This window comes from Phaethon aethereus, assembly GCF_964289735.1.
Source record: "Phaethon aethereus genome assembly, chromosome: 2".
NCBI lineage: Eukaryota > Metazoa > Chordata > Aves > Phaethontiformes > Phaethontidae > Phaethon > Phaethon aethereus.
In genome coordinates, this window is record NC_138582.1 from 135,580,546 (window position 1) to 135,652,634 (window position 72,089).

Sequence of the window (72,089 nt, forward strand, 5' to 3'; positions counted from 1 at the left end):
GGAAAAACTGTCTCTACTACACAAAGCCTACCCAAATTGCCATTTTCTCTTATCTGAGAATCGATCGTTTGACTTAATGACAGGGAAGGGTGGGGGGAATACATCGCTTCACTCTACAGTATTAAATGACTAATTAATATTTTCCAGGTAACATTTTAAGAGGGGAAAAGAAGAACTTAGATGATAGCAACTTGTCAAAGCTTGAGGAAAACCTCCTGTCACACAAAATGGCCACAGCTGTTTAGTCAACACTGTGAGGTCCCACGAGCTGCTCCACACAAAGCCTAACACAAAAAGGTTTGCCATAATTTTGACTCATCTTCCCTCTCTTCCCACTCACATCCCACTAGCTTTTCTAAGTGTTTTTCATTTGGTTCTTCCATTCAACAGTTCCTTCAGGTTTTTCCTCATTTCTCCTATATTCATTCCCTATCCCCTTCAGATCCTCCCTTGTCCTTCTCTCCCTTTGTCTCCCACCTTCTCCCAGTTCACTCCCTGTTTTTTCCTCTCCAAGTCCATTCCCAGGCACTTGTAAATGTGACTGCTCAGCAGTCAAGCAGAAAGGGAAAACCCAGGCATCAAGGGAACCTGACTGCCTAGGCCCAACCTGAAGTAGACTGACACCAGAGCAATTAGAATGCAATTTTATGTAATAAGATGATTTATTCATTAGTACAAGGCAGGGATAAAAGCTTACAGCTGATGAGAGAAGCAGGTTTGTTACAGCTGTCAGTTCCACCAGCAAAATGTATTAGTCATTTAATTCCTTTTTTTTTTAAACACCAAACACATCCTATAATTACATGTATGTGCCCTTCCTTATAGAAGGAGGCTTTGCACAGAGTTCTTTATTTTCATAATGAAACAGCGACAATTAAAGTGTCATGAGATGATTGGTCTGTCAGTGAGCTTGATTGACCCATGTATTACCAAAGACCGTATTTAAAAAAAAAAATAGTAAGATATTGGACTCAAAATACCTATCTACTTCTCCATAGCAGGAAGGTTAATAAGCATCAGGTACTTCAGGCACACTCTTAGCTAAGAGATCTATATAAAAATTCAGATAGTTTCTTTTCAGGGAGAGCTGTATTAACAGGAGACAGCTCTCATTTCTTTCCTGCTTTCAAAGCAAAGTCTGAGTACCAACATCTAGAGCACTTCTAAAGTTGGCCTTCCAACCAATACTGGTAAGTCCCAGGAAAAGATCACCATGAATAACATCTACACCATTGATGGCCATGTGGAAGAGAATGAGAACCTCAAGGCTTTGGTTCATCATCTCACACACTAGCCACAAAGCCTGAGACTCTAGAAAGTAATGAGCACTCCACTTTATTTCTCAGTGATCATGACAGGAGAGCACACTTCCCCCTTTGCAGTAGCTCCTAGGTAGAATACACGTTAGACAGGAGCAATCAAAGCCTGTCCCATTCCTATCTGCTGCAGAACAACAGGAACACTTAGACCTCTGCAAAACCATACCTGAACACAGACTCAGCACGTAGTGGGACTGAACTGGCAGATATTAAACCCCAAAGACCCAACTTGCAATAGAAAGGAAGGCAACTGGCGATTTGTGGAATTGATGAAGGCTGGTAGAAAGACGTCATACACTGAACAGAGTGAGGCTTCAGACCCAAAAGAAGTGAAGTGCGACAACAGGAAGGTCCCCTGGGAAACAAGGGAAAACAAGGAAGGCTATGTTCTGTCCATGGATTTCTCCATGCAAGGCGGTGAAGTTGGTTAACACCAGCTTGGATGGGTTTTGGACTGCTTTATTGCCTGACATAGGTAAACTGACAAGAACATAATCTCATCTTCAAAAGAGGAGTACAAAGTCTAACTTAATCTGCAGAGCAGGTGCTGTGTTTGCAAGAAGAGCAGTGATAGGTGAGTTATATTTAAAAAAAAAAATCTGTAAAGAACTTAAACACCTTGATTTTGTTTAAAACAAATCAGATTATTAAGCTGTCATTAAACATGCTTTCTTCATGCTCCTTTTGAGAAAGAAATGTGTCAGAAAAATAAACCCTTTTAAAAAAATATACTAACATCTTCCCGGTGTTACAAGTCCCATTAATAGCAGCCCTTCCTGCAAGGACACCCCATTCCTCACTGGATACTGACCTTGTGACCATAGTCAAGCAGGAGGTACACACAATGGTGGAAGGCATGTCTGCCTCTATATAAACTGCAGCAGCACTACATAGAAAGAAATAGTGAGGACTAGTCATACAGCACACAACAGAAGGGAAGGCAGCCGTGTAACATGGGAATAGACCAATGCTTTGCACAGACCACAGTGAGCAACGTGACCAACAGCCCATACGGGCTACAGGGAAGAGCCTTCTCAGAAAAATTCCCACTCATTTCAGTTTGGATCTACCTTTCATCATGGCTGACTCTACAGTCATCACTTAGGGTGGCATATCCAATGCATTCTCACAGTGCATTGTACTATTGAAAAATAGAAAAGTAATCATTCACGTAGCTCACCACAGGCTTTGCCCTGAAACAAGTTACACTCCTTAGAGACTCGCCCAGGCACATCCTAAAACCTCTTGCCAATGGATGGTTGACATCTCCCTTGAGGCAGCTGTGTCAAGTGTCTTTCACTCTTCTGTGCAGACTGTACACCAGTCTGCCAGTTACAATGAAAACAGTGGCTCCTTCTCAGTGAGTAGGTGATGAGATCTTAACTTGAAAATAACAGCACGCCTGCCCTCAGTTTCAACAGTACAGCTACTTGCTTACATTCTCTAACCAGCTTGAATCTCTTATTTTTCCTCCCAGATTGCTTGTTTTTAGCTTGCAATGACATAACTTTCTAAACAATTCCCAGATCCATTTTCTAGTTCCTGCATTTTTCTCTAAAAACCTCTATTTGACACCAAGTGTCACAGTGCCCAGGCCAGGACAGAATACTACCATCCAGAAGTGATACACAAGACCCATACACAAACATGCCCACATCCCTCAAATACTAAATGACAGTTTTGTACCTTAATCTCGCTTTCAGGTCCTCCTTAGTACATGCTCCTCACCTCCTAGAGAGGAAAGCATGAGGGACATGTGCAGGCCGGAAGAGTGGAAAGGCTGGGGCTCTTCACCTGAGAACACCAACTGAGGGCTGTAAAAAACCTGCTACAGAAAATGTAAGTGGGAAGGATCTGCTCCACTGTCACAGTGCACAGCAAAGGGAATACTTGATGGATCCAAGGCTAGAACCTCAGAAGTTGTAAAAAGCAGACACCTGTTTCCATCCAATCTCAGCTTTTACCAAAGATAACTGAAGCCAGATACAGAACTACAACTCCCAGTGAGCTGAAAAAAGGAATTAAGTGCCTGCTGTTACCATAACTCCTGAATAAGTTTCATTAGGTTGCCATGGGACTCCCATTCCATAAGCAGTTATGACTTCAGGGGTTATGCCACCCAAGACTTGAGCGCCTCAGCTGGAAGCCAATGTGGTTCCATTGCTTTAGTACAGAAGTAAGACATGCCTTCAAAGCAGTCCCTTTGTCAAAAGCATTTTGCTTCTCAAAATATTTCAGAAATGATCATCTGCTCTATGAGGTGCAAAGCATCTGGCTTCTAAGTCAGCAGGTTCTGTGGCAATAAACTGACAAAACAAGTCATCTCCAGGGTCAGCAGTGCTGGTACCTTTCTGCACACATTAGCTCTGCATGCTTGACGGTGTCATAACTAAAGACAATTAGTGAGTTTACAGCAGCCTTCAGCATGTTAGCTTGAAGATACAGATGCATAAGTCATAAACAGGCTCTTTCAGGAAAACATCAGTACAAACATTTCTGCTCTCTATATAAACAGCACTGTTTAAAGATTTAAGGTGCTGATACACACCTTAAGTAATAAAATACTGCACTGAGGGTGTACTGTAATAAATAGAAAAGATATTCTGCAAACCTTTATGCCAAAACATTCAAAAAACCAAAGAAAAAGCCAACAAAAGCAGGACCATGTCATGCTGGTTCCATAAACAAATTAATAGAATTAAGTGATATACACCTTTGGAGAGACTTGGTTTATTAGAAATCTTTGTTCCAAGTTAATGATGTTCCCTGAGAAGTTTATCTCCGCTTCTCTCACAGATGGTAGGAACCACCATGAAAGCAAATACTGTTCTTGAAGCAAACGGGTGACAGGCTGAATTACACTGAGAATGGACAGCCTCCTCCAGCCAGCAGGCAAGGGCGCTGTGCAGTTACTGATTCAACCACACAGAGGTACTTGTGCAGCAGGTACGTGACTACCCGGACTGAGGCAGCATCCAGAGGGCCCTCTTGGGCTCTGGACGTTGTTATGCTATGGAAGCAGCTCACACATGAAAACCTTCTGCTCCAATTTTTCTAAACCAGGTGAAACAAATAAGGTAACGAACAGCACCACTGAGTCTTCTGGAGCACTGGCTCCTCAGTGCAAAAGGGACGTGGACATACTGGAGTGAGGGCATGTCCAAAGAAGGGCAACAAAGCTTGTGAGGGGTCTGGAAAACAAGTCTTATGAGAAGCAGCTGAGGGAACTGGGGTTGTTCAGTGTGGAGAAGAGGAGGCTGAGGGGAGACCTTATTGCTCTCTACAACTACCTGAAAGGGTGCGGTGGTGACAAGGGTATTGGTCTCTTCTCCCAAGTAACTAGCAATAGGATGAGAGGAAATGGCCTCAGCTTGCACCAGGGGAGGCTTAGATTAGACATTAGGAAAAATTTCTTTATGGAGAGAGTGGTTAAGCGTTGGAACAGGCTGCCCAGGGAGGTGGTGGAGTCACCATCACTGGAAGCATTCAAAAAACATGTGGACATGGCCCTTCGGGACATGGTTTAGGGGGCATGGTGGTGTTGGGTTGATGGTTGGGCTTGATGATCTTAAAGGTCTCTTCCAACTTTAATGATTCTGTGATTCTGTGAAGAGTCATGAAGACGGCTACACAGAGTTGAGCACTGGCCACACAAGGAGAGACTGAGAGGTCAGCCTACATACCAGAAGGCTGAGGCGTGATCTTATCAAAGTGTGTACATATCTGATGAGAGAGGGTAAAGAAGACTGAACCAAACTCTCCTCAGTGGTATCCAGGACAAAAAACAAAGGACACAAACTTAAATATAGGAAATTCCATTTCAATGTAATAAAAAGCTTTTTTTGACCTCCACTAAAGCAAAGTTAATAATGCATGTAGCGCATTTGTGAATATTTCAAGAAATCGTGAGATATTCAACACCCAATTGGACACGGTCCTGAGCAACTTCCTGCAGTTGATCCTGCTTTGGGCAGAAGGTAGGACTAGACAAGCTCCAGAAGCCCCTTCCAACATCATCCACTCTGTGATTCTGCAATATGCTGGTTCTAAGTGTCTGTTGTTAGCCAATATTCAAACAAGCAAGCGGTACCTAAGTCAGGGAGAGTAAGCACACAGAGAGATAAGCAGCCTAAATCAATTTATCACAAGCTTTTCTTTTTAACTTCTTTTTTTCTTTTCATAGCATGTGTATATCATATATCTGTCTACCTACATACTTGTGCCAGTTGTGAGGCCTGGCATGCCCCAAGTTGTTCACATCATCTTGGGGAATATTAAATTGTCAGCTTTCAGGCTAGATCCATTTGAGTGGGACTGGAACATCTCTCGTATAAGGAAAGGCTGAGGGACCCGGGGCTGTTTAGTCTGGAGAAGAGAAGGCTGAGAGGGGACTTTATCAATGTCTGCAAATATATGAAGGGTGGCTGTCAGGAGGATGGAGCCAGTCTCTTTTCAGTAGTGCCCAGTGATAGGACAAGGGGCAATGGGCATAAACTGGAGCACAGGAAGTTCGACCTCAACATGAGGAAAAACTTCTTTACTGTGAGGGTGACAGAGCACTGGAACAGGCTGTCCAGAGAGGTTGTAGAGTCTCCTTCTCTGGAGAGAATCCGACTGGACGCGTTCCTGTGCAACCTGCCCTAGGGCCCTGGGTGATCCTGCTTTGGCAGGGGTGTTGGACCAGATGATCTTCAGAGGTCCCCTCCAACCCCTACCATTCTGTGATTCTGAGTGCTTTTCTGTATCTTTGTCAGCAGCAGAGTTGGGAGACAAAGACATTGGATGCAAACAGGCTTTGCCCTAGCATTTACTGACTCCTGGAGAAGAGTAACCAAGTTGAGTCACAGTGCAAAAAAAGAAGTAAATGAAAACGCATGTGCACGCACATGTGCTTTTTAATCACCACCCCCAAGAGTTTGCACTTATTTCACCACAGCAACACTTTGAGAAAGTATGAGGATGCAAACCTCTCCTCCTACATGAAAATCAACAGCTACAAATACAGTTTCCAACAGGTATTTTATACACTTGTTATAGAAAGAAAAATCTAAAGGCATCAGCATCTGGATAAAATGAACATCTGACAAATGTTGCAGGTGAATCACAGATCCTGGTGGCAACCTAAAGGCCTGATGCTGTAATGAGAATATTCTGCATCCATTAAGTGACCTGTTAAAGAAAAACAGGTCAAAGTAAAGTAAGGTTTGAGTAGACACCTGAACATGAACAGAGAAAGCCTTCTGTGCTGCTAGCTAGCACATGAAGTGATGCAGCCCTGTAAAGTTACAGTCAAAAGAAAAATACCCAAAAGACATGCAGTGGGGTCAAGGGATTCAATGCAGAGGAAGACAAGATTATGCAGGACAAGATGCACAAATTGCAGACTGAAAAATCACATTGAGCTCAATCATTACATTAATGAAAGTGGAACAACTCCTTTTTCCTGCTCCTGCATGGGGCAGAATGTTCTTTGGCATGGAAGGAACTGCAGCTGATGTAAACTGATCCATTACCTTCATCTGAAGAAGACACTGAAATTTAACCAAAACATGTTCATGTCCATGGTCTGTTAAGTTCTACTTTCACAAAGAGCAAACTCTCAGAAATCTGCCCCAAATTAAACAGTAGCTTCATGTTTCCTTTTGATTTTACAAGTATTTCTTCAAATGCTTGGCTTATCGCAAAAGAACTTTTTTTACATTGTGTAATAATGCAGACCTCCTCCATGGATGATGAAGGTTGTCCTATGTCAATATGTACCATGTGGTAATGGTTAGATCAGTAGTAATTTTAGAGGAGACTTTCAGTCCTAAACATGATGGCCCCTGCCTCTCACTCCAAACAGATCCTTTTTTCCTGTTTTCCACTAACAGTATATAAATTTCCATCACCATTTCAGTTAAACTTTTTAAAAGACTACAAGAAAATTTATAAGAATACCATTTCAGTTTTAGTTCCCACCAAGAAACACTGGATGACTAAAAAAAACCCACCAAATTCACATGACACATTACCCAGATACGTTTATACTAGATCTACATCTTTCCTATATATTCAGGAGAAATTGATTTTAATATTTTCCAGAAAATTACGAAGTCTTTCTTGTGTATATGGAATTTGGGAATTGCTACAGGAGCCTAAAAGAAAACACACATGCTTTCATCCATACTGTTCCACTCTGGGTCAGCAGCACAACATGCATACCATTCCTGTGCAGAAATCAAAACACTCTCAACACCTTTATCCTGAACCAAACCTACAAGTCCTAGGTCAACACGTTGATTTAAAAAGCAGAAGAACCGAGGCTTGCTAGGCATTAGACCTCCACGTCACACAAAGTTGCAAAGCTCCAAGTACACAGCAGGAAAAACAGTGACACTGGTCCAAGTTCACCAAACCACAGCTGTTTCAATCCACCTCCACCCAACAAAGCATTCAGACACAGACTTAAGCACTTTCTTGATGCAAAATCTTTCTGATGAGGTGGGAAAATACTGCACATTCAGAAAGAGAGACCTGGGGTAGATGGGAGGGATTAGTCTATACCTTGAGCTCACTGCCTGTGGTGGACTTAGAGCAGTGACACATACTTAGTGGCACTAAACTCAGAACAATTTCTAGGGTCACATCAGATGACTGAAAACTCTTCCAAGATAAACGCTATCCTGATTGCATGGATGCAGTGAACAGAAAAATGCTCGTTGCCAAGACTGTCTCAACAAGCTGACTGTGAGAAAATCACAGAATAGTTTGGGTAATGGTCATCTAGTCCAACCCTGCTTCAGTGAGCAGGGACCTCACCAACTAGATCAGGTTGCTCAGAGCCCCATCCAACCTGACTTTCAATGTTTCCAGGGATGGGGCATCTACCACCTCTCTGGGCAACACTTTGGTTTCTATTTACTCAATTTAATCAGTGCAAAGAGTGAGGTAGGTTTCTTTACCTCCTCCTGGTTCAGGATTCCCCCTGACCTTTGATTTTCAGGCTTCCTAAGAAAGAGGCTAACAGCAAAAATTAAGTACAAGTTAATGTTCTAAATCATTCTACAAACTGAATCTCTTCTGGAACACTTGGCACATCTCTCCCTTTAAAAAACAAGTCTGCTTGCATCATACTCTGTGTATTATTATTTTTTTAATACTACTCCTACCAGGGACAGCTGAACAAAAGCAGGAGGTATATTTCTCAGAAGTTCACCTCCTTCTGCTGCTTACTCCTCTGCCTGAAGGCAAATGTGACTAGATCATTGTAACTACCTCTGCTGCAGATATGCCAAACAAGCACAGCAGACAGGGAATCAACAGTAGATGACCACCTGTATAGAAAAAGAACCTGTTTTCATCATCAGGTACCATTTGTAAAAAAAGAAGAGGTATAAAAAACAGCAGATAGGATTTTGGTAACCTCTCTCAAGGGGCAAACCTTTCAAAGTCCCACTTTGAAGCAGATTTTCTGGGAGGTGGCGGGGGTGGCGGGTGTCCATATGAATACTGATGTAAATGCAGTCTCCTGCCCAGCTCAATGACAATTTACCAGCAGGCAGTGTGTTATCTGGCAATTCTTCCCCCATGGCAGATTAGACATATAGGCAGTATACTCTAAATAGAATGTTTCCCGACAGGATGAGACATCCGTGGGTGTTTTCAGCCTTGTATCCAAACAAAGCTTGATATCTTACTAATCATATACCCATAACATTCTGGCCACAAAAGACAGTTACTGCTTGCAGCAATGCATTTGACAACGAGCTAAAGACAACAGGCCTCTGTATAAAATAAATCAAAATGCTTTAAAACTGATTTAGAAATGTATTGAACAAGACTTTACCATTGATAAAGCCTTTGCTGAAGTTATCCTTGCAGGCAGAACCTATTACTTTGAGTGCTTCAGGCTTCTGCAAATGTCAAGCTGCCTTTGGTACAGAGCAAGTCATGTCTGCAGCTTCCAACAGAGATAAAAGGCCAGCCACTTTTTAAGCTTCCTAGGGCTGGAACTGCAGACACATCGCAATTGCATGCAGTTAATCTAGGTCTCCTTTCCCAACCATCTGCAAAAGAGAGATTCTGACCCAGGTTTCTACCTTTTAGTTTACCCAGTTCAAGGTACTCCAAGTTCACGCATTTTTTCTTGATGAAACCAACCTACCTAATAGTAATGACTTAAGGCAAAGTGATACATTAAAAAAAAAAATTACGAAAGACAAAGCCAAGTAGAACAGAAAAAGTTATCCAGCCCATCTTCCACCCCATAGTAGTTACACATACCTATGTCACTCCTGTCAGGAAGCTGCCTTATCTTACCTCAGTACTGGAGGTTTCAAGCCTCCCTAAGCCATACATTCCAGTGCTTAACTATGCTAAATTAGAATGTTACTTTCTCTAATGTCTAAGCTTAACTTCCTTTGCTGTAAAAATCAACCTATTAATCCCCAAAGGGCATAAGTAGTAATAACTCCATTTTGTTCATCTCTGTTTAAGGCTTTTACCTCTTGGAAGATTTAAAACCCACCCCTTCTTTACCCAAGTCTTTTTTGTAGCTCATAAATCCTGGTTTGTAGACCTTTGACTTTCTCATACTCCTCCCTGAACTGTCTCTGATGGGTGTTTATTCGTCCTTGATGTGTCATGTCCAAGTCTGGCAAAAGTACCTTCGCCAAGAAAAAGGGTATCCCCATTATTTTACTGAAAAGACAGATAGTAGCATTGAGGTCACTGAAGTTGTTTTAAGTCTCCAAAAATTCTGTCTTCTCCAATTGATTTACGCTGAAGTTGCTTGGCATTTAACTTTCTGACTAAAAAACAATACTTAGGCACTTAATGCTAAGCATTATGCTAACTTCACATTAAAGTTAACAACTTGTTTTTGAGGCTACTAGGATAATCAGTGCATACTCAAAAGATGGTTTTGCAGATTCTTTTGAAGTGAGCCAATCTTGCACAGCAACTTATGCAAATGGAAGTGAGTTACCACACTAAGATTTATCAAAACAGTGAAAAAGCAGAGATACTAAACAGTGGCTGAGAATTCATGGGTTATTCCAGAATTAACATGGCTCTCCTCAGGGCACAGTTGAACCACCTATTCACAGAGCCCCTCAAAAAAGAAACATGAGTGAATGAAATGAAAGCTGGGAAGCAGCAGTCCTAGAGGAATCTAAATACAAACACCAGAATGCATACAGGTATGCATACAGGTACAGGATCATTTCATCTGCCCTGAACACCGGACAGACGCGTGGCAGAAAGGGACCCTACAAGCTTTTTATAAAAACAAGGTTTCAGTGAAAAGTGCCACCTCTTAGTGGCACACTATGATTATATCGTTACTTCATCAAGCTTGTGCCTACAGCCAATACCACAGAACTTTAAGTTTATATGACATTTACCTTAGCATAAGCTTGGAAGTTAACAAGAACTGAGGATACTAATTTTATAATGAACGACCATGGGTACAGAGATGCTGGTCATTTATTTATATGCCCACAACTTGTTTCTCTTCACCACACCAGTTCCCGAAAAAGCAACAAAGATTACTACAGTAAATTCATTCTCCTGAACAATGCAAGTTCTGATTTAGTGACATGTCTCTATATAGCTATCTATATAAAGACTGATCCTTTCTGTAGAGCTTTTCAAACTTCAAAATTAAGTTTGTAGGTGGCAGGTACTGTTGCTGGCATGGTACCTAAAAAGAGGGGACCTTCCAAAACTTGAGCATTTTAAACTGAAAGTGAACCCACAGAGAGTAATGAAGATTACATTTTCTCTAATTAAATTCAAGACATCAACCATCCAAGGGCCTGACAGTACTTCTGTAGTAGCACTGACTTAACATTAAGCAAATGCTGATTGCTTCCGGCTGAAGTCAGCCTAGGATCGCTCCATAAGTGTCTCTGCACTGATGTATGGTTGTAGGTCACCTTCAGCAAATGAACAAATGCATTTCAAAACAACTTGAACAAAGTATACATTTTAGGTTGAGGTTAGGTTGATAATCTGAATGGCTTAATCAGCAAGTGCTCCACTGAAGCACTGGAAGTTGTTTTGCAGATTTAAGAGGTCAAAGAGACAGATTTACTACGTATAAGTAGGAACAACCAAATATGCGTTCTCTCCTACGACTAGGACAAGACAAGACAATTCTGCCACCTTACTGTTGAGCTATTTATCTGATAACACACTAAAAAAAGAAACAAATAGATTTATGAATCATAAAATGATACTAACTGCAGCAGATGATGAAATTCATGACTCAGGCTACTAAGATTACCATGTTCCAAATTATACTACTTACATTTCTTTTATGTATTCCTTTGCAGCTAGTATAATTTGCAGTTACCATCAATTAAATGACAGTCATAAATGCAATTTCTGAAAGATAAAAAATGAATCGTGATGTTGAGCCAAAAAGCAAATAAAAATGTCAAGAGATTAACTTTATAAATGTCCTGAGGCTTAATATTAAGATGGTAACATAACATGCTGGTCTGTCAGTATGCTCTGACCAGAAAAGGTTTTACATGTTCAGTAAACCAAGTTCAGCATTTTGGTGAAATCTAACAGCACTAACAGGTTACTTCCCACCACTGTTCTTGCAAAGGACTAAAGCAGTAACTTCACGTAGAGTTAGGACCAGCAGGAAATAATATTGGCACCCATACTTTGAAATAGCATATGTGTGCTAGGTATAGACACTATCAAGTACTTTTCAGATGTACTGCTTAGAGCAAGTTTCAGTGCACATTTCTTAAGCAGGAGTAGGGAAGTGATTGTGCCCCTGTTCTTGGCACTAATGAGGTCACACCTCGAATCCTGTGTTCAGTTTTGGGCCCCTCACTACAAGAAGGACATTGAGGTGCTCCAGCATGTCCAAAGAAGGGCAACGAAGCTGGTGAGGGGTCTGGAGCACAAGTCTTATGAGAAGCGGCTGAGGGAACTGGGGTTGTTCAGCCTGGAGGAGAGGAGGCTGAGGGGAGACCTCATTGCTCTCTACAACTACCTGAAAGGGGGTTCAGGCGAGGTGGGTGTTGGTCTCTTCTCCCAAGTAACTAATGATAGGATGAGAGGAAATGGTCTCAAGTTGCGCCAGGGCAGGTTAGATTGGGTATTAGGAAAAATTTCTTCACCGAGAGGGTGGTCAAGCATTGGAACAGGCTGCCCAGGGATGTGGTGGAGTCACCATCACTCGAAGTATTCAAAAAACGTGTGCACGTGGCGCTTTAGGACATGGTTTAGGGTGCATGGTGGTGTTGGGTTAACGGTTGAACTTGATGATCTCGAAGGTCCTTTCCAACCTTACTGATTTTGTGGTAACAAGTCACTACAGCATACCCAAACGATGAGTCTCACAGCTTATGCTCATTAGCAGTCACATTACTTGCAAATGGCACCACGAAGTAAGTAACAGTGTCTCCAAGAGAACACCAGCACCAAACCATTCTCACCTTCTACAATAGTGATGTTTCTAGAGACAATGTGAGAGATTAAGTACTGAAATACAAAGGCTGTTCCGTCATAGCGACTGAACTATGAGGCTCTGATAGCAAGAGATAACCCAGGAATTTTAACAACTTTGCAGACATTATCACTGTAACACAACAAAGACAAGCTCTGGTTAACAAAATATTTCAAAAGAGTATTAGGAAAAGGCCATTAATGTAAACATACAGTCATCCAACAACTTTGAGATGTTTCCTTCTTTCACACGATGCCTTGGAAACTGTGGCCATCCTACATAATCAGGTACAAATGGCAGAGCCTGCCCAAACAAGCCTCAATTCTTCTGTGCTCTCCAGTACTTAAAGAAGGATGAGCCGCCTCTGGGTAGGTAATGACTGTGCATGTCCTACCCAGAGAAGAGGCTCACAGACCATTCAAGTCAAAAAAACTTGCTCTATGTTCTGTGTGAAACCATTGCAAAAAAATGGCATACAAGAACTGTCAGCGGCTTGCCTCTCCCCCACTCCCTTGACAGAAGTTATTACTATCAAGAAGTATCTTTCATGGATAATAGGTGGGAGAGTTGAGCAGCCCTGCAGAGGACTTGGGGTTACTCGTGGATGAAAAGCTGGACATGAACCGGCAATGTGTGCCCACAGCCCAGAAGGCCAACCGTATCCTGGGCCACATCAAAAGAAGTGTGGCCCGGCAGGTCAAGGGAAGCGATTCTGGCCCCTCTACTCTGGTGAGACCCCACCTGAAGTACTGCATCCAGCTCTGGAGCCCTCAGCACAGGAAAGACATGGACCTGTTGGAGCGGGTCCAGAGGAGGGCCACAAAAAGGATCAGAGGGATGGAACACCTCTCCTATGAGGACAGGCTGAGAGAGTTGGGGTTTTTCAGCCTGCAGAAGGGAAGGCTCCAGGGAGACCCGACTGCAGCCTTTCAGTACTTAAACGGGGCTTATAAGAAAAATGGGGACAGACTTTTTAGCAGGGCCTGTTGCAACAGGACAAGGGGTAATGCTTTTAAACTAGAAGAGGGCAGATTTAGACTAGGTAGAAGGAAGAAATTTTTCACAATGAGGGTGGTGAAACACTGGCACAGGTTGCCCAGAGAGATGGTAGATGCCCCATCCCTGGAAACATTCAAGGTCAGGTTGGACGGGGCTGTGAGCAACCTGATCTAGTTGAAGATGTCCCTGCTCACTGCAGGGGGGGTTGGAGTAGATGGCCTTTGAAGGTCCCTTCCAACGCAAACCATTCTATAATTCTATGGTAACTTGAAACGTATCCAGACACTACAAAATTCAATATGCAAGTACAAGAATTGAGCATTTCAGCAAAAAAATTTACACAAAGGTGCAGAGAAAACAAGTAGCCACAGTAGCCAGTCCTTGGGCCAGTGGAGAAGTTAAAAACAGACAAACAAAAGGTTCCAACTAGGTTTAAAAACAAAACAAAACAAAACAAACCCAAAAAACAACAACTTCACAGAGGAAAGGTGACTGCTGGAAGAACAAACACACAATAGCTCCACTTCTTGCTGGCAAGGACAGAGGATAAAAATTACAGGCAGACTGATGAGCTTATGACAACTGCACCTCTGGAACATGAACATTGGCAACAATCAGCCTTCAAAAAGAGGTTGGCATTGCTTTTGTGCAATCATCGTTAAAATGGGAGTCCTTAAATTAGGAGAAGGAAGAAAAGTTGCTATGGAACAGATAAGCATTTTCCAACAGCAGATTTCAACTTTAAACCAAGTCCTATGAGGGGAAAAAGAAAAAAAAAATTTTTTCAAATAGAACCACTTCCAATTCCAGAAGTCTCCACCTGCCATCTCCTGATATCAGTATCAGCAGTATATTTTGCTTTGGAGTATCCATGCAGTTTTCATCACAGTAGCTGGAGCAAAGCATCTTCAATCTACTTGCTCCAAAGGAATTCTGCTGCTTTCTCTCCCAAGGGCGACTGGATCGATTCTGTAAGCTGAAAGTGAGATACTTGTACACAAAGAAATCCTCCAAGTTGTGCTGGCTATACGTACGTTGTACATTGCTTATGCTGCACAAGGCTTCCTGTGTGCTTGTTCACTGTTTCAGCTGGTAGGATTTGCACAGTTTGCAATTTACCACAGTTCATGCAAACACAACATAAAAATCTGAAGTGTGCTAGTTACCATTTAAAAATCCTTCTACTGAACCTGAAGACATTCAGAAAACCATCTACTGGGTACATAACTCTTATATTCTCCTTCAAGAATTGCCCCTGTGTCTACCCTACTCCTGTCTTGGCAGGACAAGGTCAGGGAGCAGGCAATAACTTAACCCACCATGGGATACATAAGGCAACACTATTAAGAACTTGCATTTAACAGATTTTCAGGTTCCAGTAACACCACAACAGACTGTTTTTGAGAGCAACAGAGAAACCTTATTACCATAGTCAGGACAAGGGAACAGAAGAAAAGTTCTCAAGAAGTTGGTTAGAAAGAAAAGCTGCAGCAATGCATGGAGGACATTATAAATGTTCCCTCAGCCCTTGAACTAAATACATGCACCCATGTACTGACTGCAAGGCCATAACACGCACTTTAACAGCACAGGCAGCCTAGGCCACATCTGGGAGAACAGAAAATCCAAGACACACTTGGGAAGGTCAAAACCTGCTGTTGAGTCATCTAGAGAAATAACGTCTTGCATCTCAAAGCCCCAAGGTTCACACGCACCATATTCTTCGACTTTCAAGGAGGACGCTCCAGAGCCGTGGAGTCTGCCAGTATCCAGTACACTGATGTCAGGCAGTACAGCTCTTGGCTTTGCTGAAACACCAGGCCATAGAGTTGAAAAAGGAGATGATAAAGAAGCCAGAGGGCTGCTAAACTGACATACTAAACTTGTAACACCATACTCAGAATACCAAAAAACTTCTGGCCCACACTGGGACTGCCAAGATGAGACAGAACAAATCCAGTCTGCTTGACCATGCTACTAATCATTAAGATTACAAGGAAAGTTGAATAGCTGGAAGTTCACAAGTGAAGAAATGTGTGTCAAGGAGCTTTGGGAAGCTTTCCCAGCTCTGTTGTACACAAGTGGAAGGGGGTCCCACCCATAGGCCTCAGGCAGCTAACTAGCTACTAGCAACACACAGGGGTACAAATACAAACCAACATCATGTCTTCACACAGCTGAGCAAATCTTGTTTCTCCCCATCTACTGGTAACATACCACGCATCTGTAACACACGGATGCCAGACAAAAGGGATAATAAAATGTATTAAAAAAAAAAACATTCCAATTCAAATAGTTTTAACTTACAAAGATGCTTCTACGTGGCGTGATCTTGATGTGTTGCAGCTCCTGAATCTAAAGCTGCCATAACCCGAGTCCAACGCCCAAGATGCAGTTGAAAAAGGTGTGTCTCAAACTAAACAGCAGGCACTCCATTACCATGGATTAGTATTCAGCTTTGGCAGGATAGCTGTGCAACATGACCCTGAACCAACCTATTTTCTTAAGGCCTCCGGCAAGCAAGGAATGAAAAGAAAGCCAGAGCTACAAAATTACCATAGGAAAGGCTGAAGTAGAAACAAAGGGAACCAGTGACACTAAGACTGTAATCAACATTTAATTCAAATGGAAAGGTTGCCTCATACTCTGACTCTCATATGTACCAAAAGGTTTCAAAAGTTTTATTGCAGTTTAAAAAAAAAAAATTAAAAAAAAAAATCTCATGTGCTAGGTTCCACATGTAAAAATCATATTACTTACAGCTGGTGAAGAGATTTTGAAGAGACTGCAATCAAGCATACGCAGAGAATTCTGGTTTCAGAAAACTAAGAAGGTTATCAATTTGGGGATTTAAGAAGTTCACTTTAGGTTGCATGGACTCTGGAGCAGGAAAATGGGGCAAAAATTTTTTCTAATATACATGACACAGCATAACACAGACCATCAGGTTAGTCTTCTAACCTCTATTCAGCGTTGAACATTAATTAAAATTAAAACTAGGCTTTTATTAACAGTGAAAGACTGCAATCAGTATTTGGAAAGCATCCCACGAAATTGCTAAACTGTTTATTTTTATTGACAAAAACCAAAGTATTATTCTTCTGTGATTTCTGCAACGAAAATATTTATCACACTAACCAAAAATTCTACATTAAAATATTTTTAACAAAGGTTTTTATATCATTGGTTATACACACATGACAGAAATTAAAACATCATTATCATTTAATGAAAAAAGGATGACGCATATTACATGCTATTCCATATAAAAAAATAATTGGTTTAAGGATGGAAAACCAGGTCTAGTGTCAGAGGTGGATCTGCCAAGGCGGTATCTTCTATCCACTGTGGCCTGTATTATTACACCTGAGAGCTCCCCAACTCCCCTGGTGCTGCTTCTTGCCCATTACACGCTGCATTTTTACATTCTTCATCCAACAACATGCAACTTCAATAATTCCTCTACAAAACACTAGTCTGCCAACAGTGCTGTCCAAGAGCAACACCCAGAGGCTAAATACATTGCTACAGGAACGCTGCACATTTTGACCTGTTTCTTTCTGAGAAGAAAGAAAAACCTTCATAAAGATAAGCCACAATTTCCTGTAAAAATAAAGAGCTGACAAAACTCCTTCAATGGTAACGTTAACAGCAAAGTGTTGCAGGCAAACCAACCCGCTCATGAAAATCACACCTTTATAGCTATTGCAAACAACATTTAAGAACAGATCACCTATACACACAGTTATGTAGAGCAAATAGACAGTTTTTGCAAATGCCTGTGTATAGCATTTTGGTTGGCAGAAGCACTGCAAAGGAGCAACTAGAAGGATGCCTTCTCTCTAGAAAGCCAATCGCATTTTTCAGATGCAGAAAGACAGAAAAGAGGTAGGCTGCTCTCCATTTCCTTTACCAGTTGTCAAAGCAGTCCTCTTTTTTTTTTTTTTTCCTTAATTTTTTAAGGAAGTTGCTGTAGGAACAACTTGTCTAGTAACAAAAAGGTAATACCCTAGAGCATCTTTAAGAGGAACATGTTATCTGGAATCATAGCTAGAAGAGGTATAGAAAACTGGATACAAAAACCAAGTCACTAAAGCTTCATCTTAAAAGCTTCATCTTAAAGATCTCTGGCATCTAACAAGACTATTCTCTGTAAATTTAAAGCCTACATAGTGGGCAACGAAAAAGGCTGGCAAACTAAGAACACAATCACTAACATCACACTTATGCCCTCAAACACTTACTTAGAATAAAATGTACTTAAAAGAAAACGCAGTGAAGATTGCGTAATCACAAAACATGACTGCATCTACCAAATCTTTTATATTTTGAGATTTCAGATCAGGACAATGATTTCAAAATCAAACAAAAACAGAAGTCTTAATCAAACACCTGATGGCAAAGTTCCGTATCTATTGAGTAGGGTCTGCTCCATTCTCCTCAGTTAATTGCCTTTTTTTTTTTCCACCTGTCTTCTCAGAATCATGTTCTTCACATGGCTCACGCTCTTCACCTGGTTGTGGTGAAACTGGAATCGCATCAACTACGAGGAAGCAATCATCCTTCAGCACCTGCTCAGCTGTCAGTCTGTTACAGCAGAACAAATTCAGGAGAAGAGATTTAACTTTACCATCCTACAAACAGAGCGAGAAGGATTTCATCAGTAAGCAAAACAAACTCGACTATAAACAACCACCAAGTATTTGATGAACACATTTTGTAAGTGCTTAGGGCCCAAAGCCCTCACAAAGGTTGTACCATAGCATTCCCAATGGTCAGCAACACGTCACAGTCATAGTGCTCATTAACAGCAAAATAAAAGCAAGTGTTCAGCACCAGGTCTCTCAACCTCATGGCAGCAGATTTCACAGAAGAGCGCGAGTTATTATATTTTAAAATATCAATTCACTGAACTACTGTAAGTTAGAGAAATACTCTTTTTACTGAGAAGAAACAGAAGAGGTGCTATTCACTTTCTACTACTTAATCTTTTAATTTTTGTCATATTTTTTTCTCTCTCTACAAGAGCACAGGGAAAAAAGGAAAACCAAAGTAATGGTCTCTAAATCAACAGCAGCTATTTTGCTATTAACCCATCACTTACACTTAGGCTCTTTGGATTTATCAGAAGGGATTACGTGCCCAAATGCTTAGCACATTAACAGTGCTAGACTCCATACACAACAGATAAAAACAGAACTGCTATACATATGCATAAACATCAGCTGTTGAGGGAGGAAGAGCATGCACTGGATTTGGACAAAAGGACTGCAAGAAAAAATCTCAAATGCTGGTCTAGGGATCTAGATTACCAAAACTCAATGAGAACAGAATCTTTCCGCAACAAGACTTGCTTGTTCAGTCTCCAAGCCAGCAATACCTCTGACCAAGGTCAATAAAACTGCAAAGCACAAGATACCTGTACACCTTTCACCTATCCCCATTTCACCAGACAGGAGAATCACTGTGATGCAAAGGAACATACAGAAATAGTAAAAAACTTAAAGACAGAAACAAGCAGACAACTTCCAACTCTTCCACTAATTATCAGAGTGACCAGATCTGGGAGAATTAGCCACTCCCCAGATAATCTGGAATCTGGGTGAAAAGATGAGGTCTGAAAACTATTGATCTTACTGAAAACTATTGATCAGGTATAAATGATTGCTAAAAGTTTATAAAACATTTATATTGCTCAAAGGAAAATGTCTAGTTAAGAAGATCCAAACATGTGCAATGAAATACAGGAGCAAACCATGACTACACTCTTCCTCTGCAAAATTAAAAGCAAAGAAAGTCTGAGCATTTAAAGTGCTTGAAAAGCTTTGTACTTGTATATTTGCATTTCATGATACTATCAAACGTCCGTCAACAACAAATATCTCCTTCTCACCATGTTCTCGCACTTGACTGCACTTGGAAAATTGATTCTACAAGGAATACCACTGTGAGACATTTCATCATGTTTACTCCATGTCATTGTGTTTGCTCTTTCTTACTTTTTTTTTCCTTAAATACACAAAACTGGATGCGGAAACACACTGAACACTAAAGCTTGGCATGGCTAAATGAGTGGCTACAAGACCTTATCTCTAAACTTTGCTTTTCGTCAACAGATACCTAACATTAATACCCCTGTTTTAAAGCTTAACATTATTTCCTGCGCCAACTTTACATTTGCTGAAAACAACAAAAATTGTACTAGTTGCAAGTGTGCAGTTCCTCTGGGCACAAGACTGAGATGGAAGGGAAATTACCAGCCTGTCAAGAGCCTGCAGATGGGCATGGAGATTAATTCTGAATAAGCTGATTATAGATAAAGCACTTAAAAGCAAAATAGATTTTCCCCAAGAACTGGGACAAGGATTAACAGCCAGAGGTCTAAAAGATTCCCTAAGAAACAGCTGAAAGATATTTATTAGTATTACATTTCTTAATAAAACCCTCATGTGTGTTCCTGTGCACTGCAAGCAGCACAGACTGCTTACCAGCAGACTTTGGTGGTTGGTGCATGTGCATGCAGACACATGGAGGATGAATCCTTAAAAACTGCCAAAAATGATATATTGATTAGGATTGTATCACCTGACAAGGTCAAAATCAAATGCTGCTGCTTTTCATCAGGGAAAAAAGTTAAAGAAACTTGCTTGTATTAAAAGCTGCAAAATTGAGATAAAGGCAGCTGTTTGCACTTCAGAAGATACTTGCTATAGAAGAACACTGAAGTATAATACCCTGCAACCGGCCATTTAAACTTTGATTTGCATTCTTCAGACCTTATTTGTAAAACATTATCACAGAAGAAATTTATGGAAAACACACATGAACCAAACTCTATTTTTAACATCCCAAGAAATCTTTTAGATTTCCTTGAACAATTAAGTTTCCCTTGTGCATGACAAAGTCAGGTTTTTCAGTATCTAAGGATTATTATGCATAAACCTGAATGACACACTGAGCAGACAGTTCTGTACAAGTTTCGTAGAATATATTTAAAAACCTCTAGTTAGCCCTAATGGTGAATCATGAAGTATTGAATCTTCTTTCCTATAGTATTGTGTGTTTCATGAGATTAATTTAACTTTTAATAAGAAACCAAGCAACTATAATGAGCGATAAGAAACACTATTTACAGGATCACTTCTCCGCTCAAATGCTGCATGTTTTAATCTTTTATTTTCCATGGTAGCATCACACTGGAAATTTTGCAGAGGGATTTGGTAGACAGTCCTGTGCTTTATCAGTAATGCTTTCATCACTGGAGAACATTGTTGAAATTAAGTTATTAAAAGACATACTGTAGAGGATAAGAGTCATCTAATAAAACAAGATTATTTACAGTACTGTGCTATGACACAAGCTACCTTGCCCTGGACACTGGAACCACTACAGCTACTGCTAACTGTATCATGACAGTTTCTTAACATAAACACAGTAAACAGGATACACTAAGGTCAGAATAGAACGCAACTCTAGTAATTTAGCCCCATGCATAATAGTTATCTTCACAAAGCAGGCAAATAATTAATACACAAGTACAACCAACAGAGAGGGATTTATTATTTGGGTTTCTTTCTCCCTTGACAAAAACAACCCATATTTATCTCACCAACAGCAAGTCCACTGCTTTGTTTTCTACTTTTCCATTTAAAGTATTTTTCTACTTTTCTGGAAAATATGGGGATTAGCCTCTAACTCTTCCCTATATTCCTTACAAAATTCTATCCATAACCTAAGACTTCACTTAAAAGCTAAACAGTCACCTGCTTGCAGGTTTTTTAATAACAGTATAAGGCTTGATTTAAAGAGTTTCATGGCCTTCTCAAATCTAGATAAAGCAGTAAGCTCTCACTTAAAGTAAGATCAACAGAATAAGCATGATATGAGAAGTAGTCCACACAGATTAAAAAACACAAGGACAATCCACTCAAGGGAAATGGGAAGGACACGGGACAAGAACAAAGCAGTCAGTAACTAGACAAGCAGAAGTACAGCCAAAAGTATGAAGCAGAAACTAGTCTGGGAAGGCTAATGATTTGGAGAAGTGAATTTCTTTAAACTATGTATGGTGGCATGTCTTTTGTTATTCCAACTTTTGTAAGGATGAAAAGGAATCACCTGTAGCAAAGGTAGAAGAGGTTAAAAGCAAGCAAGAAAAAAGGTCTTAACTCCTGGCCAGAAGGCTGAAAGCTTATGGGAAAGAAAGTTACACAAGAAAATATAACCCAACGAAAGGCAAGCATTCAGGTAACTAAGGCGTGCAGAGAGAAAGCCATAAAATTATCTGCTTATGATGAACATCCAAGAGATAGACAAGTTAGAGAACGATCGACTTCAGAGTTGGAGACCGAAGTTGGGAAATATGAAGGCACACAGGTCTACTTCTTATTCTCAAAGAGTCACTGAGACACTGGGCAAGGATAAGCTTCAAAAAAGGGACTGAAAATAGAGTTCACGGTGACAACAGTTGCTGGCATGCAGTAGACTGAGAACAACAGTAAAGAATAGAAAGAATGAAAGCAGCAACACAAATTCATATGACACAGGGTCCACATATCTGTGCATTTGTTTCAGAGGCATATGAAAGTTTGTGTTTCACAAAGAAAAAAAACGAAAGAATAAAGGGCACAATACACTTTTACAACTGCATTTATGTAATCAAAATTGAATCTGGCTGTTTTATTAATGCTCAAGCACTGTGCAATCATTATGTAGGAAGACAGATGAACAAAGTCAACCTCCCTGACTTCAGGAAAGACAGGTTCCTAATTCAAATACGTCCTTTTGAGGTTGAATCTCAATGACTTATCCCCCAAGTCTGCAACTTGGTGTCATTCAATTAATAGTTATCTGTGAAGAAGTTGCTCCTTCTGAGGTTGGAGTTAAATATTTACAAAAACTCTGGGATTTTCTACCTTCTCAAGTACTGCTTTATTTGTGCATGCTACTTAGAATTATCCAAATACTCAATTAAGAATATCTTCTCAGTCCAGCACTTACAATGAAATGTTTGACTTGAAAAAAGAAAGAATCAATTAACCACCTCTACACAAGAACAATCTAATCTTCCTCATCTGACAATTAACATACCATGACAACCACATCCACCTCAGGTGTTCCATCTTCTTTTACGCCAAACTCCTGGTTTTGAACACAAAGCTGTAAATGAAAAGATACAAATGTTGGTTTTTTCCTCTTTAGTTTAACAAAACCAAACATCAGTCAAGGAGATTCCAGGCTTCAAGTGAAAATGGATTGTTATGTGAAAATGACAGGGAAAGGCTTTTTTCCTAATTTCACAGTAGGGTAAAACATGCAAGGGGCTTAAGGTCGCCTTACACAGACACAAGGGGAAAAATTTAGTATCAGAAAAAATGTTTAGAGGTCAAAAGAAAGACTTTTTAAAAAATGACTCAAAGTCCACACCCAAGCTGTACATTTAATTATATAATCCTCTTTAAGAAATGCTGAGGGGTAAGTGCACTCTAACAGACAAATGTGAACCCTGTACCTATAAAAAAAAGTAAAATTTCCCCAGTCTTTATTACTGCCTAGAACCATACCAGAGTACAGCCTTTTTCAAAACCCTGCCTGCAGGTTAAGATGAAAATGACTCTATTCTGAACACAGACAGCAAAAGGATGCATGTGTTTAGTCAGTGCTGGGCTCTTGTGACACATATCAGCAGAGAACTCAGAAAACCACTGTCTCAATTTTAGAAGTGGCACTGCTGTTTAATGAGGGAGAACACAATTTCAGATGCCCAACATGAAACACAACTGTTGAATACAATACTAACATCTGAGCTAGGATTTTGCATCAAATGATCAATACAACAAAGTCCAAGCTGAAGATTAGTTCCATGTGGATTAATCTAAAATTCAGCTGGCAAACTTGGATGAGGTTTCACAGTAGTGGTGATCTTGCTGCATCCCAGATATTCTCTTCAAGCAGACAGCTATTTGTACAACTTTTTTTTTTTTTTCTTTTACTGTGGGGTTTGTTTTGGGTTTTTTTTACTAACTTCTACTTGTAAAAACCTTTTTTCTAGAACAGATGAAGATCTGAATAGTGGTACTGAAAGTGTTCTAACTATAAATTATAAACATCTACGATATTAAGCTACACTTTAGTTCATCTATTTCAGTAGAAAAATTACTTAAAGCAACTGCTTTCTAAATTGGGAATAAAATATAATGAAGAGTGACTTTTTAATGAACCAGCTTCATCTTCTCAGCACAGGTAACTGACAATGGCTACCTATCAACTTGCAGTTTACATCTCTGTTAGGAAGCGTTTTTAAGATGCTACGGCACAGAAGGGATTACTGAAGTCATCACTGTTTAGCTGATGGAACTGCCAGTGTTTCCCAGGAAGACCCTCATGTACCTGAAGCTCCAACTGGTACTCAGTGAACCAGTTCCAACGTACTAAGCACTCATCCAAAAATCACTACCTGGGAACATCAGCACTCACTGGGTAGCTTGTGGCTTTTCAAGTCTGGGAAATCTGCAGTCTTCTCATTCAGAATACACGGCACTGACACCCTGAGTTGGGGAGGCAGCAATACAGTGCCAGAAGACAAAAAGGAGATGGAGGAGATGCTGTGCAACATATCACCTAACACAGGAAAGTAGATTGCTTTCTCCTCCCTGGCATAACACACACTAAGAAACAAAACACCTATCAAAGCACTGTTGCCAGCAACAAAACATATGACAGCCCCGTCTTCATCTTCCCTCTCTTGATTTGGGTAATTCCTCAGGGGCAAAGTCACAAAACAAGAAGAAAAAAAGGTTCACAAGGAATGAATAGGAAGAGCAGTAAGAACTGACAATCCACAACATGAGGAACAAAAGCATAATTTTTTTCATATTACTATATAATGCACTGTCTTCTGCCCATAATCATAACTCCCATTAACTCCACACTTTCACTCAGTTGAAAATATGAACACTTATTCCACCAAAATCGTTCAAAGCAAAAGTTGGAGATAATATTTATTGCTCTTTATAAGCCTGCTACAGTTCCATAACATTACTAGAAACTCTCCCACAAGCCATAACATACCCAGAACAGAAGGCAGCCGTAAGCATACATGTCAGAGGCTGGAGAAGCTGGCTGTCCCATTTTCAGTTCAGGAGATACTAAGCTCAGGGTACTGACAACCATGGAGTTTGCAGCAGCACGTTGTTCCTATGGGGAAATAAATTGTACCCATAATTTCAAGCGAGGTCAACTGCACAGTGAAACAAATTAATCTCCTGCTCCCTTTTAACATGTCAGACAACTTTACCATAGAGTTCTGTGCTGACCCAGACTGAAATGTAAAATCCTCTGTTACTGATAAAAAAAAAAAAAAAGTGGCGCGTAAAGGAAAAATGAGATAACGTCACACATCTATCATTCATAACTGTAACAGAAGAATAGGGATGGAAGATTTTACTCCGCACTATAACTACTAAAGCTCGCAAGGTGGTAAAGAATACAAATTGCAAAACTCCCCAAATTAGGAAAAAAAGTCACACATATCGAAAGTCATTCAGCACTACTTTGGAGAACTTTAGTTGTAATGTTCAGTTCTGCCAGCTTTCCTATTTTTTCTTCTCTGCCTTTCTGGTCTTTATCTGAAACTAGCTGCTTCCTCTCTCCTGGTTTCCAGCATATTTTAGCATTGTCTACTGTCAAAATAAAAGCTAGACCCTGAGTTTCTGTCTCCCTCCATGATAGCAGCCAGTAGCAGCTATAGTCAGACTGGAGAATACTAATCTCCAGATTGCTAAGAGTACTTGGTAACACATCAGTTACCAGTTCCACTCATGCATTTGCGATCATGCAGAAAGTACAAGCACTGAGCAGTATTGATACCCCTATAGAGAAGGCACAAACTGGATCCAGGCTGTGAACCATGGGTGGAACTTTCCTGCTCTGTCATACATGAGCTGCTCGTTTCAGCACAGCCCATAACTGCAGGAAGGAGTAAGGAGAGAAATAGTCTTCCTCAGCTCTTGCAATTTTCACAGTGACACCATCTGTACCGAGTATGACCTTTCAGAAAATTCAGCTGTCAGTCAAAAATTTTTAAAGCATCTCTCTTCAGCATGTTGAAAATTGAAATTTATTTCAAGGGAAGCACTCCTTGCTGTCCAAACATTTGACACAATTCATGAGATTAACAGATAATGCATTTCCAAAGCTGAAGTAAAGGTTCTCAATGAAGCTTCCTTTTATATTATGTTTATTAATATAATGACATATTATTACAACATATTACTATTTTAAAAATAAATAAGCATAAAGCACAAAAATGTTTTAGCTCAAACAACTTGAGTTTAGAAAGTCAAAAAGTGACTACAGAACAGAGATCATTATTGAAGACTTTGCTATGGAAACACAATGAGAAGTAAGAAAATAGCTTGTGTTCTTAAAGGATATCAGATCTTCCCCACGAACAACACTGAAATTCTTTACTACGAAACTGAGGACTAAATCAGAAGTAAATACAAATACATGTATATGTAGGCAACATGTAAAATCCTGTTAATTTACCAAATACCATGACAGATTAAAACACATGCTAGAATCCCATAACCTATCAAACAGAAAGGCAAAGAATTCATGTATAAGCTTGACTAGCCCTTCTTCAAACATGAGTTCTTACTCTCATTTCTGATGATGCTGATTACCATTCAATATACAAGACAGACAGCCAATAAACTACTGCAACTTCTCTACCTTTTCTGTTCCGCTGTTTTGCTTAACCAGAGTCCACACTAAGTAACTCTTTCCCCCTACCTTGAAGATTAGATTGGTTACAAAAATTTCAAAAAAGACAAACTGCCCAACCCTATTCAGAATACGAAATAGCAATTTCACTGCTAAGCATAACGTTTATCAGTAAATCTTTTAAACAGGAACCACAATTCTGTTTTGATACATAATTCCAACTGAAAGTCACTAAAGGATTTTTTTTTTACCTCTGATTTTGTGAAATCAAAGTCTCCAACGATTCCTTGTTTTCGATTCACAGCAAACACATTATTTCCATGCAGAGATCCATGTACTATCTTAGCTCCATGCAATGTTTGTAGACCTTGGGCCACTCCTTTCATCACTTTTAATGCCTCCTAATGATTTAATTTGGGTGTTTATTACAAAGATAGATATGGAAAAAACCAAGCACAGTATCAAGTAAGTTTCTACCCAGAACTAAGACTTTTTTTTTTTTTTTAAAGGTTTTTACACATTCAAAGTTCACGCCAATTCCATATTATGAAGTTTGGATTAATTCCCAGTAAGATTATCATGACTTGCACAGCCAGGCAGGGGAAAAAAAAAAATACAGTCACCCATTAACAAATCACTAACATGAAAAAATATGTAAAAAAAAAAAAACATCATGCAACTTGAACCTTTACAAGTAGGTCCAAGTCAGCAAGCAGAAGCTTCAAGTCATTGAACAGAACTAGAGAAAAGACTGTATTGGCTACTAGCTACTGCTTCTTTTGAGAAGGGATGACTATCCAAACTGCCTACACACTGTGTGTGGACGAGCAAAAAGAAAAGGAAGGGGATGAAGTGAGGGGTGGTATGGAAATTACACACACAGGAGTCCTCTTAAAGCTTCAATACAGAAATGCCTGACCCTGAACATCTAACATGTTCAACTGCCATACTTTTAAAATGTATTAGTAATACAGATCATTCATTAATTTCAATTAAAAAAAAAAGTACATCCAAGCAAAATCTCTTTTAGAAAATTATAAACTACTGCCTGACCAGATGCTAAGAACGGCAGTCAAGCTATCCTGTGCAACTTTGTACAGTCACTGTCAGCCACCAAAGTACGTACACTGGTGAAAGACCATCAGCACCATGAAATACGGCAAAACAGCAAGAGTTCAGGTCAAAAACATATAAAATAAAACACTGATAGTCTAAGTAGTTATACTTACTTCTAAAGTTAAAGGTCTATCAGCCTGTAAAGCTCCCAGACTTGCTCCTGGGTAGTATGGGACCATTAAATATACCAAAGGATCAGACTTAAACAGGAAAAAAAAAAAAAAAAAAAGGAAAAATAGATTGTTTCAAATATTAGGAATATTGGGAAGTTTAACATGCACTAAATGTGTGATAAATTGACTCATGTTTATTAAGTAGACAGTTTATCTAAACTCAGAACAGAAGTAGTTTTCTGATTCAATGCTCCAGCTTAAAATATGTTAAATCTTTAACTACAACTGCAAGTCTTTCAGCTTAAACCAGAAATGAAGATCATCAATTTGAATCTTGCCTTGCAGAAAAGAAGAAACAACAGTTGTAATAATCCAGATTTCTCCTTCTGCTGATCCCAAGCTCTGTGATACCTGGCAACTCTTTCTATCACTTTGGCTTCGGAGCTTACATCTACAGAGTATCCCTTAAAAACAAAACAGATACCCAACTTCTTACTTCTGATGCCTATAACATTATTGCATTAAACTATTTTTAATTAAAAGAAATGCATATTGTTAGATGCTATTATATAATTTCCTCTTCTACTTAACACAAAAGTCAATTCCAATTATCATAGGCTGTTCCCATATTTTCTTATTAACTCTTAGAAAGTCTGTACCAACAAAACAGGGAGCGTGTCTCTAATTTGAGATTTAAATAAGCCAAGTCAAAAGCAAGAATAATATTTACAACTATGCCTCTCATAACACTACATCCCCTGGTTTCCCAATTGCTAGCAGATTGGTAGAGAAGCAGAGCAAGGGAAAAGCAGCAGTTCCTTAAATTTCTCAGTGAAATCATCAGGAAGACAAACCAGCATCTGCAAAAAGAGACAGGAGTAACGAACAGGAAAAAAGGCCCACCAGATACCAGAAAGAACAGACAGCAGAGAGGAAGCACTGCTCCCTACAGCAGTCCTCAAAAGAAGGCAGGGGGTGGGGGAATTTAAAAAAAAAAAAAAAAAAAAAACCACCACCAAAAAACCAGTAAGCAACATGGAAGCAATCCAGAAGGAAAAACAATGCTTCACATTCTACAGGCCCCAACAAAAAAATCTACCATCAGAAAAGGGCTGTTAAACACAGGGATACGAAAGCAACAGCAGAGTTCATTCAGAATCAGCACATTAGTAAGCCAAGGCCTTACCTGCAGCACTAACTGAAAGCCAGTGCCAACATTACCTTTAAAAGAACCTTCTGGCCCTCAATTTCTGAACACACTAAAGGTCGCTTCGTGCTCAGTTCCTTCATGGGCTCAGCATCCAAAAGGTCTCGCTCCAGGCTGCATGTCAGAAGTCCGCCAGAGTTCTGAAGCACATGCACACACAGGTATCAGGGTGAGTGCACAGTGTTTAACAGCTGGTAAGATTCAGAGGCTTCAGCTCCCTCTCCTCTTCCTCAATCAACTTAGCAAAGCACAAAAACAGTTGAGACGTGTTAAAAAGTTAGTTACGGCAACTGTTACCTAGGGCTGGCCATGATGAGGCAGCTAATGAAATGCACTCCTTGAACATCCCCCAGAAGAGGGGGAGGAGGCGGTAGGCCACAACAAACAATGCTCAGGGTATATGTCCCCCAAACGGACAGAGACTGCACGGAGCATTGATAGTGCCTGAAACAGTAACTGACAGTGCATTCAGAGACAATCTCTGCTTACCATATAGTTTAGAATTCCTGCTTCTGGATAAAGGAGCGGTAACTCAGGGAACCATTTCTGTACCAAACACGTAAGCTTCTCCTAAATGAAGGAAACAAGGCCCACAGCTTCAGATCACTAGTTTCTGACATATATAAATATACACTGACATTTGCAATGTATACCCAGGACATTCAAATGTACACTGACCATGACTGTACCTCCTCCAACAACATCATCCCAAGTAACACTGCCATTTGCTTTTTAATTAAAAAGAAAAACCAACACACACAACATGAATACAGCAGTTCAATATGGACAGATTTTTGAAAGCTGAGAGTGGGTAGTGTTAAGGCCACAAACAGCTCATGCATCATCACAGAAAACATTTCGTCTTTTCTACAAGAGGCTTTAGTAGGCCTAAACAAAGGAAAACAACTTCACTACAGGTAAGTGGAGGAAGATAGAAATCAAGTAGGAACATAGACCAGGCCAGCATCTCATGCACCTCCAGACCACACACAGCTGTAATGCTGCAAGGTAACTATTACGACACAAATGCTAGGCCTGCAGAGGTAGGTATATCACCACCAGAAATCCTGCTGCCCTCCTACTTGCTCACAAGGCAATGGTTTCCAATTCTTCCATCCATATAGAGGACTTAGCGAACAGGTGATCTCCTCCACTTCAGGATAAAAACCTGTTTTAACCTAGTCAGAAACAGTTCCCCTTCTTGCAAGAAATAGTCTTTCTTCAGCAGCTGAACTTACACGTTCACCTGCAGCTCTTCTGCGTTGAGAACTACAGCTCACATTTTTTTCTCACCTCCCTCCTTTAGTGGGGCAGGGGGGGAAGGTCTGAAAAAACTATGTTAAAATGGAGATAAAACTGATCAGCCTCCATGCCTTCTCCCATAAGTTTCACCAAAAAAGGGCCATCTTCACATTCAACACCATAAAAAATTTACATTTTTTTAATTTTACCCAGAGCAGACATTAAAGCAACTGAAATACAGATGTGCCTCATACAGGTTTTAGTTGCCCAAGTAGTTTAATACTTACATATTCTTCCTGTTCCTTGGATATTTCCTGAAGAACCCTATTCCTCAGATCAGCAATTTCCTCTTTTATTCCTGTCATTTCAAACTCACTGTAATCATCAGACTGCATTAGGAATAACAAAGTTAGTGTATAATTCTCATTCTGTTATACCAAACAGCAGTAACCTACTACATCAGGATTAAAAAACAACTTCCATATCACAGTTCTGGAGTTGAATGTATTCTTAAATGCATATTTTACTCAGTCTCCTTCCTGGAAACCCAACAGAATCCCGTAGAACCTAACCACTGAGAAAGTGTTCCCTTTATTTATGTGACAGACCAAATGTTCTAGCCCTTTGCCTACTTGTTTCCTAAGTCAAAGAGCATTTTTTTTTTCTTTAATTAGCTGATCACATATAATCATAACAGCAACATCATTCATCTACCAGCAATGCCAGGTTCTATAATTCATTCACTTTTTTTCTCCCATAAGGAGGCATTTTCCTCGTCACCTCATTATTCAAGAATCCTTTTCCCAACAGGTTTCATTAGTCTGTCTCATTTTAAGTCCCTCTTGAAAGCTTACTGCCCCTTTACAATGCTTACAAAAAGACACACACAGGTTCTTTTTTTCCCTAAGCATCACCAGAATAATTAATGTGTGATCAAACAAACAGCACTGAAGCTGGGGTAATATTTACATTCTTCTTCTGAGGTGTAGCAGGGAACCCTGAAAACTAGAACAGACCTTGACTTCTGTCACCCAAGGGGAGGTACACGCATTATTAACCAAGTAAAAAAAAGTAATTACACAACCAGCACAGTAAAAAGAGCTGGACAAAACTGTTCATGCTGTGCACAGCAACTGTCACCAGAGAGACTTAGTTAAAAGCACAGTGCCATGGCTGGGGACTGAAATAGAAAAGTGGCTATGTACTGACTTTTTTTTTTCTTTTAAGCCATTCAGGCTTGGTCTCAGGGGCCTGTAAAACTTCCATAGTTAAAAGCAAAATTCAGGTGAGAAAACGCAAGCTGTTCTATACAGTTATCACCTACTTGGAATAGACAAAAATTAATGTTTCTAAACCAAACAACAGACAAACACCAACACTGTAACATTTTCATACTTCTTCAAAGTTGTTCTTTTCAACCAGCTTCCACCTTAACTGGGCCTTTAAGCTTTTCACAGTTTTCTTAATTGATAATAAGTTGTTAATATTGGGTCTTCTATTCAACCATTCCTCAGCCTGTTTTTTGAACTAGTAGGAAATGAAAAAAAGAAAGAAAAAAGAAAAAAAAAAATCAGAAAGTGTTCAAGCATTCTATTTTACTATGCTTCAGTGCAAAGCATTAAAGAAACTGCCTGAAGCCTACTTGAACTCAGCTTTTCAGGGTCTTTCCCCACAGAAGAGGGATTTTATTGTGTTTAATTTTAATTACATTACGTTTTAACAGCCTCCTGGAAAACCAACATTCTACTTAAAGCTCAATCCCCTTAAACTTACATAGTACTGATTTGTAATGAATCCACAGATTGCAGCTTCCATTGCTTTATTCTTTTTTTAAAAAGTATCTTTGTATTTAACTGAAATGAAGCATTGGCTGAGGTAATGCACAACTGCAATTCTCAATCTTTAACCCAACCAACTTCTCATCACCAATATCCTCCTAGAATTTCCTTATGAAAAGATAAGAGGCCATCTTTCAAAAAGAAATTATGTCAGAAAAGGTTACTAGTATAGATCAGTGTAACAGAAATAAGACATAAATTCACCTCCACACTGGCCAAGTATCTGTTCTGTATGACAGTGATCATACTTTGCTCCTGACGAACATTATGCATAACTTTATTGTAAGCACTCATAATTATTCCCTTCTCTGCTTCATCATGCTCCTGGATTGAATTACACAGAGAGAGATTAAAAATTGAAAGTTGTTCTTCATTTATACATACCAACATTTAAGATGTAAAACCTTTACTGAGAAATTCCATTGTTAATGGAACAAATAATTCATCACATTTTTCTCTCTCTTCTTACAGAGATTCTAAAAGGGAAGTTAGCAAGTCTAAGAGCTCACCCAATAGTTTCAACATAATAAAACCGACTGGCACTTCTATGCAGAAGTCAAATTTCATATTTCACATGCTATGAAAGATGGTGGTTTTTTTAAGGATAGCACAATTCAATAGATATGCCATTCTTCTAAAAGAGAGTCACTGATTCTATCACAGAGGGCAGTGACAAGCAGACTAAACTGGTTTGTTGTTAGTATGATGCTGCATTAGAGGAGAAGTTCAACTTTTGCTGACACGACCATTTTCTGCCATAGTAGGGACTCTCATTGCAAAGACAATGCAAGTACCTCAAAGAGTTAGCAAAAAGAGAACAGGGGAAATGCTTATCAGAAAAGGTAAATAACTGGGAAAAAGGCTAACACAAGCATAGAAAAAGATTATCAGTAGAGCAAGAACACCTGACCCATGCAAAATGAAAGTGATGAAAAACTATTCATCTCTTAAGACTAGAAAAAGTAAATTTATCCATACACATTCACCCAGAGAGGAAATACCATTATTTTAAACACAAACTTACTTTTCATCACCTGTATTTTCAACACAAGCACCAAACTCAGTATAGCTCAAAGAAAGCTTGTCTGCACATAGAGAGGGAAGAACCAGTTTTCCCAGGGTTTCTTCTTTAAGCCTGTCATACATACAGCTAAGCTCCTGTAACCCAAAGCTGTCCTCTGCCTGTTGCCTGGAAAGAACATTCTCTTCTCTCTGGGGAGCAACCTGGGTGACTATCACATTTCCACAAAAAAAGATGCTGCCTTGTAGTGTATAAACTCATCTGATACATTAAGAAAGCTTTAAACTGAAATCAAAGATGTATAAAATATATAGAAGTCATGACACAGTAGGCATGATTAGAACTTACATTTAAGTCAGTATCCAGCTCTTCACAAATAGCCAACTCAACCTTTTTCAGAATTTCATCCGCACTGCCAACAACTTCCTCTAAATCTGAAGATGTTTCTGACATCAGGTCAAAACACTTCAAAGAGGGGGAGGGGGGGGAAAAAAAAAAATCAGCCTTGGAATTGAAAGTAAGAAATTAGCAAGCAGACAGCAAAAACAAGCAAAAAATACAAAGAATTACAGCATTACTGGAAATCTCATCAGGATTTACATCAGATCTCACCTTTAACTGCCTCACACTTGAATGATATAACGATTTCTAGAACCAACAGAGTTAAGATTCAGCAGGAAAGAAGAAAGTTGATTCCTACCTTGGTTGGGTTTTATTTTCCTAACCTCATTTTGATTTTTACCAAAAATGAAACAGTAGAAGAATCCCCATCCTTCTCCTATTGAGTTTCATGTCATAAATCAACAGGTGTGCTGCCCACATAGTGATACACAAGATGCTCAATGTGGCATTTTCATTATCGAGTGGGCTTTCCATTCCCATATAGTACTACCTAAGAGAAAGACATATCCTGGGATCTATTTCACAGTTTATCAAGTGTGAAATAAGGTTAAAGATTTCACCAGGAAACCCTAAGTGTTTTCATAGATGTCAGAAGTAACTCAGCTTCAAGATGTAGGATACAGAAGGTGCCAGACAAAAATCAGTAAGATCAACTTAGAATTACACTGAACGTTGCTTTCAGCAAAGTTTTAACTCCTATCTGCAGAAGAAGGGATACTACACTGGCAACCAGAACTAAAATGAAAATATGATCCTGTATTTAACATGCAAGATACACAGTCATAATAGAAATCTGCAAATTCCACCTTGTTCATTTACTTATCAAGCATGTGTATTCCAATAAAGACTGTGAAACCATTTAATGCCTTAACCTTTTAAAGGAACCAAAAATAAACATTTCTAACAGTGCAAGCTCAAACAGTATGTTGCTCCTTAAAGCCCGGAGTTGCATACTAGAGCCATCCAGTCTCTGAAAATTTCCTTGTTTGTCATTGACCCCTTTCCTATTGCAGATTCTGAATGATGCTACACAAGACTAATTTGGATTCAGAAAAAGAAGAGGATTATCTATTTAAAATAAGGGGAATGGAAGCACTTTAAAGAAGCATTTGCTCTGCTCAATTGCTCACACTTTTTTAAAAAAGGAGCTAGAAGTTAAATTGCAACAGAATAATTGCATATCAAACACTGGAATGATTAAGATTGAGAAAAGAAAATTTCTTCCTCAGTCTACCTACTGGTGCTTTACCAACCCATGTCAAAAGTCTGTACATTTCCCATGTCTATGAACTGTTTGTGGAAAAGTTCAGATTTGTAACAGGTAAATGAAAGTTCATCACTACACTAACAAAACTGCAGTCACATGCAGAATAGCACTCTGAATTGCACCAGCAATCACAGAAACCCACCTGCAGGTTTGTTTGCCCCCTCTAATAACTAACATGATTATAAACATCTGCAAGTAATTATATTAGTTAACATCATATTGTACATGACATGCACCAAGTATACACTGCTGCTGAATACCGTTTATTGTCAGGTCAAGGAACACCGTTATTTATAACAGTGTCTGGCCACAGTAAATGCTCTGGGTACAGGGAAAGGCAAGGGCAGAAAACCTATTCAACATGAAAGGGCAGAACCCTTGTGGATTATGTACAATTCACATGGGCAGGAAGGTTATGCTGACACAAACTGAGCACATTTACACACAAGTGCAACACGGAGAAGATCAAGGAATCTGGACTGCAGGAATGGAGGGAAGGCAGCTTACAGTCTTCCCAGGACAATTAAGAGTCTTAAACTGAACAAGAACATAGATATTAAGACCAGAGACAGAAAAGCCACGAAGTTATCTCCCTGCTTTGCACTTTCTTTACAAGCAGAGCTCAGTGGATGGTAACCCACTTCCACCATCCATCCCCTTTTAAGGCAAATACCACACTCAACTTCAATGCTCCAAACCTCCTATAACTCAGAGACACACAGTATCAGAATGGTGTGTCTATTCCAGAAAATATTGCTGACATGCAAATAGAAGTGGACAATATATTTGCATAAGTTCTCCACACAGCATTTCAATTTGAGAAAAAAATCCTATGATATATTCGCCTGCAACCTGTACCTAGATCGTGTCAAGCCAGGCTGTCTGCTTCTTTGCAGTGATCTTTCATCACCTCTTTCAGCAGCATTTATGAACTAGAACCTTTTAAAACCTGAAATCTTTCTATCCAAAGGCCACTTGAAAGGATTAATTAAAGCATTTCAGTCACACAACGAACAGATAGAGCACATCCATACAAAAGTTATACTTGCATAAAAGTACTGATCTTTATGCATCAGTATGATCTTTATGATCTTTTTTGGTTGTCGTGGTTTAGCCCCAGCTGGCAACTAAGCACCACACAGCCGCTCACTCACTCCCCCTCCCACAGTGGGACGGGGGAGAGAATTAGGAAAAACCTCGTGGGTTGAGATAAACACGGTTTAATAGGACAGAAAGAAAGAAGGGAACAATAATGATAATACCAACAAAGGAATGTACAAGAACAAGTGAGGCCCAATACAGAAATTGCTCACCACCCCGTGATCGACAGCCCGTCCCCGAGCAGCGATTTCTGCCCCCCGGCCAACTCCAGTTTATGTACTGGGCATGACATCGGATGGTAGGGAATATCTCTTTGGCCAGTCTGGGTCAGCTGTCCCGGCTGTGTCCCCTCACAGCTCCCCGTGCACCCCCAGCCTGCTCGCTGGCAGGCCAGCACAAGAAGCTGGACTGTCCTTGACGGCTCAGCAACAACCCAAAACATCAGCACATTATCAACAGTTCCTCATCCCAAATCCAAAACACAGTCTCACACTAGCTTCTGTGAAGAAAACCAGCTCTATCCTGGCTGAAACCAGGACATTGGTTCACAACAAAGGTACACTAAGAATAAAGATAAATTAACACTCTGTTCCTCAACGCATTACCTTTCCCTCTGTATTGAGGCACTGTCATTTAGTACCACTGCTCATACGTGCAATCTCCCTGCCACAGGTAGCTGTCCCTACTAATGCCTACTCCTAACAAGCTCGGTTAGTCAATGTCATACTTCATCTTTTTCACCAACAGGTGTTTGCCTTACCTTTAAGATGCCACTGAACCAGTCAGCAAGAATTTGCAGAGCTGCGTCTGTATCATGTCTGATGCCAATTAATTTCTTCATTTTAACACTCTTCCACTTGAAGAACTGTTGAAATACCCTCTCAGAGTCATCTGCTTCAGAACCTTGACCATAGACTGACTCCAAAGAAGTAGACAGTTCCTGTGCATCAAATGAATCAAACAAAAACTGGTTTACAATCAGAAGAATTTTGTGACAGTATCTTATCTATAAAAATCAAGACATTTAACACAGAAAAAGTTACCACTATCTGCTGGCGTAAAATTATTTCTACTATAAAGGCCTCTTTCTATATCCAGTGAAGTGCATTTTATACTCCACTTTCCTCTTAGATCTAGTGGCAGTATGTCTACCAGAAAATGCAATGCAGAAAAGGATCTCACACAGAGATCACAGAGTCTGATTTTTCCCTTCAAAACATGGAAGGAAAAGACACCACAAAAAGCTTAACAGCTCATAAGAAGTCATTTGTATTCTAGTTTCTTCTTCCCTAGAGACTGGCCTTAAAAGTCATACTCATCAGGACAAAGAGCAAAATGAGGTTCAATTTATAATGCTCCTTATAGAACTGCTCAAATTCAGACAACAAAGTGAAAGAAACTTTCAAGAAAAAGTTGGCGAAACAAGGTGAACAGCCAGACACCCAAGGAATGCTTCTGGACTGATCCCTCCCTTCAGAAGTCACTAGTCAAATCTCTTCTGATGCACCTCCATCGTCACACTGATTTCTAGATGGAACAGCAATTACCTACATCTCTGACACCTGAAGGCCCTCTGAAATGCGTTTTACAGTCTGAAAACTTCTATTTCCATCTAAAAGCCAAGTATTCTGCAAGTATATGAAGCACAGGGTCCATCTCTTTATAGGAAAACAAACTGAAGTGCTACATATAAGGGAAACGCATCGGGGCTAAGGCTCAGGGCAAACAGAAATCACTTTTAAAATGAAGGGCACTCTGTCAAATGACCTGAAGAACAAGCAGGGTCAAGGAGGAATATATCAGTCAATTACCAGTGGAAACAACATCCTGACAGAAAGCAGCCTTCCTTGCATGTGGGTGGAAAGTCCCACACTGAAAAATATTTGAGAACTACATTGGTGTTTGCAGGCAATTTGCTGTAGTTCGAAAAAGAAAATTCTCCCTAAACAGTGGCATTTGACTGAACTAACCTGTGTTTTTGCAGTAAATTACATCCTTCAGTTTTCAAAATCCATCATTTTACTTATCCACATCATTCCCGACAAGATGACTGAAGAAACCCTGAGAAAGGCTGCTGCAGTTTGCTTATATATAGTGTTACACTTTTTTCTTTTCTCAGACCCCAGAACATGAGTATATATATACTGATATAACTGATATATCAGTTATATAACTGAATATCACAGACCTTCCCAAAACAACACCTAGGTCATGTAGATGGAAGAAAAGCATCTAAACACCCCTCTCTCCTCCTCTTGAGAGCGGTTTCCATCTTTGTATCCCTTCAGACTCAACAGCCAATACTATGGAAAAAGCAGTACGACAGAACTTAAAGTCACTTGTCAGGAGCCTTTCAGACGCTTGAAACACAGAGGTCCTATCAGCAACCAAATGTAACTTGAAGTAAAACAGACTGTCTGACACTACTACCACAGGCCAGAATGCAGCAGCAATGAACTCCCCTTGCTGAGGACTGCAGGTAGTGAGCTTGACCAATCTTGTACAACTACCCATGACAATGCCACAACCAGGCCCCAGCTCTACAGACACAGGGCAGCAAAAGTTCAAACTGGGGCCAAAAGCATAAGAATTTCCTCACCTAACAACTAACTAAATACAGTGACCACAAAAAAAACCCCAACACAAACTACCACACACCACCAAACACACAATCCAAAACAAACAAAACATCCCACCAAAGAGTATTTTATAAAATTCTAAAACAAATTTCATAACAATAGTTATTATAATGAACAGCATTCATGTAGTACAACAGATTGTTTAAAACAGCAATTTCCACCTGAGCCAGGTGGTATAAGCTTTGTACAAATATGGTTGTCTTTAAGCAAACACAAAAAGTAGGTTTGTGCTAAATTTAAGGAGGCTATTTAAATCATTCAAGCGCACAACAGATTTTTCTCGCATTCTTTTTTGAACAGCTGGATTTTAATACACCAGGATATACATGGGTAGAAAACAGCACTGCAAGGGAGAAGCCAGGTTCAAATGGAAGAGTCTGAAGGAGGGAGAGGGGAAAAAAAAACCAGCCCACTTAACAGCAACCAAAAGTGGGTAACAGAACTGAGAGAAGTACTCAGCAACAGTTTCATACCCAATCACACATTCTGTTTACAAAAATAGCAGCACTAGTTGTACTAGAAGCGTACCTGCATGCATTCCATCAGACTGTCCTCAAAGAAAGAATCCAGTAAGCTAAGCCTATTTCTACATGTTTATTTTTCATACTACAAACATACTTCCCTAAAACATTAGCAACTTCACCAGGATATGGATACAGAAACAGGCTCCAGAAAGACAACAAGTTACCATATGAAGATGGCTCACGGCCTACATGCATTTGTCCCAGTTGCCATCTCTAAGCGTGGTAACTCAAAGGGAACACAGAATAAGCTACTACACGCTATGCATGGGGCAGAGGAAACATGCTTACAGACAGCTACTACAGAACAGCTGACAACTGTTTAGGTCATACCCTAGCTTGCTTTAGAGTAACTTAGGTGTATGCCCACACTCTCAGCCTTCCTCTTAACCAATGCAGTATTATCGCTTGGAAAGTGTGGAGCTCACCAACTGTTCGTTTTGGTCCTAGCCAGTTGGACCCAGCTGTGGCTGAAGCGGTTTGAATTTGTCTGTACTTCAGGCCAACAACAGTTCTCACTGGAAGGTACAAAACATAAGTCAGAAGAGATGTGTGATGCAAAATAGAAGTTTGCAATACACAGCTTCAGTGAGACGGGCATTAGCTGCCACACCTCTGTTCTTCTGAGACACTGGAAAAATATTCGTTTCTCAGCACAACCTCTTAGCTCTATAAAATTGCAACCAAGGTTCTCACTGATATTTGGTAAAAACTTATTGCTGTTTCCCTACTTGGGAAAAGTATTTTGATCTTCTAGCTCCTAATACAAGACAGGACCATCAACATAGTTAAGATAAAGCCCAAAATTCATTTAACACACCTAGCAGCATTTCAGTACCCTTTCAAATACTTTCAAAAATCTGTGAAAATTTCACTGCAATACAGTTACCTAGAAGACGCTTAATGCCTACCACCTAGTGGATTAGCACAGCATAACCTTTGAACACACACCAAGAAAAACCCAACGACAAAAGAGAAAAACCCCACACAACACACCACAACTTTCCTCTGATTGAAAGCGAAGGATCCACACAGGGCCTCCAGTGACACAAAGCCATAGAATGCTACCCACCCAATATCTTTTCTAATTAGACACCAATCTGCATATCAGACTAGAACAAAAAACTAAGTGTATTAAAACATTTTCTTGAATGGCATTTAAAAATAATTGTATTAGAAACCAAGTAAGTAATTCCATGAAAATCTGAATGCTTCAATTTATTGATGCTGCTATAACCTTACACAAATTTACATGCAGCCTGTGATATTGGTGATTTTTCATAAGAACCCAATCTCATACATGTGTGGACAAATATATCCCTGGAATTTGTACAGACAGGCTGTCAAAGTATTGCCAAACCTTCTCCCCTCTCCACACACACTTGTCCATGCAAAATAAAAGTAAGTAATATTTCTGAAGTTAAAAAGAAGAAAAAAATTATTTCTAATAGCAAAGGCCAGAAACACCAGCTTGGTAATATTTCTGTTGGTAAAGTCCTCTTCAAAAGTTCTTACTGCCTCTACAGAGCCTATTTCCCTGTTTACTTTCCCACTTTCTGTTGTCAGTTTGGCTGGGAGGGAGAGACACTCTTGGCATAAACATGTGCTTCTGTAGTGTTTAACTCTCACCTTAAAAACAAAAAAAGCTTTAAACATTTTACACTTCGTTACACTAGTCCAAACTACACAGTCACCTTAACAGAAAGGTCTAGGAAAGTGTATAATCCAGCCACAAAACCCACTGCCACAATTTGCAGGATAACAGAGTTCACTTTTTCATTGTAGGTTCTCTTATTAACACCTGCCTTCTACTAAACATTCTGTGCTTTGTGAAGTCTTGTTAGTCACCAAACACAGTACTACAAGAGAAAAGCTGTTGCTCAAATCCAGGATCCAGATGATAATTTTCCTGTAGAAACAAAACTTTTAGGAGACCAGGATCACAAGTAACCCTGAGAACCACACGTGTCAGATGTACAACTTAACTCAGAAATGTTACCTAAAGCTTCATCTGCTGCTGTCCATGTCTCCAACTATAAAACATTTAACATTTAAGAAACACCCTCCACAGGTTCTCAGTGTTTCAGAATCAATACTGATAAAAGCAACCTCCTTACCTGTAATGTTCTTGAGCGCTCAGAGAGGGGCAGTTGATCCACTTCCAAAATTAATTCTTCCACTGCTGAATACAAGTTCTGCTGCACCTCATCTCTCTTGGTAATCAGTTCATCTCTTTCATCCTATGCAGAAAGAAAACCAAGTCAGCAACTCACACCCAAACACCACATACACAATGTGGAAAGTGATACAAAAAAGCATTAATCCCTGCTCAGTATGAATACTACAATACATACCTGACTAGGAATGAGTGAAAAAGCAAATTTTGGTTTTAACCTCTACTGGTATCACATGACCACCTGCAGAAATACAGCATCCTTTACACTGTAAAAATATGACATTATCAACCAACTAAAGAAAGAGTTTCTGCATGACAGTTGGTAACAGTAGGAGTCCTAACTGCCACTTTAAACATAAAATGTCTCGGTTGTCCTGCAGTTTTTTATTATATTACAGAAATGAGAATTTGGATAATCCACACTTCCATACCTGCCAAATTACATCCATAAAGTCAGATTGCAAAAGATTTCTTGCTGGATAAGAATACTCTAGAATCAAAAAGATTTGTCAATTTTTTCCCTGCCTTCTAGCAGCAAAGACAGGAGTCCTGTAAACTCCCTGCTGAATATCTGCAGTAAGATCATTAATAATTTTCTAGAAACAAAAATAAAGTTTCCCTTGGATGACTAGCAGGGTTAGTTCTGCTAATGGGAGAGGAACCCCACATTCCTATCAGACAAGGTACCTAACAGACTCACCAAAACCAAACCTTTCAAAATGGATGAAGCAAGTTAACTCAGAAGCATGTTTGTAGTGGTCTTTTCACAGTGATTTAACCCAACATGCCCACAGAAATATGAAAATATATATGAACATGGAAGACCATACTGCAGCTTTACAGACCTGCTGTAAAGATTTGCTATTCCCTTCTACATCCATCTGCAAAAATAAAAAGTAAGTAAAATGACTCAAGTACCTATAACACATTGTCCTGACACACATTCCCTTCCCCAGTCCAAAAAGAGTCTTAGAAAGTCTTGTGTGGAAGGCAATTAGTAAAGAAACAGAAAACAGAAGAATTAACCATGTCACTAATACCAGCTTCACGTGGAGCCAAAGAACAGTCAGATGAATGCTTCCTACTAACAAGCAATATATAAATATATCTGTAATACAAATACATATACACAAACAGTTCTCAGAGTTTTTAAATTTAGTTTATCCAGTGAAAGCTCAGAAGTTGACTTAACCGAGTGTTTGTAAGTATCTATGGAAGACAGACTAGAAACCTCCTGCCTGTAACAGACAAGGGCAGAATGAGATCCAATGGTTGGAAAATGAATGGTGGACAAAATCTAACTAAAAATAAAACGCCAAGTTGCAGCATACACTGCTTTAAAATTTAGAATAGCAACTGAACAGATGTAATTCAGACAGAAATTAGTGGGCTGGATAAAAAAAATCAGTGGATTAAGTTCTACTATAGAAGGTGAACACAATATACTGCTTCAGCAGTTAAAAACATGAAACAACAACAAAAGGAAGATTTAATAGGCAGTTCTGGTACAGTTTTTGGACATCTCTGGTAACCAAAAGCACCTGCAACTTTTACAGTCTTTCTGCTGGTTTTCTTGCATAAGACAGGAGCTAGTTTGTAGAAGAATACTGTAACGTACGACAAGAAAGTGTTCTTTATGACAAAGGGTCCTTATTCCTTTTTAAGACACGATTTCTGCAGAATATTACTTCAGAAACTACAGAAATAGCGACTTAATGTAGGAGAAGATTCAACCAGGCAACCAAACTCCAATAGTTCAAGCACTACAGTAAATTTAACAGTCTACACATGACTGAATGACAATCCAGGAACTCAACAGATGGCTTGGGAGCCACAGGACAAGTCTCTTTCCAATATCTGCCATTTAGTTGGGTACATGCAATGGTTCTGGTAATACCTGTTAAATAACAGTAACTTCATAGAGCATTAAGTACACAGGCAGTATTTTAATAGTCTGCTTTACAAAGATGTGAGCTCATCACAACAGCAAACTGTAGAACTAAACTCCTTTGGAACAGGTTAAATGCTTCTCAAACTACAAAATTTAGTTTATTTTGTGTCTGGTCCATCTTATACCTCTCGAAAAAACCCACCAACCTACTCCACAAACAACCACCAGACTCAGTCATACCAAATGCCAAGCTAGCTTACCATCTTGTTTTTGAGAACTATAACAACACTTATGAAAGTCCATAAAAGCAGGACACATATACTGCAATCACCTCATCAATGCACTCTTGTTTTAGTGTGATATAATGACCTCATCAGCAAGGGGGGGGGGGGGGGGAAATGTCCCACCATGGATAAGTTCTAATCCATTTTTAGAGCCTATTTCTACTTTTGGCCCTAGTTTTTGGCTCCCTTTTTCAAGTTACTACTTTGCAGTGTATGGAATAGCTAAAACTAGCTCTGGCATCAGCATCCTCAATAAATGGCTCTATTTATCCCACCTTCCCCCACTTTTTTTTTTTTTTTAAATGAGCAATTGAATAGTTCACCTTTTTTAAACACTGGCATGATTATTTTTTCATCCTTCCCACAAAAAATGCTGAATATGTACCCTAGTCTCCAGTAAGTTTCTAAATCGAAATAAAAAATTAAGCGACACATCTATACCAGTATCTACAATGTCTGAGAAGTCAGAATTTGTATTATCCCCTATTACTGTGAGTATCTACCTACATTGCAATCAGGGGAACTTCTAATTATTCCTGATTTTTCATCTGTAAACTGCCATCCTCTCAGTAACGTTTCACAGGATTGCTGGTTAAGTGATCAGCACCACTACCTTCCTATTTGGACACAGAATCTACATCAAATTCTATGATTAGTTTTGAATACACTTCTAAGGACTTCCACTGCAGAATAACCACCTTTGTTTATACACCACATCCCAGTACTACCCCAGTTCACTGAGTATCTTCTATTCTAAGAAATACGTTACATAAATATCTTAAGAACAACTAAGTCGCCCATCTTCATTTTTGGGACAGTATCCAGAAGAGACCCAGTTAAACCAGAATAAACCAACTAAGAAAGCATAGACAATGAAAACTGAAATAATACCATTTAGTCTGCACTCAAACTTTATTGGGTTTACTCACGCCTGTGATATTTAAGATGCATTAGGTTTCCCACAAAGCAAAAAAAAATGTTCACTCCCAAGAGCTTACAAACAAATGAGGCTTGTGACAGTGAGAGAGGGCATCAGACCTCCAGAGAGGTTAAAGGAAGAGCACATCGCTTAGGCAACTGAATAGCAAGATTTAACTTAGTAAAATCAATTTTGACAGCTAGGTTGACACATTAAGCAAACAGAGTTAAACAGACTGGTATAGTTTAATAGCCAGCTGTTTCATCCACCTGTTTGCATTCACTGGGCTTCCTGTACACTGGATTTACATGTACCTCATTTTAACTGAGCAAGAAGCAAAATTAGTGACATCAACATACCCGGTTGCACTATGAAAAATATTTGTTAGCCTATCTACAGTCAGTATACTTTAAGTAGAGATGACAGGCAGAATAACAAGCACACTCTTTTACCGTGTGCATCCTGGACATTTCTTGTATTTGAAAATAGAGTAGCCAAGATTCTGTGGCATGTTACAGCACATAAAATAGATCTTTAAAAAAACAGAATGATTCTCAGGAGAAAAAAAAGCTAAGTCACTACACTGCCTTAAAACAGGACAAGCTTTGTGGTACCATAGCTCTAGCACGATGTCACCAAAGTTCTTGTTCTGTACCCTTTACCTACCAAAGCCTTCAAAATACTTAAGACAAATTCCACAACAGCCTTGAGATGTCCTTCTTCCAGCTGCTACCAATTCATCTTGAAAACTAAACTAATTCTTCAGGGAGCTCTACACTTCCACACCCTTTACAGCACCCAGGCACTCTGGGGGATACCTGACAGGTAGCAGAACTCCGCCCATTAAGATATTGGTGACACTACCATGACAACTTCTCCACTTAAGATAGCAGGAATTTTTTTTACAACGGTGTGCTCTTGAAAAGTCATAAGATTTTGTGCCACTGTTCATTTACACTTTAGCTTAGGCAATCAGGAACAGTGTCAGGATGGGGGGGAGAAAGGAAGGCACTAGGGGAGTGCTGGGAGTGCTGCTGATTTCTGAAGAAAACTAGTTTTCAAGTCATGTGTGAGACCACACCTTGTCAACACAAAACAGTGGGGTACACAAATACACATGGAGCTACCAGAAGCAGCATTATGTAATGAGCACGTAAGCTCACTTCAGCAGTATTTCAGGTATTTTGGTAGTGTAACACACTACAATGCATCGTGCAGACATGACTTCATTGTTAGCCATTTGCAACTGAAACGAGTGACAATGTCCAGACTGTCTAACATATTCCAACAAATCAATCCATCAGAAAAACCTCAAGTACTCTTCAAGAATGAAACCTCTTGTCATGATGTTTCTCATGGAAGAATGCTGCTTGCTGGGGCTGGCAACTCAAAAGCAAAAAAACAAACAAGCACAAAACACTCACGTACTGCCACCTTTCTTTCCCTCTATCCCCAGCCCAACTAAGTCAAAGCAAAACTGGACAAGGGGAGCGAAAACAAGTTCTAAGATGGCTTTGCTTTACTTTTCTGTTGTTCAACAAGGCTTACAGACCCGCTTGACCTCAACCACCCCATGTAATCTCCAGAAAATTGCAGCTGCTATTATTTCACATGGGAACAGGAATTCACCCAAGGAAACCTTGTGCAAGTGAATCCCTAAGCAGCTCTGGCTCCTGGGTACCTCGCGGTCTGGCTATTCTTCTACACATTGCTCCCCTATACAAGATGCAACACTAAGATGCCATCTGTATATTAACACTTATCTTAATGTTGTCAAGTTTAAACATTTTACTTTCTTTTGTTTACTAAAAACTATTTCTTTTCACCTACAGCAATCAAATGTATGCTATGCCATGGATGTTTTAATATTTTTCCCTGCACAAGCAACAATAGAACTTACTTAGGTTCTCCTCATGGCTCGTTTTCCAGTCCATTTCATGAGCTTTTAATTTCAGTGTAATACAGCAATACTTCTTCAGCAAACACATCTAAAATGTTTTAGGTTATACTTGAAAATCGTCACAACACATTTGCTGTCATTCTCACAGATGCACCATTACCGTCCCTTCCCTGCCTTACCACAATGCCTGCCACAGAGCGGGGAACCTTCCCGTTCCCAAAACCAGCATTGCTGCACACGAGTGAGGCAAGACATAACCATCCTTAACCAACACAGCCATGTCTACCAACCCAGGCAGGCTTTTTCAGATATGTGGTTGCAGAGAAGTTGCACTAGATGGCAACTTTCCTCTATACAAGTCCATCTTCCTACACAACTGCATTTGCATACTGCTCTCCCTACACATATATTCCATATAAGAGAAGGATATGCTAAGTAGTGGCATGCTGCTTTAACAAAAGGTTTTAAAGGCAGACACTGCAGCTGCACAGCTGAAGCAGCTTCTATTACAGAACAGAAACCTCTTAGCTACCTTGTTCTGCTTTCCTTACAAAAATTTCTTTACAAAATCAAGGGCGTCAAAAAGTCTAGGTTTAACACAAAAAAAACCACTCCGCAAATACATCAGTTGTGGCAAATGTAGCAAAGCCTCCAATGTTGTCTAGCAAAGGATAGATGTTTCCATGCTGTGCTCATGCTATCCAGCTACACTTATAAGACTAAAATAACATTCTGTCAATAGGTGTTAAATTATAGCTATTGAGGAAAAAAATAATTTTTAAAAACCTACCACATTTCTGCATGACTGAATCCTCTCTTGAGCCAAGTCATACTCAGTCCAAATCTTCTGCAATTTTTCCAAGGAACAAGGAACAGTGAGACATCCTTCTGTAACTACTTTTATGGCTTGAGAGAGCTGCTCCCCAAAATTACTGTTCTTATTTGTGTGCCTAAGTTGTAGGGAGGAAACAACATTTTACCAGGATTTTTTTTTTCCCCAGACCTTAAGCAGTTTAAAAATCAATGCCATTCAGACCCCTTGAACATACAAATTTTGAGACAGCACCTGCCATGTTAATAACCTAGTTTCTTTCAAAAGGCAGCAGCAGCAATTTGACTCATCTTTTTTTGAGGAAGAAAGAAGGACCAAGAATACATTCATTATACCGCAAGGTGTGTGTGTGTGTGTATATATATATATATATATATATAATGACAAGGCTGTACATGGAAATTCTCTCCTGCTTTTAATTTCCTTTTTGTCCTATTTCCTCCCTTTTTTTTTCCCCCACTCATCTTCCACAAATGCATACACCGTTATATGTATTCATTCTTAACGGAGCTGATGGTCATTTCTATTTCAAGTCTTCTTCCCACTGCAGTTTTGTCCCTTCTTTTAAAACTAGACGGGTAGTTTGGGCTACCCACAGAGATACACCTCACAGCAATACAGACACACTGACTACCCAGTTACTTTTAACAACTAGCTGCATTTACTGATTAGCATCTTCCTTGAAGATGGAACTGAAAGATCTTCTTGCAACAGCTATGGTAAAGGAGCAGAAGTGAACCGAAGCCATTTGATAAACATTTAGAAGCAGGCAACGCAAATTACAACGTGAGCTTCCAAAAACTCAGGTTTCAGCCTTGCTTTTAAGGTGAAATAACCCCCTCTGTATACAACACTACATTTTTCTTAGAGAATTGACAAAACAAAACTTTTCAGAAACAAAAAAGCCTGCATGACTTCAAGAGATAAGCAGGGCAATGATAACTAGTACTATTTTAGAAAAAAAAATACATACCTAACTTCTTTCAATGCCTTCACCTTAGCAGCCAAACTTCTCATTTTCATTCCAATGTAAGAACGTAGTGTTTCCTCAAAACTTTCAACAGTTTTCTTGGATGCTTCCTTCTCTCTCTGAATTATTTATCATTTTTGAAGCAGTGTTTTAACAAAGAGGTGAAGATAGATCAACAGTCACAACAGAAACATTTGAAATCTAGAGATAAACACACATGTGCACACACACACAGCTGGTCCCCTTCAAAACACTAACAAAATGTCTAGAAAGACATACAGCCAATGAGAATAATTTTATTTCCTTTAATAGCTTCTTAAAGGTTAATGGTTCATTTCCTTCCTCTCGTTTCAGTAGTGATGTGTTCAAGAGTATTTCTTCAGTTACTCCCCATTTTCTAGCAAGTCTTCAGAGAACATGGAATTTCTATTTTCCTTGATGGAAAAATTCCTACCCTAATGGGGTGTATATATTCAGGTGTTCAGGGCACTCAAGTCCAGCACCTCATTAAAGTCCTTACTCTCATCACTACCACACCTCAAAATGGTGCAGCAAAACAATAATTCTTGCTGTACATACAACCATCCTGACTTTCCTACAAGGAATATTCTTAAGACAGAATAAGGAACATTCTTGACTCAAAAAAAGCCCACACACCACATCAGGCTATATTCCTGAAGGGGCAACTTAAGTTTAAAAGCTCTTGCTCTCATACAACAGAGATGCTTTTATAAACTCCACTTTAGGTACTGAACCACAGTCTTTAAAAGTTGTTAGCCTTTCAGACTCGCTACATATTATATTAAAAACACAAACATAGAAGGTTTTAAACAGTTTTGTATTTGCAGATGAGCATCCAAAGTCTCATGACTGCAGGGTGTTTTTTTAAGTACCCCTCAAAGCCACCACCACACATCACCCTTCTAGAACAAATCATTGCTTACCATAGTGTTTTTAGCCGCAAGTAAATATTTTCTTACTTAAAAGAATATCCACAACCTTTTCTTTTAAAGCAGTTTTACTTGCATCCCACACAAAATAGTAATTAAAATTTGTAGAAAACAATTAAAAAAAAAAATCAGGCTATGGGTAAGAAAGGCTTCTAAGAATCCCTTGCATTCAAGTATTTTTTTTCCTAGCTGCAGACATATATTCTGTTGCTTGTTAATTTAGTTTGCGTAGAAGTGCACAAACATTGTATCTTCAGTTGACAGAGAATCTGTGCAATGACAGGTTAGTATATGTAGAAACAGAGCTGTTCTAGGTAAAGGTAACTGAGTAGCAAAGCTGGTTATGAGTAGTTTTATTCTGAAAGAGGAAACAGCTGTGTGCAAGTTCAGGTTTGGGGGTGTCAAAGGGATTTACACAACAGCAGATTTTCCTTTTGTATTTGTAGAGATAAGAGTTTGCACAACATTTTTCTGAACTCACATAAACATAACATCCTTTCACACAATCTCTTCTTACTACTGCTGTTTATCACACTTAAAACCATTCACAGCATTTTTAAGCCTAAGTACTATGTTTCTCAGATAGTGCTAGAAACTTCCCCTGGAAACAAACATAAGCCTCTTTTCTATTAGGTTCTATTAGGCAATTAAGTAAATAATAATTTTTATCTAGTTCTAAAATTCGACAGCTGCTATGATTCTGTGATGCTTAGGAATTTTCAGCCCAACACACAGAAAGCTGTTTTTCCCTCTAAGTGAGTGGAAAAAAGGCAAGGATTACATCTTTATATACAAAGCATGCTTTTAATCACAAAGTGCAAAACTCCACGTTCATACTGAACACCTACATCCAAACCAGCAGTTGTCTCAAGCGTGGTGGCAAGCCAGTACATACACCAAGGGGAGCTAGGGTCCAACCTGGACTGCAAAATGTGTGCTAACACACACTGACAGCATCCCGGTACACCAAGGCAAGACAAACCTTCAACCAGCTTAACCCTTCTGTATTTCAAACAACAGTGCACAGCTGAACTGCAGTACGATGAAAGCATGAGACAGAAGCACTGTCAGGAACACAAGGAGAGAAGCATCCTCTTCGTATTTCCACATACCTGAAGTTCACGTTTCAGCTGTTGAACCTCCAGTTCTAGTTCCTTCTGCCTCTGCAAGAGATTTACATTCTTCCTTCTGAGAACTTCTTTCTCTTCAGACAGCTTCTGATCTGGTCTTATTTGCGCCAAGCTGGTGTCTGACACTGAGGTAGAAGCTAGCATTTTTCCTCTTTTAAGAATAAATTAAGAGGAATTAATTAAAAAAAACCCAAACAAACAACAAAACACAATATGCATTCTTTCATGCTACTGTAATTTCAGCAATGACTACAGAACACCACCTCAAAAGACTATAGAAGCACCTACATAATCTTGCTTTACTCCTTCAGAATTTGTATCCCTTCCATATCAGTCTTTATATTGACCATTACACAACACCAATGAAAAAAATGTATCATTTGAAAGAAACCCTTTACATGTTTTCACAGTCACTAACTCAAAAGTCTTTCTCATCCAAAAAGCATCTTACAGCACCACGCTGCAGACCCAGAAAAGTCAACGCCCATAGTAATTCAAATCTTCTATTAAATAAGCAAAAGCACTTTAAGGTTAGAGTTTTGGATCTATACCCTAAAAGTTGTTTTTATAATGAAGAAGAGTGATATGAAGCCATCTGTCTCAGTGTACAGTGACAGTACTGTACAGTAACCAGAGCTCCACTACACCCCACATCAACTTCATCCTCACCTGCATGGCTTTAGTTACATCCTAGCTTCTTTCTTAATTTCTTTTGCAGGCATACCACCCCAAGAACTCCTGCGATGTGCAAAAAGTTAAAGGACACCAGAACATACAGAAATGGAATCAAGAATCTGATGGCTGCTAGGGCCAGTCAAAATAGCTTTGTATATAAAAGTACCTCAACATTGCATGTCACACACACACACAAAAAAGTCTATTTCTTTTTAAAAATCAGATTCAGAGCATATCTATAGCTCAGAAAACAAGGCAGATCAGAACATCAAAATAATTCAGGGTGAGGTACTTTACTACAAATTTAGACTTTTTTGAAGAACACCTCGTTTCATACTAGTATTTGTTAACAGCACAGACTTGCCTAAATGATGTAACTGAAAAACTGATTTGGATATGATGCTGGTATGTGGAAGGGCGTGCCCTCAGATGATTCATTAAAATGTTCAGGAAACTCAAATTATAGAACAGTAGCAAATTCTAAACAGGTTTTTTTGGAGAACATTACCTCTTAGACCATCTCAACTTTCTGAATGCAGAGTACCATCTTTCCCACCCACAAACATTTCCTCAGCAGCCTGTTGCCATGGCAATCCTAGCAACTGTAGGACAAGTCTCTTTAAAAAGATTCTGACAACTCTAACTGCCAACTTCACCACCACCTCCTGTCAATGTAATTACAGGTTGCAGAGACACCGTTATCCCCTAATGCTTACTTCAAACTGTGATTGCTGGCTTTATTTCTTATAAGCACACATTGTTAAATTCCTACACAAATAAATCATCAAAATATGTTTGTCCTACTAGATGAGTGTGCATTCCACATTTGTGACCAGTGAGTTTTTAATAGAGATAAATAAATAGGGCATAACTACAAAGTCTCAAGGACAAGTCTATGGAAATTACACAGATGCTAAAATGAACATCATTGCATCGCCTATCACTATAAAATCTGCTAGAGGCCTGATGTCCTGCAACCTTTGCTTTCAACTAAGCTTTCTGGTATCCTCTCCTCTGCTTAGTAGCTGCTATTCCTTCCTTCTTTTTCAAAATCTTGCACTAAGATACACAAGAACAGTCTGTCTCTGGAAATCAAATGAGAAAGAACAAGCTCTAACCAGCAAAAACTAATGAACAGTTTTCTACAGACTAACGTCCTAATTGCCACGACCGCAGCATGCGCACACACACTGACTCACATATACTTCCCTTCCATTGAGTACCAATATTACCTGATGTTGGCAAGAGAGAAATCAAACTTTGTATTTTACATACTCACTTCCCCTTCCATCTTTTCATATACCCACATCCCAGCAATTAAGCTAATCTGATCACTCAAAGTTTTCTATGACATCCCACTGCCTTACTTTGGGGCAAACATATGGTTTCCAGTAAAATTCTGATTCCTTGCGCTGGCAGCTATTTGCTCGAAGCGCCCTCTCGGGATGTTGTGCAGTGCGTGATCAGACCTGTTTACCCACAGTGGAACAGAAATTTTTGTCTTCCGGTGTTGCTTTTGTATGACATCTACTTTTCTCTCTTCCGCATCTTTAGTGTTTCCTGGAGATGTGCATTTTTTGGCAAACCCTGCCTTGGCCACCTCTTCTCCAATATCTATTTTTTCATAGTCTGCTTGGGCAATAATGGTACCATCTTCGTGCTTGGCTTTGTGACGTATTTTTATTTCTTTTTCAAAAACCAGGCTGCTCAAGAACTTCTTCCCCTGTAAAATAAAAATATAATGATGTTGTGTACTGGACACTGAATACTTTTAGCTGACATCAGCCATCTTTCTTCTAAGAAAAAGGACATGTTTAAGATCAAAACCCAAAGAGCTGCACAGGTAAACCTTACACTTAACACATTTATCTGAAACAATGTTGTATCAGTACAACCACAACTGTACCTGATCTAATCAATGTCAATGCCAGACTGGACTTCAATACCAATAGTTCTCCCTCAATGTTCAGCTTTGAAGAATTCAGTATCATTTATAAGTGACAGAAGTACAAAGTCCCATCAACTCTCCACAGACATTGGCAACCAGTTTATCAAAGTCTTGTAGAGGATACTAGACCAATTTATTTGGTATTATAAAAAATAAAATGGTATTATAAAAAATAAAATAAAAAATGTATTTTAATTATTATTGCTTAAGAGCCTTTCAGTAAGTGGTTCAGAAGTTGAACTAGAACATAGCGTCAAATGAATTATTGTATATATCATCTACTCATTTAGAAATCGGGAAATGCCAGAATCAGCAGCTATCAGTTTCATCAGCAATATCAAAGAAAAACAGCTTTAAAAGACTGGGGAATGCACTCAAGACTTTCACAAGACATCTGGGAGAAAGATACTGTTTATTAACAGGGTTTTTTTCTTTTTCCCCACCACATCTGAAAACAAGCTGGTTTTGCTGAAAATTAAGAATGGAAGGGGTAGGGGCAAGAAACCTACATAGAGTAAGCAAACAAAGCTTTACCTCAAGAAACAAGAACTCAAAAAAAAAACAAACCCCAAAAAACCCACACACGAAGAAAACAACCCCCCCCCCAGCAATTGAGAACAGATATTTTAACCTGTCTTAAGTAATCACATTAAGCAACATCAACAGGACCACAGGGAGGAGAGCATACACAAGGGGTCTCAGGATCTCCTCAGGACAGCCGCTTCCTGCCTCTTCCTCCAGCAACTGCCGCTCCCAAGCCACTGGCTAAAGCACAGGCAGTGCCAGTGACAAGCCTTGAAGAAGCATGCCATTAAGACTCCAAGTGGTGTCCCAGAAAGGACAACCGCCACTAGTAAAACTTGACTGACGGCCACCAGTGCCACTCAAAAGGGCTCAAAGGTTTTACCAGTCCTGTTGGCATCAGCCCCTGAGCCTTTCACGTTCATTGGTGGTCAGGGATAACAGGATTCCTACTATCACTCACATTCATCTGCTATTCTCTCTCCTGACCTAAAGTTTGTACGGTATCCAAGCATACAGCATTCAAACAGCTCACAGACATAAGTGAATTTATCGCAGGTTCTGTGATCAAGGAGGTATTTTTCCCCCTGAAGGGAAAGAAACTGAGGTACTTTGTTTCCCCAGCATCAAAAAGAACTCGGGTCAGTCAGAAATAGACCTCAGGCTCTGAAGACGGCAAAAGTGTACTCTAAAAAAATCACCTCCCAGCACAACCTGAACTATTTTTGACAATTTAGCTTCTAAAGTATGTTCAGGGCAACAGATCAGACAGTCCTTCCCAGCATGCCCTACCCTCACAGTTAAAACATCCAGCTCCTAGAAGACTCCTCCTGGTGACACTATGCTGATATTTGGCAGCATCTGTTACAGATCCCATCATCTAAATGCTTCAAAATCTATCACTCACCTGGTCAAACATGTTTAAGTTCTGATCAGTTGGTATCTGCAGTCCCCAGAGTCTGTACTTCTTGGCAACACTCGGACATTGCAAGTTTAGTGGAATTTCAACTATGTCTGATCTATTCAGAACCTCAGAATTTCCATAGTCAATGTACAATACCTGACACTGCAACAATAACATAAAATAAAAATCGGCAGAGGTTACACCAACCCCCTACAGAAATATACGCTGACAACTGCTAGAATATAAGCATTTTAACACATGTGCTTATTGCAGAGATCAGAATCTTCCACACTAAGCCTAGACATCCTTCAGAGAAAGGAACAAACTTAGAGAAATCTCTTGTGTCAGCACCTGTCTAAAGGCTTAGCAGCAGAACTTTAAGTAACAAAACAGATCTTTCCTGGCAATTTTTTTTCTCTAAGGGCTAAAATTAAGAAGCAATATTGAAGACTTTATTCAATGGACAGATACGCAATCTAGTGTTTCCATGCCAACTAGCCTGTCTAGAAATTATCATTTTAAATAGGAACTACTAGCCTTCTCTATCAGTCAATGCTGATTAACAACTCTTTCACGTCATTTGCATCAGTGCTAACATGTCACAGGAAGGCTGCCGTTATCACTCACTCACAAGTTTTGAAATTAAATTACATTGCTTAACAGCATTAACTACCACTCATGAATCTCTTTATCAGGAGATACAAATAGCAGTTCACAAGTATGTCATATTTTGCCAGTCTTTTCATCAGTATTTTTCAAAACTACAGGTCATTCGAATTTGTGTTCCACATGTACATTCACTGTTTTTAAATCCATTCACACAGCAAGTTTCAAAGTGGAGTTGCATTTATTCCTATCATCCTGCACGCAGCACTGATATGCAACTAAAGACTTTAAAAAAATGGTTCCTGCCTTTTCATTGTTGATCACTTGCTGCACCATACATCTGTACCAACATCTATCTTCAGAAAAACAGCCACCATAAATCTGGAAATTAGGAAAAAAAGATCAAGAATAGCATTCTGAAAATATAACCATACCTCAAAATGGTAAGTGTAAAGTATTACAAATCTTATTTTCACACTCTCCTACAAGTATCCCAACAGCACTATGAAAACAAAGTAATGTATTTGATATCCTATATCTCATAACAATATATGCTAATGCTTCAAAAACATTATCCTCTACTCCAAAAACAACAGCTCAAAGAAAATTTTGCAACTAGAAAAACACCAGCATTTTACACCGCAGACTCCCATGGCTTTTCTGTTAATGTGTTGCTACAATATTTTATTGATGCTGATGGCTTAGTAAGCCCAACAAAGGAAGAAGCCAGTCATGCCACAAACATGCTGGGTTTGCCATTGGTGTGTTCTCTCCCTTTTCAAGCAGAATGCAGAAGGTCCTGTACACACAATCAGTTCAGAAAAATCATTTAAACCTTACTTTGCAATAAACCATCAGTAGTTTGCACACAAAAACAAAAGTTGCCATCACTCTTTGTACACTTGTTGTAGAACTGCTATTAAATATGTCCTTGTTATTTTCTTAAAAGTACTTTGTCCAGCACAGTTAACATTTCAGTTTTGGTATGATCTTCCACACTTCTTGAGACGGAGCAAAGAATCACTTCTCTGAAAAAGCACTGCTCTCTTGTTAAAGATAACCCATAATGTACACTGGACAACAAAACAGAATTCAGTGTTCTGTATATTGCCTTCTTGTAGTATTTCCTGAGTGTTAAAAAAACCAAACGTATGGCTGCATAATTTAACTGAAGTCTGAAAGTGCAGAAAGATTTAAACTTGCTCACATAAAGTAAGTGTTTTCTTTAGGAAAGCCAGCAGTTCTTAAAGAGATCTTAAGCAAATATAACCCACAGCATAATCAAAGATCAAGAAAATATCTAAGAAAATGGAATTAAGGCTTTTACATCCAGGTGAAAAACAAACTCCACATACTTACCTTACTAAAATCAGGTTTGCCAAAAACTGCGTTAGCACGAGGACAAGCTTCTGCCAGCGCACAACTTAACTTCAAGAGGTCATCACATCTACTGACATTCTAAGAAGTGTGGAGAGAGGGTACAAGTTATTAACTGTCACTTTTAATAGATGCTTGATGGCTTGTAACAGCAAAAATTAAATCAGAACAGTTGCACTGCTGCTGAGGCAAGTAATGTCCCACCTTAAAACTTTCAATCTTCATGATTTTAGTTGCATTTGTAAGTCTGTTCTCATTTACTTCCAAAAATTAACGAAACTGATCGGGGCAGGTAATGTACCCCAGAAAAATAGTTTGCAGCAAACATTTTTAACAGTTTAATTACCAGCTTCTGCAAGCAGTATGCAGATATTACTTATCAATCCTTCCTCACAAATTTTAGTATGTATTTGTTGTTCTTTTTCTTTCTCTACTTAATACACGGAGACAACAGCTCTGGCATATCCCTTGTTCTCCTTATATGCAAGACTTGGGTTTTGCTTTGGCTGAGAGAAGCAGTGTCTTTCCAGTTACAGCTTGGTATCTGAACCACTGTAAAACTGGGTCAATTCCAGTAACACTACATTTACTAGACAACATTCTACTCCTAATTCAAAGGAAAGGATCCAGAGCTCAGAGCAGGAAAGAAGACACCAGTGCGACTAAACATTTTGTTAACCTTAGAAGTACATTCCTAACTTTTGCACAATATTAAAAGCACTGTGACTAAGTCTCAGTAAGCCAGGGTAAGAACCTAAAGGAGAATGACCTGTGACTATTACATCTAAAAATCTCCTTATTAAAAGCTATTCCATAAACAGAATGCTTAGGTAAAGTTTGGTCCCCCTCCCCAAATTCCTATTAGGGACATGACAAGCAGCATTACCTCCTCCAAACTGGCTCAAAGCTACACAGGTGTTGACTAATACGCACACACCAGTTAGCCAGCAGACCAAATAGAAAAGGCAAGCTTTGGTACTCCTGGATTTTCCCCTCTCCCTGCTGCGCCCTCCACATTAACGGAAACTACTCCTTGTTTTGTTTGGGTTTTTTTTACTTTTCCTCACCCCCCCCCCATACAACATCCTCCTGCCCATCTACACAAAACTTGTAAAGACCTACCATCTTTGCACCATCTCCATCAAGCTTTGTTGAAACTGCCCCACATGTTCAGCTGTTAGAGGGTAGGGGATCCACCCCCATCAGGGCTCCACCTGCCTCCTACCCTGTTCCTCAGCCAACAGCAAATACTTTAACCCTCTTTTTATTTATTTTTTTGGCATAGGGTCTACCAAATATTCAAGAAAAACCAGCTACAATTCAAATGGATGGATGAACAATTCTTTTTGACATTTCAGAAAGGAATAACTGATTTCAGTGTAAAAGGGCATCACAATACTTGCAGTTCTGAACTGCAACGTAACTCCCACCCCCCCAACATCAACTATTAACATTTATTCTCACTTCTACAGGCACCTGGGGAGGGAGGATGTAGATACGATTAAACACCTCAGTTAAAATCAAGTAGTTCTCTGAATTCACCTGTGCCCAGAATGTTACAGCATCCTCAACATGGCAGCCCACAACGTCTTCAACTTGAGGGAAAGAAGAAAAAAATTGTAAATTATTCTCAAGTGTGAGATTATGTGTCTGTCCGTTTTAAGAACCATCTCACATCACCTTTGTCACACTCTGCGTCTCCCTCCATGACAACGGATTCTGAAACACAAGACACCCGCGGTTAAAAGGGAAATTCCGTTACTCTCCCAGAGACCCGCGCCCGCCTCGCAGGCCCACGCCACTCGCTCCCGCCCTCAACGCTGCACGGGCTCACCGCGTGGCGGGCTGCCGCTCTCCCCCTCAGCCCTCCTCCCTGCCGCGTGAGCGGCGCCCACGTCTTCACTGAAAAACGCTTTCTTTACGCGAGGAAGCGCCGTGAGGGCCGGCCCGGCCGCGCCTTCCCGCCAGCAAAGCAGGGCTCCCGCCTCACCGCGCAGCCCCGCGCCCCGGGAGCCCCCGGCAGCCCGCGCCGGGTGTCGGCCTGCTCCCGACGGAGCCGTCCCGGTGCTACCTGAGGAAACCGGGCCGGCTCCGGGCGACAGGCCCCGCAGCTGCCGCACGTGCTCCCGCCGCCAACGTCCGCCACCGGCCCTGCGCATGCGGCCGCCCCGCCCAGAAGTGCTGTGCTTGTCTTCCCTTCCCTCCCCTCCCCCAGCGAGGGACGCGAGAGGGCAGCACCCCGGAGATCCGCCCGGCCTGTGCGGTGAAAGGTGAGTTGTGCCCCCTCACCTCAGCCGCAGCAGCCCTACCGGCACAGGACCGGCGGCTGCTCCGGAAAGCTTGTAGGCAGCGTGGGCTTTCTACAAATCCATCGTGGTACGCCCAGGTACGTGTTTCGCCACGCGAAAGAGTGGCGGTCGGCGCAGGCTGAGCCTGGTTTTGAAGCATAAAGGACACAGCAGCCGGGAAGCTCCTGCGTTGGTGACGTCCTCTCCACCGGCCTCGACGTATCCTCTGAACATGCTCATCTTTTGGCTTCATGTACAGTGATTTGTGATCTTCCTGCCTTACTTGATAGAGGAATGGAAACTGTTGAAGCCGTTGGCGAGCTTATGGGTGCGACATGTTAGGGTTGAGTCAGGAAGTCAGTGAAGCAGCACAAGGCCATGGTGCCCAGCCAGGGCCGACTGGCGCAGGTACAGTGGAGGTAAAATTAGAGCCAAAACCACTGTAAAGCAAATAACGATTTATTCTACCAGAAGACAAATGCTAAGGGCTCCAAAACAAGGGCTTCTAGACAAAAGTAGTATCTTTTGTTACAGGAAAAAAAACCCAGATACACCTGTGTAAGATCTTTTAAACTGGAAAACCTTTGTTGTTGTTTTCAGTTGGTTTTGTGCTAGAAAAAAATTACTGTCACTACCTGCAAAGTTGTCTCTTTCCTTAGGCTACATGACTGCAACAAAACTACTGCTAGAGACTCCAGGGACATCCAGACACGAGACCTGCAAACTGTTTAACATGTACAACGTGCTGTAAAGGCACTGACAACCTAACAGAGTAATTCCGCATGGATGCCGTTATTGGCTGTGAATTCACACATCACATTCCCCTTCCTCCCAAACCCCAGACAGACGTGTTTCATATTTGGTATCAGAGAAGCACACAACGGGAAGGAGCCCCTCGCTCTCCACTTAGGATCGCTGACCAGTCTCTACTATCATAAATAGCCAAGGTACATCTAAGCCTGTTCATGAGATGATTAAAAATAGTGAAAAAATGCTGTTCTACACTCTAGAAGTGTTATAATAATGGCAAAATACTGATTTGAAAGCCAGCTATTTAAAAAATGAGAAGTGCTTAAGCGTTGCCTAAGACCTACGCAATTAGGCTTTAACAGCTTAGAGCACTCTGTGTATGACAACAAACCATTTCTCCCATGCCAGGTTCCTCGGATTAGAGTCAGAAACGGTTAATGCGTCTAGCTTAACGACAGATATACGCCCACAAACACATCATACAGATGAACCGATAACTTATCTGCCCCATGATATTATGTTCAGAGTTCACGACTGCTCTCAGGAAAACAAACCATGAGCGAGTACATGTTAAAGAGCTCTTTATTTAATGACCACTGTTAATGGCAAACGTACCAGCATTTGGTCTCTGCTTTTACCTTTACAAAAATTTTCTTTTTTAATAGAAGTAAAAAGAGATTTTCCAGTAGAATTGGAAGTTGCAATTTTCCTCCTACAAAATGATATTTTTTTAAGGATAAAAATAAAAGTAATTCCAGTTAAGTGCAAATTTCACTTAAGACATGACATCAGTATCCAGTTTTCAAAGCCAGCAACATTATGATATATACTGTACCTGGTTTTTCATGTATGGGTATGAATAAAAATTCTTCAAAAAAGTATTACTTGAGTACCAAGAAGTCAAAAGTATGTCTTCTAGTAAGGACAGTGAGTTTCTTTTACTTGGACATCATCAACATGGGTGAAAAGTGGTCAGCACTCCTAAGCAATATTTAATGCAGCTAATATCTTTATGATCCCACCTGTTTTTTCAACTAAAAAGAAATGCCATGAAATAAATGCAGTAACTTTTTAGTATCATTTAAGTGGAAATGCTAAATAAGTTTAAGCACAGAATAAATTTTTTTTTTAATTGACTGATAAAACCAGTTCATGATGATCAAAGTACAGTTTAATAAAATTGAATTTGGCAGAGCAAACATTTAAAACTGACAAGTATTTTGAACTCAAAATGTCAATAAAAGCACAATACATTACTTCCTAAAAGTAAAAAGTTATCAGGATAAAAAGGAACACAAGATGCAGGTTTTTTTGTAACTATTGAAACCTTTGTCTGTAACAGTGTTTTGCTGTGAGAAACCTCATCTCTGAAATACACACATACATTTCTGGAACTGTGTTTCCTAATGGGTATAGCCACAGGGATAAATACGGAAGTAGAATAAATGTCCGCTATGGAGCTTGTAAGAGTCTCTCTGAAGACTGAAATAAAAATGTTTTTTCTCTATTTTTATTTACCTTTTTAATTGATGTTTTCTTTGTTTCTTGTATTTCTGTTCTGAAATTCCCATTTACTTACGAGACTAAGTAGAGGATCTGTAGAAATGAGTGCTTATTAGGACCAGAAGAGGGAGCTCAGATTAGTATTTTTCTTAAGTTAAAGCAGTATGTAACAGTGTAGAATTTAAAGATAAAGGTACTTTTAAAACATTCATTAGACACTTTGATATATTATGCATTTAAATTAAAGTTAGAGATTAACCTCTGACTGGCATCTGCAGTAATAGCTCAGAGTTAAGGTAAATGGCCTTTTTTTAATCTTTGAATTTGGGCAACTGAGCCTTCCGTTCCCTTCTCACTCAGATTCCAGCTGCCTCCATCAGCTGCCGTACGACCTGCATACACTCCCAAGAACACTCCTTCCCTCCCACAGCTGATACCTGAACAAACCAGCATGTTGGCCGGCACCAAATATGTTCAGCCTCTTCTTTTCCCCTGACAACCAGGCACATAGAGGCATTCTCTCTGATGGGAATCGGAGCTTTGTGAGCTGCTCCCAACTCTTGCTATAAAGTCTCACTACAGACATACCACCTAAAAAGTCTTCAGTCCAAGAGACATCTTCAAGTATTTTTAAGGACAAACTGACTTACACCTCTCTGTTCTCAAAGGAGACTAACAAAGTTAGCTCAGTCTCTGCTTTTGCCTCCTGAACTGCAGCCTCTGTCAGTTATTCCGTACCAAGTTCTTGCTGTGCTGCTTCACAGATTTAAACCACCATGCAATGTTACCAAATTTTAAATTTTCCTGTCCTCTACCTTTAACACAACATATGCTGCTGCACTTGTGAATACGGACAAAGAATACAAAAGCACATCTCCCTTCTTGAGGGAGTCAGTCTGTGTTGGATTAGACATGATGAAAGAGTATCTGTTGGATAAATAAGTTTATATCAAACACTATGTAATTATTTGTTTACATGCAATAAATAGCATATCCATTTCCATTTAATGTTTTCAGAAGTTTAGTGTAACAAAATCATTGTTATAGACAGTATCAGACGAAATCTGGAATAAAGTATACAAGCAGGATCCCTTCAAGTAGCTAGCAAGTAAGTGTGGAAATGGGTTTACACATGTACAGAACTTAACATGTAAATAACATTTATACTTTGGCAAGAACAGAGCCTAGAGAAGTGTGGGAAAAGGGTATGTTTGAATTTTATGTAAAGATGATGAAACCAACAGAAAGGAAAAAAAGATACAAAGCAAAGATTAACAGAACAAATCCCACAAAGTAAAAATCCATGGACAAGAGGAGTAAGGACTCTACAAATAAAGTATTTCTTATAAAATTCTAAGAATAGGTCATATATTTTCTTTGCCCTACTACAAGGTAATACTTAAGCTCAGAAAGAATAAGCATGTATTTAAATAACAGTTCTGTAAATCTCTTAGTATGATTTTCCATTCTCAAAGGAACAACTATGTAACAATTCTGGAGATTAGAAACGCATTGACTAAAGTACCAATTTTATTACAACATGACAATTAAAAATTAATTTCAGGAATAGAACAAAACAGCAGAATAAGGAAATGAAGAAAGAAGTATGAAGGTAGGCACAGCAAAAAAAACCCTCTTCAGTACAACGATTAGCACTGTGTCAGATAATAAATATTTCTTTATTAGTCTCATGGATTCTTTGATGGTGCTGGACTTTTCTCTTTCTGTTGAGCAGCCTTCTTTTTCAGCTGTAACAGGCACCAACAGTGGTTCAAGCATTAATTTGCAACTTGGCTAGTAATGCAGTATTAAATCTCTACATCCAGCCATAAATTTACCAGAGTGATATATGCAATGGAGAGAGCTACAGCTCATTATTAGCCAATCTAGCATTGCTTACTTTTCCATCATAGAACAAAGGAGCACTTCCATAGCTCTGCAGCTCCTCCCATATTCAAACCAGGGCTGCCTTTATCTCTGATAATGCCAATTTGGGTATTTATGTATCCCTTGAGGCCAAAGTGCCTCACAAATGTTCATGGTTTTATCTTTATGTCAATGAAAGGTAAATGAGTTTTATTACAGACATGTAACAGACACAGACTAACCAGCGTGCATAAAAATCACATAGGAAGTTTGTTGCCGAGGTAGATGCTAAACCTCCATCTCAGTGCCTCCTCGCTGACACACTCATGTCTTCCCCTCATAAGATTTTTCTACACAGTAGGCTCTTATAGCATGGTATGATTTACCAACACACATACATTTAACTCTGCCATTTTGTAGTAAGAGTATTAAGCCAAACAAATATGTCTGTTGTTTTTAGAAGCAACATTTGTTCTCAAGTACTGATACACTGGTGAATGAAATTCTATTTTGAGCAATTATATAAAAGGCATGCATAGACTTCTGCATCTCATCTAGCATAAGATACCATGTTGCTATCAAAGATGCAAGGCAAAAATAAAATAAAATTTTTAACATGCCTTTTTTCCCCATAAAATAGCGTCAAAAGGAAGCAAGGCCCCAGGCCTGATTTGGATGTCTCCAAATGAACTCACTGCTAAGCAATCCTGTTGTTAGTCTACAGAGGAAGTCATTTTAAAACATTTTTCCATAGTTGCAGGCTTGAGGTTTGTATCTGAAATTCCTACTACCTTTTGCAAAATAAATCTTAGGGGTCAAAAGAAACATAACAATTTGGGTTTGATAGTAACATGTTTTCTCCTATAAACTGATACTGTATTTGTAACATCTTACCATCTTTTGTGATGATTTCCAAAACAAAGAAAATTATTTAAAATTTCACAAAGCTAGAACTGCTTTCTCATGAACAAACACCTTGTTGTAAGCAGCAAACATAACAGACATTAAGATTTTTAATGCAGCATTTTCATTATGCAGCATTGCCTTACAAAAGAATTCATAAACAGTCAAGACATATTTCCAGCAGAGATGATGGAGCTAAGGAGCTAATGTGGGGAAAGAATAAGTATTGAAGCATCTAAGTAACCTACACCACAGGGCATTTAAATTTATGATACAGTCAGTGGGGTGGAGGAGGCACCTCTAAGGGGGTGATTCAGATCATCTAAGAAGAACGCACCAGATTTAGCCCAACTACACAGACATTCGTAAGGAAAAGAACATCATAAAGTTTTATAAATGAGGTAGCAAACACACATTCCTAAATGTCACAGGGAACTTTCTGTGAGTCTGCTTTTTTGTTTCTTTTTGTCACATAGTAAAATATTTTGTTTTGCTGTACTGGAGAGTTATCTCAATAAAAATATGCTCAGTTAAGGTATATACCATCCCAGATATGACTGACCTCTGAAATCCTGCAAGAGCTCACAATTGTATTTAAAACTCTATTTTAAGGAACTCGTGTTTTCTCAGGAAGACAATAAATGATATAATGCATTTATATGCCACTTAAATCATACATTTATCTTTTTTAGACATCCTCTTGTGAAAATGTATTTGAATTAAGCAATAAATGTGATAACTTGCCTGTTATTGGTAAAGTTTTTCAAAGTAAGCCATGTCATCATCTTCTGAACGCTTTCCATGAGAAACTTGCCTTGTGGCACTAGAACCACCTGAGAAAAAAAATAAAACCTTTTTCATTAATGATACTTACTTTGCCATTGGTTATATTTGACATGTGGCAAAACACATTTAAAATAAGAACTCACCTTTATAGGCAAGTAACAAACCCCAGCAATTGGGACTAAAGGATACCTCTTTAGTCTAGGCTAGCAGCTACTATAAATAGTCGTGGAGGAGTTCAACAGTTATATTAATTGCTAAATTCTTATACTAAATCAAGGACATGAAATAAGCACAGCCAATCCATAATTCTATGCAGAAAAGACCTTCTGGCAGAAGGCAGTTTCACAGGATTGCACTGAATACATACGATCCATCCAGATACGATGAGCTTCTAGTAGGAATTAAAAATTTAAAAAACTGATCCAATGAATAAGTGACACTTCACATTCACTAATGGGCAAGATACCAAATGCTAGGAAAAAATCATTAAAGTTAAAAAGTACATAATGAGCAAAAATAACAAGCAGTAACAAAAGTTATTCTAAGCACTTCAAGATTGTTGTACTAACTTTTCACATAACAAGGCTTCAATACTCGTGTTAATTTTTAACTTCGATTTTATCCCTAAACATCCTTCAACTAATAAAGAAAGGCAATTAATTTTACTTTAAATACTTTTTGTAAAACAGCATTATCATACTTGTATAGTACCTGCTATCTGGGAGATGTTTTGTGCAGAACTAGAAGGTCCCTGAAAGGCTTTTAGAAATGGATGATCTGTGCTGGTAACAGGGGATTCTAAAAGTTCAGCAGAAGGAGCCCCTGTTAGAAAGTAAGTTGAATGAAAACAAAAGTTAACTTCATGAGATATATTAAGAACATACATGATAGGGTCAAAACAAGGTTACAGATTCATATCTACAGCACTCGGTGCAGACCACAAAAGCAATACAGAGAATGGTTTCAAAATAAATTAAAAGCTTTGGTTCTTTAATTACTACAACTATGCTACACTTTCTAAACTTCAGAGAAATACAGGAAGTGAGATCAGAATTTTAAAAAGAAATTAGTACATGGCAATAATAAATGTAAGAGAATTTTGGGACAAAATCTGTCTATTACTAGAAGGCATAAAACCATAGAGCCGCAGAGGTATCAAGGCCAACTAACATGCCTGTCAAAAATAAAAGTTCTACAAATTGCTTCTTTTTTTTTTTTTAATGCTGAACAGCTATTAACCTATGAAGTTTGCGGGGAAAAAAAACTTGACGGGGGGGGGAAATACTGCAACTGCATAACCAGAGAGTACCTGGGCAGTATTAGGCTAAAGGTTTAACATAAATATAAAATGGAAGTATTAAGAAAAAAACAGAAGTTACAGAGTTCTTTCTAAAAGATATACCCAAATTCAACCAGAAGCTACTGGACAGAACACCACAGTTATTGATACAGAGTTTTTTCTATCAGTTCATTACAGAAAGTTGGACAAGATGGTCACAGTGGTCTCTTCACACCTAAGGACTGCTAGAAAAAAAAAACACAATCTGTCTTAAGTCCTGTTCCTATTAATCCAGTTTGCTTTCAAAAGCCGGAAGTCTATGTTGAATCACTACTTTTCAAAACTACCTAGTTGGAGAATTAAAATTTCATCTCAGGTCAGCCACGCTTACCTATTCCGCTGTCATCGAGTCTCATATAGCCTTCTGCTAGTGAACTAAAACCAGTCAGTCCTCCCATAGCAGCGTAAGGAACATCCTGCCCCACAGGCTTTCCTTGGGCTAAGCGCTCTTGTTTAGTTTCCACCACTGTTTCATGAGCATATGTTGGCTGACCACATGCACAGGTAAAGCAACTATGAAAGCCCGAACACTTGGAACCTAGTTAACAAATAAATAAGTGTAATGAGTGAGATGATCATGGGATTTATACTTCATTGCAGACAAAACGGTGTTCCCCTAAACTGATCTTGCAAAACCTGGAGTTCCTTCACTGCAAAGGCATCCAGTTGTGCTTTCTATTTGGAAGCACGTATGTGATTTAGGGCAAAGCAATCGGCTATCTTTGCTGAAACCTTTTGCAGCCTCTTTTCATCACAATATGAAAATGCTGTATAAAACACGAGAAAGGATGAATGTGGGGATTAGATCATATGGGTCATCCAGTCTCAGGATCTCATCCAAGCAAGTTTTGAGTACCTCTGAGGATGGAGATTCCACCTCTCTGACCAGCCTGGACCAATGTTGGACTTCCCTTGGAGCAGACATTTCTTTCTGAGCATCTAATTAGATTTCCTGTATTGCAACTTGTGTCCATTGCCATTAGTAACACCCTTCTCTATTCTTCCCCCGACAACAAATAAAAAGAGAAAAAATTCTGTCACTGCATAAAGACAACAATCTGCCAGCATTTTGGTAGTATTATCTCCAAAGGTGTACAGCATGTGTCAGTGTTGCATGGCCAGAAAACTTCAAATAACAATTTATGATATAAATCACAATTTACATGTCTTTCAAAAAATTAGCAAAATTATCTGGGTAGTAAACAGAGGCTGTGGCAACAGCAAAATGGGTTCTACGTTAAATGTACCATTAGGTTGACTTTCAGAGGTTTTAAGCTTACATAGGCACAGGATCTAATGGAAATAGTTATACAAATGACATGAGATGTTCAGAAACACAGAGTGAAGTGAAGTCACGTCTGTCTGCCCTAGCTACGGCTAATACTGTCCATCATTGCTGGAGCAATGGTGTGAACAAGAAATTGAGGAACTGATTTTGCAAACATTTCATTATACAAAATTGCCCTGCATCCAACTCTCAGTTACAGTTCATTAGGAAGAGCACCAAGAAAGATTTTTTTTAAGTCTTGTGTAATATGTTCAAGGATCACATCCTTGGAAACATTACAGGCTTTTTCATATCATTTTGGGCACTCCTCAGTAACAGAGCTCTAACTCTGTGTTTGAATACAGAATGAAGTCTATACAATATATAAAGTGCAACAGCAGTATTTTTTTCAATTATAATTTATCTATAACATTAGATTTATACAACACTGGACTAGACTAACACCAATACATTAAAACAACACAAGTCCAAAATAGAAGCAAGCCTTGGCACTTCTCTGTGTAATCTCTGAAGCCCTCAGAAGTGTCACATATTTTTGAGAAACACCAGAAAAAGTGTGTAACGTAAACGATTATTAAAAATGCTGTGTTCTAAGGATTCAGTCTGAATCATCCAATTGCACATTTAAGACTTTCACATTACTTAGAGCAAATTCTTGAAAGGCTGTCATACAAATATTTTATGTTTTATTCTGTGGGATATGACTCTCATCCAGCAAAAGCTGTTTATGATTTTTTCTGCACAAACTAGACAGGCTTCATGAAAGAAATTTACTGACAGTATGGAACAAAAAAATCTTCCATTTATGTAATTTGAGGTTTCAAACTAAAGCATCTTTATGCATTATTTAGTTTCTGACGTTAATAATTACTACTGTTTCATTACAATAACCTCAAACAACAGAAGCAAAAAGTCTCCTCTTAATGTCTTCTCAAACCTTTTGCTTGAAACTCCATTCCCATTTACATTTCTGGACCCACAAACTGTACGCTTAGGAACTCCTTTGTTAGACTGCTAACAATAGTACTATTTGGGAACAGAGTGCTACTTCCTATTGAGTTGAGAAAAGATATAAAAATACATTAACGTTACATTCAACCAGGCAATACAGGAACAGAGATCAACACTTCTCTCTCTCAAACTACCAAGTTCAAGTAGGAAAGTCACGTGCATGCAGCAGTGGAAGTGACAAACTGCAAATGGGGTGCTTTCATGCTGCCTAATATTAGGTGGCTGTCTCCATATGTACCTAACTGAATCATTCAGAAACTTAATGCTTCTTCATAGATGGTGGGGAAGCTAAGGAAGTAATTCTAAACCCTCCTGTTCAAAAGGCTGCGTCTTCCTTCCCATTTCCTATCCTTCTACAAGGACCAAAATACATGTCACTGACAAGTGCAGCACATACCCAATACTCTGGGCACAATACGCGTAACATGCTGTTCCTGTTCAGTTTCCCAGCAAAGAATGCTGCAAGTTATTGCATCAGCAACTTACAAGAGTTACATGAAAATCCTGATGCTGCACTGTGCTGGTCAGCAAAGTGTTTGCATCTACAACGGATGGGCTGTGTGCCATTTAGAGGGACGTAGTGATAGGACTGGCACGGACAACGGCTCACTCTACAAGGCACACAAATAGGACGATCTTTGGGAATCACTTCATAGTCCGTTTTGTGTTGTTTATACCTAAAACAGGCAAAAATTATAATTTTTATAACTTTGTTAGCATTTATCACAAAACTGAAAGGTTTATATCTTACAAGTTCTATTTTGAAGTATCTTTGATTGTATTAATTACTGTTAATTGTTAATTTACCATTAAATGCATAATACCAGGTGCTTTTACATCCATTCGTTACATAAATATCACAAATCCTTATGTTTCACTTCGACAGCACTATCAGAATCAATCTGATCTACGGTAACTTCTGCCTTGAAGTTGAATTTATTGAAGACTACAAAATCACTCTGGTCTCAAAATAAATGTACCGAGATTTACATTTAAGGACAATTCTTATGATTTAAAACCTCGTTTTCTCAACCCTTAGACCTTAAATTAACTTGCCTGTACTGTACCATAAGGTAACTGGAAACATTTTACATTTTCCTGAGTTTAAAAAATACAAGAGCTCAAAAAAATGAAAGGATTCCTACCGATGAGTACAAAAGCACAGTGTCTCTGGTCCCACAAGCTTACAGTCCATGCCAGTTGGTGATCGCCAGCTCACATACAACCTGTTTTGTAACCGAATTGGTAACACTTTTCTTTTGTACTCCTCATACTCCTCAGGGGTAAAGAACTTTCCTCCATCGTCATCACCTACAATTCTGTAAGCACATCACAAAAAAAACAGTGAGAAAATTAAGACAATAAAGGTAGGTTTCTCAAGATATTTTTTCAAATATATAACAACACTTCTGCTGTAAATGCAAAAAAAATTTATCTTTCATAATACTGTTCTAGTGATTTATGTTTAAGAGAACTGTAGCTGAATTGTAGAGAAATTTTGTGAATAATGCTCTTTTAAAAAATTTGCTCTGATGGTCTGAAAACCAGAGTTGTAAGAGAGAAGGAGAATATTAATAAAGCAAACTACCAAGCTCCCTTTCATACGGCAGAAAAAGCAATGGGCATCAAGGGCCAGCTCTGCCTCAGACTTCTTGAATGACCTCTGGCAAGTCTCTTCACCCATCTACACCTAACTGTACTGCAGACTTGTATCAGGTTATCTAATCTTTAGTCTAGTCTAAGATTATTCAGCTGCAAGTAGGTGACTACACTGACATCAAACAATACATCCAAGCTGTCTTCTGCTTTGCAAGATGACTATGCTAGTTTCTGTACATAAAGTTGATAGCAGCTGTTTCCCATTTGTTTAAGCAATCACTACATTCAAATTCAAAGTCACCAAACAGCTGGAACTCTGGAGCAGCATCCAAATTCTACATTTATGGAGACAACTGAAGATGGTAAGTAAAATCTGTAAAACGAAATTTAGACTTAACTGTAGCACTTAAGTATGCTGAAAGTTAGTTTATTAATGTCTGTTAATATGCCAGTTATTATTTGTTGGGTGTGCTAAAACATCCTGAGTGAATGTTTGTCAAATATTTTGTGGATTTGTACATTGCCAGTACTGTACAGCACCAGAGTAACGTGTCAACATATCACTATCATTTGCCTGTCAATCCAGCTGACGCCTCCTGAATAAGAAAAGTCAGTGCCTACCTCTGGTGTTTTACTCAAGGTTTTCCTAAGCTAAATTAAGACTACATTTCAGTCTAACGACTCAGCTTTATTTTTGCTCAGGATCAACTCTTGAAGAGCGATGAGCTCAGCAAAGCCACGCAGGAGCATAAGGCCATGCGTTTATACACCGCAAAAGGTAATTCACGGTGCACGCAAGCACGTGTTTCCCGAGTCGTACCGTTGGCAGATTTCCCTCTTGCACCACGTCACGCAGACGCGCTGCCAGGCAGGCACGCAGGCCCTGGACGCGAGAAACGATGCGTTACGTCACTTGCGGACGCTCACACTTGACAACGCGCCTTCACGCCGGCGAGGCGCGCGGGGCTCGTGTCCCTCAGGCCTGCCTCAGGTGCTCCTGCCCGGCGAGACGCTCCTTCCCCGCGGGGTGCCACGCCGGGCACCGTCACCCCGTTACTCGGGGCACTGCGATTTCGCCGATAAATGGTGGCGGCGACACAACGAGGCCGCCGCAGATCCCGAAGCGGCGGCAGACGAGCGGCGCGGCGCCCGGGCCACCAGCGTCCCCACAGGGGAGGCCGCGGGCGGGGCGCGGCGGAGAGCAAGCCGTCCCGGGCCCTGCCACCGCGCGGGGCGGAGCCGCCGCCAACCGCCGCCGGCCGGGCCCCCCGCCCCGCCCCTCTCCTCTCCCGGGCCCCCCCCTCCCCTCACCGCCGGTACTCCGCGTACTCTTCCAGGGCCGCTGCCTCCGCCGGCAGCCGCTCCATGCCGGGCGCCGCCGCCGCCGGGCCGCGGGGAGCGCAGCGGCCGCGGAGGGAGGACGGGGAGGGACGGGCCGAGGCAGGCGGGGCGCGCGTCCGCAGCAGGTGGAGTGCGCGCAGCGGCGCGCGCCGCACCCGCGCCGCAGACGAGGCGGCCGCGAAACGTGCGTGGAACTCCGAGGTCCGTGGGCATGCTCGTATGGGCTCGGCAAGCCCCGCGTCAGGGTGCGCGCGCACGCGTGGGTGCTCACGCGACCCCTGCGGGGAGAGGCGGGGAGCGGTGCGTGTGGTGGTCACCCCTCCCACCCTGCTACAACACTCTGAGAAGACCTCATCGGTGAGCTGCAGTGCTGGGGCACGGACACGGGTGTACATACGCCTGTGGTGCCACGGACAGGGCGCTGACACAACCAAGTGCCCAACAAGTCGTGCCCACCCCACGCCCTGCTGCCCCCGCACTCGCGCTGTCCTGAGCTGCTGCTACTGCTCAGGCCTTACCTTGGAGCACCACGTTCCTGGCGGGCAGGTGAGGCGTGTTTTGGCGTGGTCGCCAACTCCCCAGCACTCAGCTGGCAGAGGTGAGGTAGGGATAACCTCAGGAACGCTCAAGCTGGAGACAGGGAGAGCTCGGGGCTGCTTAACCTGCCTTGGAGCCCTTTACTTGCACCCTGGAACCAGAGCGTCGCTGCCCTGCCATTGCACGCCCCGTCCAGAGCATGCAGAAAGGCCGAATCTACACAAGAGGCATGTTGTGGGTATAGAAATACTTCTGCAACATCCTGGCAAAGTACAAAGTGCAGTTGTATTCTTTACCTACAAGAATTCCCTCCAGCCTGCCTGAACAAAAAAACGAGCCTTACTGCCTTCACTCACGGGGCACAGCTGCGATGGTCTCTAGTTGCGCTCAGCTGACACGCTGCGTTGAGAAAAGACTTGGTGTGGAGCCTGTGTAACACAGCACCGGTGCTTCTGCACAATGTGGTCTCCGTGAGCCTTGTTTTTCTCTGGATTGTAAGGCAGGATCTCTTTGTTCTGCTATTACACCTTGGCTCAGAAGCACAAGTTTTCAACGACAGTAACATTAACCACGTTAACACTAGGATTCTAGAACTGGGATGAATTTCCTCTTTTTAGTTGCTCCTTTTTCACGCCTATCCTACAGTACCATAGCTGCAGTAAGTGGGCTGCCATCACTTCAGTCCCACTGGGAATAAATAATTAGTGTGTGCTGGTAGGGCTTACTCAGGCTCCAACTGCTGCCATAGACTTGTTTAACCTTTAAATTCCCACTCAAGCTAAATAAACAAGCCATGTAAGTTACTAATTTTCACAAGTTCCATGCTCC

General features: G+C 39.9%; 2 protein-coding genes across 2 annotated transcripts; both read right to left on the reverse strand.

Moving 5' to 3' along the window:
- Positions 1 to 18,185: 18,185 nt before the first annotated feature.
- Positions 18,186 to 58,209, reverse strand: STK31 (serine/threonine kinase 31; the record flags this gene model as incomplete). The annotated part of the gene is made up of 24 exons (XM_081996495.1): positions 18,186 to 18,407; positions 22,864 to 22,932; positions 24,844 to 24,969; positions 26,751 to 26,900; positions 27,729 to 27,815; positions 28,067 to 28,192; positions 28,950 to 29,075; positions 29,425 to 29,505; positions 30,465 to 30,566; positions 31,573 to 31,704; positions 32,220 to 32,339; positions 33,385 to 33,501; positions 36,567 to 36,746; positions 41,084 to 41,206; positions 46,927 to 47,086; positions 47,942 to 48,057; positions 50,001 to 50,169; positions 52,061 to 52,416; positions 54,071 to 54,229; positions 54,980 to 55,054; positions 56,033 to 56,131; positions 57,593 to 57,645; positions 57,731 to 57,769; positions 57,885 to 58,209. The coding sequence occupies 24 exons, from the start codon at positions 58,207 to 58,209 to the stop codon at positions 18,186 to 18,188; spliced, it is 3,312 nt and encodes a 1,103-aa protein (XP_081852621.1).
- Positions 58,210 to 64,107: 5,898 nt separating this feature from the next.
- FAM221A (family with sequence similarity 221 member A) lies at positions 64,108 to 70,750 on the reverse strand (the record flags this gene model as incomplete). Its single annotated transcript, XM_082015028.1, has 6 exons — positions 64,108 to 64,193; positions 64,858 to 64,968; positions 65,817 to 66,023; positions 68,271 to 68,461; positions 68,930 to 69,103; positions 70,695 to 70,750. The coding sequence occupies 6 exons, from the start codon at positions 70,748 to 70,750 to the stop codon at positions 64,108 to 64,110; spliced, it is 825 nt and encodes a 274-aa protein (XP_081871154.1).
- Positions 70,751 to 72,089: the final 1,339 nt, after the last annotated feature.